Here is a 72,089-nt window from a genome sequence, read left to right on the forward strand (position 1 = left end):
TTTCATGTAAAAATTTAGTTTTTAGTAATTAAAAACTAATTCTAATAAACTATAAAAAAAAAATTAAGATATTAGATTTGGATGATAAAAATAAAACTAATTAATAACTTCGAAGCAAAAAGAAACTGAAATTATGAAAAGGTATATTTTTTTTTTTAATTCTTTTAAGCTTTCAATACAAGAAAGAAACTTAAATATTTAGAAAACTTGTGAGTTTTATCTGTTTTGTACATTTTTTGAATAAATAGTACCAATAAACTTGTATATTTAAAATAATAGTTATTGTGTAAAAATTAGCTAACTTATAAAAAAAGTTTTTATAGAAAGAAAGTTTTTATCAAAGCTAACTTGACTGCTTTTTGGTGTTTCCATGTTTTTACTGAAGTCTTGGGTTTTGGAAAAATCGTATCTTCATAAAATATTGACATTCTTCTTTTTGGCCAGATCCCGCTGGAAAAAGATAGACTAGTTTTTATTTTTTCATAATTTTTTCTAAGAGCCATTTTGAAGAACAAAATCAAAATATAAAATAAAATGGCTTTAAAACTCTTTTATACCAATAATTAGAAATTACTCAACTAGTTTTTTTTGTGAGGCTTAAATCGTTCTATTTTTTAAGGATTTTGGATGAACCTAAAAAAAAAGTAAACAAAAATTAAATTTAGCTTTAGTTACTTACTTATTAGCTTATAATACTTTTTGACTCTTTATATTACTATTAAAGCTTACAAATTAGCTTTTTTTTTTTTTTTTTAAAAGTATATCAATTTTAGTAAAGATAAAATGTTAAAATAAAACGGTAAAAAAAAGAGCACGAACTTTTTAAAGAATTGCTACGTCTGAGAAGTTTAGGTAAATTTCTTTGGTCAGGTTGGCTACTTGAAGATGCAAGGACTACTTTGAATAAACACAATAATTTTATATAGTTTTAAAATAATTGATACTTCTTAAAAGTTTTAACAAAGATTAAGTTAAGACTTTAAATAGATTTATCAGTTGTTTCATAGCAGTATTAGCATCAGTACATTAAATATACCAGCTTATAACTAAAAGTATTATAATAACAATGGTTTGCACAATATTTTTTTTTTTGCTTAGCTGATACATGTTTCTCTGTGTTAAAAAATAACACAGTTCGACGGAGTTCTGTAAAAAGAATAGAGATAAATATGTGTAACTACTATCATATAAGCCATAAATATTTTACATTTATTACATAGTAGACAAAACATATGTTAATCACTCACCATGTAAAACAGATTAAATCGAAAAGCATTAATTTAAAAAAACAGTACTATGAAAAGTTTGGTGTCGAATATTTAACTTAACTTAATAAATTTAAACTGTAGTGCTTCTGAAAACTATATGTTTATTATTTAAAACAACGTGAAATAATTACTTATGGTATTTAAAGCTATATAAGTTTAAAGTAATATAAAGCAATGATAGTATTAAGAAGAACTAGATAAAGTTACAACTAAAGTAAAACAAAAGTAAATACTCTTTGACAATAAACTTGTAATTTTTATAAACAAAACAGTTTAAATTTATTAATTGTATTTTATAATCAACATACTACTTTTCATAGTACTATATATTAGTTTAAGGTTATTTAGTTGCTCCATTTCACAATGCAAGCGGTTAAGGTAATTTTTTTTCTAACACTACTTAACAATGTATAATAAATACGGCTTGCTCCAACTCTTTTTGAAACTTTTTTTCGATGCTGTTAGAGCGCGCTTTTGGCTTATTAACTACAGGAATTAACTTCATGCAAGAACTAACGATCACCTTTTCAACCTTGCACGATCAAAGCGAAATTTGGAGATTATCACAATATGTAGTCTTCTTTTTGCCGATGATACTGCACTCGTTCCTCACTCTGCCCGAAATCTGCAGACACTATCAGACAGTTTTTATACCGTTTCCAAATAAACTATTGTTACTCTTGGTTTTTTTTTTTAACTTTTTTATATGAGTTTAACTTATAGGAAAACTTGTAACAAATATAAATAGACAAATACTTTATGGTTTATGTATGTTGTTTGCTTTTAAAAGTGGTATAAGTTGCATTTGAAGTTAAAGTTCATTAATATAAATAAATCAATAAGTAAGTTGTTTATGCATTTACTAAGAACTAAATTTGCAAATTCAATACCTTTTTTTAATGATTTAAACTTGTTTATTGCTAGGTAAAAAAAATCTAGGTGTAAACTGTTACTTTTGTTTGTCTGGATCATTGTAAAACATTTTTTTTTTAATAGTTTTAATCAAACAAATGTTCAATTTTACAGTATAAAAGTATTACTTCATTAAAAAAAGAGTTTATGCTGTCTAATATAACTGTATACATAAGAAAAACTGGTAGTCTAACTAACAGAATAGTTCATCCTTAAATATTTGTACAAAAGTTTTAAAATTTAAGACCTTTTTTGGGCTACAAATGATCTCAGTCTAATTCTAAATAAAGGCTAAATTAATACAAATTAAATTAAAAATAATTTGGAATGTCCTTAAAAAAATATATAATACTTGGTTTTAGTATGACCATTTACAGAATTGCTATTAAAACTTTAAAAAGATATTTTTATTTCTTTATTTTAGTTGATTTTGGATTTTGCATAAAAAAAAATTACTATATATAAGATTTTGTCACGCTAAACAGAAGAAATGTAATTAAAAGCTATACCTTGGTCGATCTTTGAATAAACTATGATGTTTTACTATTACCTTTTATACTTGGATTTGTTATTAAATAATGTTTCTTTCAATGCTATTTATTAGTTTCAAAAAAGAAGAAGCTTATAAGTTAGAGTAATGAATATAAACTCTAAAAGTATAAATATATTTAATATTTATTAATAAAAAATTAGGCCCACTGTTAGCTGAAATCGGCTAAGCGTATCGTGCTTAAAAAAAATTATTATGTACAAAACACACAAAAAAAAGAAAAAAAAATACAAACATGTTGATGCAGCTATTTAGCAGACGCCCAAAAAAGTAGTTTTGGACGATCGCGGTTGCAAATGACCATCTCGCTATACGGCGAAGACTTTGGGATTCGCTTGTCACCAACCCTTCGAACATGACCATTGTTTGAACATTTAAAGTTGTATTTCTGTAAAATAGCAATCTCGTAAATTTCACTTAATCTTGTGTAAGTAATATTTTTTACGTAGTAATTTAGAGAAAATAATAAAGTTTTTTTTGTAATTAAACTTTTTGACAATTTATTGTTACTATTTTTCATATCTCATACCTTTTTAACTTTATAACTCGAAACAATCTTGGTAATTATGATTAATAAAAGTTAAATTTAAAATATAAAATCGTAACTTTAACATATATGGTTTCTTACAAACCAACTGAATGAAGTAAGTAACAACAAAGTATATTTAACAACTAATTTCGTAACTTATTAAAAAAAAAAACTTATCAAAATTTCAGATCACATTAAATATGGTTTATGTTTTGGTTACTACGCTCAAGTGTATACTAGAAAAAGCATTTGACTTAAGTTTTAAGTAAAAAAAGTTGGTGAAAAAGTATCTTATTTTAGTATCGTTGGTAACTTTTGATTCAATTTATAGAAGTTTTTTAAATTGTATTAAAAACTAATGATTTATCTATTAAAACTAGATTTTTTATTGCAAAAAGAATAATAGTATGTGCAATTCATATCATGAACTAACTTTAAGCTTAATAACAGCATATATGAACCTATTGAACCTATACTTGGAAATTAAAAATAAGGTTTTGAATACATATAAAGAAGTTTTCTAAAGTAGTTTACAATAAGTCTATAGAAAATGTAAGTGCAAAAACTTTTAAGTAGATTTCATTTGTTCGTGTTTTATAATTAATAAGTTTAAGAATAATATTTTTAATTTGTATAAAAGAATAAAATTTTAGAACAAACAACTTTTTTAAGCTGATTAAGGTTTAAACCAGGTTGCTTATTGTTACACCTTCTCGAAAATAGATTTTAAAATTACAGCTGTATAATATCGTTTTAATGTTTATTCAGTTATTTAAAAAAGAAAGTTAGAATAAATTTCGAAAAATTAAGACAAATAAAACTATTCAGAACAATACAAAAGCTTTAACACTAAAAATTTCAGCTGTAGACTCGATAACATGTGAAAAGATTTTTAAAACCGCAATTAAAAAGTTTTATAAAATTCAATTAATTAAAAGCTAAATCTATGCACCGGTTTTAATTTTTATCAAAATAAAAACACAACTTTAATAGAGCATAAAAATAAATTATCAATATTTATAGTTTTTAATTGAAGCGCCTAGTAATATTTTTAAATGTATTTTTTATAAAGTAAAAATAAAAACTGGAGTATAAAATAGTCACATTTTCATAACTACATTATTAGCTAAGCTGTGATAAAAACTACAAACTTGAGTAACTTTTTATAAATTTAAATTTCTTTTTAAGTTTGGACATATGTTAAGATAAATTTTTTTTTTATCTAACTTGATTACTTAAAGGTTAAAGTTAAGACTTTTAAATATATTTGAAAATGTTTTTAATTTGATTACGTTATTATTTTCGTTTTAAACTTATTTTTATACACTTTTAAAAAATTGTAAAAGTTAAAGTTTCCATAAAGTTTATCATCAAAGTAATTAGATTTAGCTAATTTTATTTTTATTACTTTTTAAACTAATTAAAACAACGTTGATATAAGCATTTGTAAGCTTTAAAAGTCAAACTAAAAGAAGCTTGTTCTATACAGGTGCTTTATTAAAGTTAAGAAAGTTATAGCAAAGTAACTGCACTTAATTCAATGAAACGTCACTAAACTTGCTTAAGTAAATAGCGCATATAGCAAGGTTGCATGTTACAAGAAAAAATACAACATTTTACACATTACGCAAATCGATTTTTGTTTTTCAAATAATATCTATTAAGTATTAACCAACGCTAGAAAACTGCGTTACGAGAAATTAAATATTTCAAGTGATCTTTTATTACAACCAAAAGGTTATACTAAGATTGTTTATACAGCCTTAAAAGAAGCTAACACTTAAATTGAAATAAAGTGTTGTGGTTTAATTTTTAGTTTGTAATTTTTGAAATTTTTAGCTATTTTTTTTTTTACCTTGTTTGTTTGTATATACAAGTTATAAATGTAAAAATAATTTGTTGAGTTTAAAACATCAAACTTTTTACTAATATGTTGTACAACAAATTTTAATTTTTTTTTTTTAGATGTTACAGTCTTATCTTTGCTTTGAAAGGTACAAAACTTGACAAATTTACAAATGTATACAGATGTGTTGCAAAACAAAAGTATAGACTAAATTTTTTTTTTAATAAAACAGTTTTTTTTGTTATAATTTGTTTTTATTATAATTTAGATTTCAAATTACTATACACCGAAACTATTATTTAAAACAGTAAGTTTTGATAATAAAAACTAATTTCATAAGCAAATAATTTGTTTTAAATTTGAAACAATTAGTACAAATTGAACAATAAAATTATAATTATTATTATCAAGTATTTAAAATTAGTTGAAATTTGTTTCATTTAAATGTTTAAGAGGTTTACAAAAGCTTCTTCGTTGTTTTAAAGAGCCCCAGTCACTAAATTTAAAAACTGCAGTCGCCTTATTGATTTTTTCGGCTTAAGTTTAACAAACTTTGAAAACTACAGCGAGCTTGCAGTGTGAAAACTTCAAGGAAAACATTTAAAAGTTGTAAGCTTGCATCTTGTAGCGAACACGTTTTAATCTGCACAGCTTTTTAACAGCAGATAAAAAACCATTGAAAGGTGAAGCTAAAACTTTTCCCCAATTCGTTTTATGCGTATTCAAACGCAGCTGCAAGTTTTTTTTTCCCGGAAGTATCGCTCAGTCAAAGTGAATTTTATCAGCTAGCAAAGCTTGAACTAGTGAATTATTTTTTTAGTTAAAAAATACTAGTTTTTTTTCTGAAATGCGTTCATCTTACAGCAACAAAAGCGTAAATTTGAGAAACGGCAACAAAATGCAGCAGAGGCCTTTTTCGACGAACTTTTCGTCGACGAGAAACTTGCAGGAGTCGAAAAGTGCCAGCAACCTTGCACCTTCAAGCGGCAGACATGGTAAAAAATATTCGCCGAAACTTTTAAGGCGCAGCAATTCGTTTGAAAAGTTTGTGTTTGTGTTATTTTTTAACTTTTTACTTTTATTTTAAACACTTTAAAAAAAATTGACCTAAGTTTATAATTTCTTAAAACAAGAGCTGTTATTTAAGTTTTATTAGTTATATAAGGAACTAATAAAAACAATAAGCTTTTAAGTAGGCGGCTAAGGCTGCATTATTTTTTGTTTTCTTTTGTTTTCTAACTGATGTAAAATCTTTAGAAAATAAAGCGATTAAAAACTTAATAAGCTTTACAAGTAGTTTAGTTGAGCAATTCTAAACTGCTTTTATTAAAATTTGTTGAAGAAAGTTTTTTTGAATTTGGTCAGAAATTTCTTTTTCAAAATGACTTTTAGACAAAAATGTAGAATAGTAAAAACAAGTCTGACTTTTCCCCGCAGCAAATTGCCGAAAAAAATGTCCACAACGACGTTTTCTCAAGTTCCGGTATTTCCCGATCCTGAGCCTTCGGTAAAAACGTGGATTCACCCAAAAACAGTCAAGTTAGTTATGATTTTTGCAATGTATAAACGCTTTTTTTAAACGTTTTTTTAGGTTAATATTCTTTTACTCAGTATATATACTTTTTTTTGATACAGTATAAAAATACATTGATTGTTTTTAAAATTTTTATTACAAATAAAACTGTATAGCTTAAGTAAATTAATTTAAACTAGCTTAGCTAATATAAAGAAATATCAAGGAGTTTTAAAATTATTAAAATTTGTGTACTTTAACGATTTAGAATAAACCTTTTATTTTGCTTAAGTCATTATCAAAAGCTAACCCCTGTTAAAAATTTTTAATATTAAAAAATTAATGGTTTGAAAGTAGTCTGTTTTATTTTTTATAAGAAATTGAACAGCTTTGAATATTTTGAACATATAATAAAATTTGTTTTTCTGAACCTGTTGCTTTTGTTTTTAAAGAGTTGCGGCAGCTTTTTTCTATGTTTTTTTTTAACCAATTTTATTATATGTTGATATATAGTTAATCGAACAACAAAAAAGCGCTCAAAATATTTGGTCCTAGGACCTGGTGCACCTAAAATTCATTCAGTTATCGAGTCGCACACGACGTATACTTTTTAACGTTTTTTCCAGGACATTAAAAGTCGATTAAAAGAAACGAGTCATTTTTTTTTTAATTTTTACCTTCTAAAAACAATAGTTTTACGTGACAATCAACTTACGACAATTTTAGACGATAAAAACGAGAGGAAATAATGCTTAGTTCTTAGTACTAGATTTTATTTTATAACTTAATTTTGTTATAATTTTTACTTGGAGGTCCAAAAGATTTATGGTAAATGATAAACTTCATGAACTTGTATTTATCTTACTATTAGTTACAAGATAACGAATTAGTGTCTCTCAAAGACTCAAGTAACATAACAATCTTAATTTCACTTAAACTTGTTGGCATAAAAAGTTGTTAATAAGTCAACTATAAAAACTGAATTTTATCTAACAATATTTAGAATTTCTGACAAATTATATTGTAAACAATGCAGAAAAGTAGAAACTCATGGTCACACGTTTGGTGTTTGTTTGGAAGACGACGGCAGCTTCATTTTATCAGTGATGCTTGAAAGCGGGGAAAGAGAAATTCAGATGTTCGACAAAAATTACTGCTTCACCAAAAGCTTCACTTTGAAAAAAGGAGGAAGAGTTTTTGACGCTTTTCAAGTTGGTTTATTTTTTCAAAATGTGTTTAAGTGAGCATTTATCATTTTTTCAAGAATTATACGCGTTCTTAATATTATCTCAGTATTTAAACTCATTTTCATAGCACAATATTATCAAGTATTCCTTAATATGTTTCAAAAGCTGTTCAAAGTAGATTGTGTACATTTAAATGTCAATTAAACATTTTCAAGGAAAAGTAACTATCATTGTTGATAAGTTTTATGTCTTAGTATTCAATGTTGAAGTACTTTTTTTTTATATGTAAAACTAGAATTTACAAATGAGATAAGATGTGTATAAAATTTAAGTATATTTATTAGTGATTAAATTTTTTGTGTCAGAAATTTTATTTTTATTTAAATTAAAGGTGTTCACAAATGCATTTTAATAAAACACAATAGAAAAATCTTCTTATTTTAAATGAGCAAACTACTTTATAATTCATTAACACAGTAGTCTGTAAAATGTAATTTACTTTTAGATAACGATGACGAAAAGCAATTCAATAGCAGCAGCTTGTAAGAACTGTGTAACTGTTTGGTCAAAAGATGGAAAGCTGTTGATGGAACATGGAAAAAATATGCTTAAATGTGCCAAGTGGCTGGCCTGTCGATCTAACGGTATTTTAACAAACTTACCGAACAATCTTATTCAAACTACTTTTTATTACACATTATAGTATAAAAACTAGATTTGTTAATTCAAAAAAAATTCTATTCTTTTTTTTTACTAATTTTGATAACTTAACTATTAATAAAAACTTACATTTGTATAATTATAAACTATCCTTTTAAAAGTAAAAATTTGCATTAATAAGCTTTTAACTTTATAAATATGTATAAAACTGAATTTCATATGCTGGAAGTCTTTTTTTTGGTTAGTTAAGCAAATCAAATTAAATAACTAGATTTAGTACTAGTTTTATATTTAAACTTTAATACTTTGTTCAAAAAACAATTTAGTTCTGTTTTGGAAACTGCTACAATTTTCCTGCTAGTTTTAAATGTTTTATAAATATTAAATTCTGAAAAAATTTTGTAATAAAGCTATAAACCCGTAAAAAACTTGATAAAAAAGTAAATCTAATTCACCGTAAAAATATTTTAAAAGTTTAAACAACTTATTTATCACTTTAACTCTAACCATGTAAGTTTAAATCTGACAAAATTTGTTTTTTAAAAGTTTAATGAAAATATGTACCACAATAAATAATACTATGTAGGTTTATTTACTTAATTTTTCAGAGTCATCTCTAAAAAAATCAATAAGTTGTATTTTTTTAGTTTAATAAATAAGTAATAATACAAAACGATACCTAACAATTGATTTAAATAGATGAAATTATTGTGAGTGATACGGACGACAACTGTGTGAGAATAATTTCCCCAAACTTCATCACTAAACTCGATTTTACCTTCAAAACGCCCACTGGTGTCGCTGTTGACAGTAAAGACAATTTTGCAGTCGCCGATTGGTCAAACAGAATTCGCGTGAGTTTTCTTTTTTTGTTCCAAAAAATTTTATGCATGATTCATTAATTTTTAAATTCTGTAAAACACTTTAGCCCTTATTTTATTTGTCAGTTGTTTTTATTCTTTTTTTTTCGATTTCAGGTAATTACAGATGCATTTGCATGTATCTATATATTATCAAGGTTTACATTGCTTCAATTTTTTTTTATAAAATGCTTAAATTATTTACTAGTCCTTTTTATGGGTCATTTTATTAGTAAAAAAGTTGTTATTTTAAAAAATATGAGCTAAGATTATTATAAACCATTTTTTTTGTAAAATTTCATACTTCAGATATTCGACGAAGAGAACAAGCTGGTCCGTGTGATCGGCACCAAAGACCAGTTGGATTGTCCGTACGGGCTAGTGTACGATGGGACTGACCACCTGGTAGTAGCCGACATGTGGAACGATCGAGTGTCAGTTTACAGTTGTGGTGAGGAGGAAAAAGCGGAGGGTCACGTGTTGGGAGGAGAACGGGCAAAACTGAAGTTCACAAGGCCCGCGTTCGTAAGTACTTTCAGTATAAAAAGATAAAAATCGTTTTTAGAAAAACCTGCTTATGTTTTAACAAAGAAATTACTCATATGTACTCAATTAACAAGAAAGTAAAAATATTTTCATAATTATTTTAACATTTAATGTTTCTTACGACCTTTAAAAGCAAAAATTGCGCTTATTAAGACTGAAAATATCACAATTTAAAAAAACTTAAAAAACTAATTTAAAGTTCCGTACCATTAAACAAAACAATCCTCAACTGTTTTTTTTTTGTTGGTAATTTATTTAAATCGTGCTTATAATTGAATTTAAAACCATTTGTATAAATAATAAATTGTGTAAAAGTTTCATTTCAACAATTTTCCTAATTTTTTAAGGTCTCAGTTACAAATGCAGAAGACAGTGGATGTTTCCGATTACTAGTCAGTGATTTTACCGCAGGATTTGTTTCACTTTTTGTTTTCTAGTTTGCATTTTTTTCTTTTTTAGTATATTACAATCATCAGAAAAAAAACGTATTAAAAAATATGAGCAAACAGTTTTATTCAAGTTAAAAAATGTTTTGCTATGTAATTTGATTATCTTTTTCCTATTTCATTTTTTATTTAACAAAATTATTAAACAATTACGCTTATTTTCGTAAATATTAGCTAACACAGTTATTTTACGTATTATTAGCAAACACTATTGAACCAACTTAGTCTTTAGTGTTTATTATTAAAATAAACAATTATTTTTTTTATTCTTTTACATAAAGTGTTTTCAACATAAAAAACAAATCAGCTAACAATTTTAAGTTTAATCGAGTTTTGTAACATTTTTTATTTAATTGTATAACTATCAAAGTTAAGTCTCAAATATGTTTATAAATTTCGCTTTCTACGGGTTACGAAAAGAACTTATCAATTAATTGAAACGAAACTTTTTCCAATACAAAGTTTTAAAAGTGAATAAAAGTTATTAACAAAAAGGTCTACAGAGCAGAAGCCTGTTCTTTCGTGTGTCATGAGACTCAAAGCTAAAGTTTAACATAAGGTTCGGTCAAACCAATTCGATCATCAGACCACAAGCCTTTGGTAAACTGAGACCAGTTTCGTCCTTATTGGGACTCATAAGTCAGTAACAACTGAAAGACCTGCAGTCATCAATCTAAAAACGGTTTATGTTGCTTTCACATGAAGCAACCGTTTATCGGTATTGATCCTTGACGTCAGCATTGTTTTTCACCGTACAACATTTAATACATTTTCGACTGGGCAGTTAGACAGTTGGTACGTTCGTATTGAAAATAATCAATAAAAACTTCCGCGACCTTGAGCTTGTCTCACGGCATACGAAAGTCCAGGCTTAGGCTCTGTAGACTTCAGCCGATTTTATCGTTGGTTGTATTTGATACGAGCGTACCAGCTGTCATGCCCATTGGACAATGTGTTAAACGTTGCACGGCAAAAGACAATGCTGAGGTTACAGATTAATACTAGCAAACGGTTGCTTCATGTGAAAGCAACATAAACCGTTTTTAGATTGATGACTGCAGGTTTTTCGGTTGTTACTGACTGATGAGTCCCAATAAGGACGAAACTGGTCTTAGTCTACTGAAGGCTTGTGGTCTGTTATTCAAATTGGTATGATCAAACCTTGAGTTAAAAATCTATTTAAGTTATGAAAGTTTTAAAAACTATTGTACTAGTATTTTACTTTTTATAAAAACTTAAACGCAAAAATATTATATTTTAAAATAGTATCTTCACAAAGGAAGACTCAATTCTGTAAAAACCATTTATATAAGTTACCTTAACTGTTTTTAAAATAAACATTCACGTCACGTATAGTGATAAAACTTACGAATCTAAATAAATGATAAAAGAATCTGAATACATTAAGTGTTGAAATATTTTTTTGAATTGCTGAGATTTTAACTCTATAAAACTGTTAAATTGGTACAAGAAAACGTCATTATTTTAAGAGTTATCAAAATCATACATAGTTAAGAAAAAATTTAAAAAAATCTTTTTGATACTCACAGTAAATTATTTGTTTAAAAATAAAGCAATCTTTATAAATAAAATAGTCTAAAAGTTAATTATGAGTACTAATAGAACTGTATCTTTTACTGAAAAAGAACTCTATTAAGAAATTTATCTTTACATTAGTTAAGTTAATTTAAAAATTTAGAACAGTAACTTAAAAGGTTAAATTAAAAACTCTCACTAAACTTTAATCACACTTTTTATTAAACTGAACAGAGCTGTTTGATTACTTAAAGAGCTTTAAAATTATGCTTAGAGATAAAACTTAACATAATTTATATTATTTTAGCATTACTTTGTAGAAACTTTTAAGTTAAAAAGACAGTACTAGTTTTCTTTATTTTGTAAAGTACTTTTATTTTTATTAAAACAAACTAGTTATAAAAAAATTATATCAAAGTAGTTGAATAAGTATTTTAATAAACCTAGTTAGTATTTCTAATTTTTTTTTAATAATTATTGCCTTAAACTTTTTACGAATAAAATTATTCTCAAATTTATTGTTATTTTATTTAAACATTATTCCTACAAAATCTATACCAATACATTAGAAATGACTTATCTTATAAATTTATTAAAAGAAAAATTATATAATACTTTTTTAGTGGTCGTTTTGTATAATAACTAAAAAAAATTGTAGAAGTTTATCGATTTTTTTCTGATTTTATTAGATATATGATTTGTTAAAAACAAAATAGTGTTTAGTTTTGTATAGTTATTCTAAAGAAATTTTAATATTCTGTTTTTTTTTTATACTAATAAGTTTTTTTAGTTTAAAAGTTCTTATTTTTTTCTGTAAGTGAAATATTTTTAAGTAAAAACAAATGTTTTTGTTTCTATTTTAAAGTTTATTATGTATAAAGTAAATAACCGATGTTAGTCGGTGTAGTAGACAAAATCCGAAAGATTTTTCTATACTACATGTCTTTTGACCATATAAAAAAATAATTTAAACTAGTTTAGTTTTTTAATAATTATTACAACTATCTGTTTTTACAAAACAAAAATTATAAAGGTATGGTTACAAAGTCATTATTGAGTGAAAAAAATTAGTATAAATCAGCTAGTACTATGTAATTTTGATTTATTCTCGGTTAGCAATAGTGCAATACCCCTGAACAAGTTTTCGTAGAATTAAAAAAAAGTTAAATTGATAGACAAACAAACCAATTTAACAACATTAATAAATCAAAAAATTTTGTAGCCTAAGTTTGCCATTAGAAAAATAATTAGCAGTTGTATTATAATATAAATTGGATTAAAAACATCATTCAAAGATAACTTTTATTACCAGATTTTTTTTTGTAAGTTTTAGGAATACTGACTATTTTCCATACACATTCAACTATATATTTGTTCATAGCTTTTACCCCTCATGTGGTTGTATTTTAAAGCGAATTAGAGACTACAAATAATAAACTTTTAATTATTCCCGCCAGATAATATAAAGTTTCATAAAAAAATGACATTTGAAAAGATGTTAATTACTGTTTATTGAACAAAAAAAACCTGAAATATATGGTCCAAGGTCCTGGTGTACGAAAAAACCTTTCAGTTATCGAGTCATACACCAGAATACAGTTTAAAGTCATGTCCAGGACAAGGATGTGCACTGTGAATACTACAGATAGGGTGCTATATAAATAGAAAGTCTTGTCTAGTTCTATCAATTTGATTAATCTATTTATAATTAATGTAACTAATGAAAAATATTGCTTAAGTTATAGCAAAATAATGGTATCATTTTATTGATATTTTCTTAATCTTTTTATCATACTTTGTTGGTCTCATTCTAGTACTTTTGATGTAGACTGATCATGTAATTACAAATAAGTTAGTTGTATATAATGTTTTCTTAACAATAACAACATTATTATAGGTGAACTTCAAACTAATCAAATTAATTAAAAATTTATGTTGTTTGTTAAAAATAATTTCAATTAACAATGTTCAAAGCTACAAGGACTTTCAATTTGTCATAAAACCATTTCAACTTTTTTTAATTAACTATTTCATATATATTTATTTTAAGGATTAGTTTGGCACAGGAGACCACAGCATTTTATAAGTTGACCATTTTTTTCAGTTAATAGCTTGTAGACTTCTGCAAGCAGCTCTTTTAAAATAACTAAATATAATTCTCAATAAAAGAATGCTTATATATATAGTATTATTAATATTCTGAATCAGAAATAAGAAGTGTCCTTGAAAACAGTAAACTTAACAAAGCTACAAAAGAAAGCCTGATACAGCTTGGAAGGAAAAATAATATTAAATATGAATTATTGCAAAAAAAAATTAGTACTTTGAAAAATAAATATGAAAAGAAAACCAAAGCACTAGAAATTAGCATTTAAAGAACTATAAATTAACATTCAAAAACGTAGAAAACCAATTTAAAGATTTACTGGAAAAAGCAGTTGAAGATTCCTCTAAGAGAAAATTAGTTTGCTACATAAAGAGTCTAATGGAATTAAAAAAAAATCACCAGCCAATTTGATAATTTTGATAAGAAATACTCAGCAAATCCAGAAAGATCAAATAACTCAATTATAAAACATCGTTAGTAACATCAACATTAAATTGACATTAGTAACAGAAAACATAAATGCTGTTAGTGAAAAAAAAAGCTTTAAATGTCATAACTTTTCACATTCCTGAAAGTTGTAACAGTTTATCAGTTACACAATTGAAAATGATAAAAAAGACCTCAACTTAATTCAAGATAGTTTAGGTTCTAAAAAGTTCACTGAGACTGAACTAAATACTTTATACCGTGTGGTTAAATATAACAGCAGTAAAACAAGACCGGTTATTCTGAAACTAAGATCTCAATCTACAAGAAAATGATTACTGATTCTAAGAAACCTTAAAACATTCCAATATGGTAAAGAAATTAACATATACATCAATGTGGACTGTACAAAAACAGAAATGGAACATTTTAGAAAATTAAGAGTTGAACTGAAAGAAAAACAAGCATAAGCTGAAAGCAGAAATTTGAACGTTAGGTACATGATTAAACCAACAAAATATACAGTTTATTAAACAGCAAAATTTGCTTAAAATACTTGGTCCTAGTACCTGGTGCGTGAAAAAACCTTTTGGATTGAGCCGCACACCACGGATACTTCTTAATGTCTTGTCCAGGACAACACCCAGGATATCTGGTTTTAGTAAGTCAATTTTCTTGAATTCTAACTTAAACCTTTTTAACACAGAAAATTTCACAAACAGTTATAGTGAAAATAAATTTAGTTTTTATTTGGTTGTTGTAGTAAGGCTTGTACTAAGGCTTCAAGCACAATTAGTTGTAATAATTTAAACCCTAGTAAAAATGTTCTAATAAAAGTTTCATATACAAGTATAAGATCTATTTTAAATTTTAAGATAAGTTTTGTTGAATGTTATATGTGTACAAAATATTTAGATTTAAATTTCTTTACTGAAGCATAGTTAAATCCTAATATAATTGATCCAAATTTTTTTCCTTAAGGTATAATATTATCCGTAATGATAGACCAAGCAGGGGGGAGGCGTTGCTGTCGTTTTAAAAAGTCCTCTAAAATTAGTTGAACTTAAAACTAACATTGTTTCCTCTGATGGTTTTGAATTTATATGATTTTATTTAATTCTTAATGGACTAAAAAATATGATTTTTATTTGTCTACATCCCTTCAAAATCTTCCAAGTCTCTAACAATTGTTTCAAATATGATCAGTCTAATCCAGGGTTTCCCAAACTTTTTTGCAAATGGCCCCCTTTAAAGAGTTTGAAAAAGCAATGGCCCCCTTCAACATATAGGTTACTCATAAACTACAATAAAATACACATAAGCCCTTTTTTTTTTTGCTCTTCATCTGCAACTCAAGAATATCTAGTGTAACTTTCAAGTTAAGGCCGCCTCATGGCCCCCCTGTGGCTCCTTTACTGCTCATGGCCCCCCTCTTCCCCCTTTGCTGCTCATGGCCCCCTAGGGGGCCACTTGGCCCACTTTGGGAAACCCTGGTCTAGTCAGACACTTTTCCTTTTTACATTCTTGGTAACATCAATTTACCAAATATAGACTGAAATATTTTAAGGTCAACATACAATGACTGTCACATTAGCTTTATTAAGTTTTGTTCAAATAATCTTTTCCCTCAACTTATTGATTCCCCTTATTCTTGATTTACTGCTTTAACCAATGCTAATGACTATATCATTATTCCGTTTGGCATTAGTGTTGATAGTGGTACAAAACCAACTTCTCAGTCACTCTACCCAGATTTTTACAGAGCAAATTTTGATAACATTAACAAATTCTTGTTAAAAATAAATTGGGAAGTTAAATTTAGTATTTAAAAAAATTTACAGGAATTTTATGATGAATTTATAAACGTAACAAAATTTTAAATCAAACAGTTTGTGCCTTTTACTAAACATCACAGAATTTCAAAAATATATCTTTTAAACATCAAAAAACTGTCAAGAGAAAAACTAAAACTCTATAAATAATACAAATCTGATAAGCAGATCACACAGGAATACAAAGAAGTTTCAAATGAATTACAAAAAGCAGTTAAAATTTTTATATGGAATATGAAAAAAGTTTTCTCCAGAGCATAAATGCAAAAAAAATTACTGTTATGTAAACTCTAAGCTTAAGATAGCACCTGCTTTTTCTGTTTTGCAAGACAAAAACAGTTTACCAATAGTATCTGATTTTGATAAAGTCTCTTTTTTGTTAGGGTTAAGGATAATGAAAACAAAATTTTTTAACTTATGATAAAGACTGTTTAGAAATGAAATTTTTTTTATAAGCAATGATGAAATAATTAAATCTATCAATTATTTAAAAGATAAAAAACAAGAACACCATATAATATTCCTTCTTTTTTTATTAAGTGAACTAAATTTTCTTTTATTTTCCCAATATCACTAATCTTTAATTGTTCCTTGGCTACATCTTCTGTACCAAAAAATAAAAAATTTCGTATGTACCAATACTCAAAAAAGGTAGCAAATACAATCCTTTAAATTACAGTAACTTCTTTGACAGTAGCTTTTGCAGAATCTTTGAACATATAATTTCTAGAAAAATATTTGATCATCTTTTTTTTAAATAACCTTATTTCACCAAAACAATTTGGTTTTCTCCCCAACCAAACATCCTGTTTTCAATTATTAGATTGCTTACACTCTTAGTTGGTATCATTTTAAGCAGTAAGTCTATTGCAATAACAAATAAAAAATTACTATTTTAAACCAAACTGGTGCAGTTCAAAAGTAGTAGTAAACATGAACTATAAAGCTAACTAGCCTAATTGTAAAATTTTGCTTCAAAAATTATTTTTTTATAGTATGTTTTAAGCTGAAGAGTACATTGTAAACAGCATTGTGCCGACTTCTGGTTTAGCTGATACTTCAAACTGTAGAAACCTGAGAAACTTGCCTTAAAACACTAAATTTTAATTTAAAATATTATTAAATTAAAGACAATAATTGTGTTTTTTTTTCTTATGGCTACAACTACTACTTATTATTTTAAAACTAAAAAAATAGACTGTTAAAAAAGTTGTCTAACTTTATCCCATCTGCTGTCTTAATTCGAAGTTTTTATTAACAATCGACAGAATAAGTTGTATTTCAAAATACTTAAATAATCAAGAATTTTTTCAAGCAGTTAAAACAACAAAATAGTCTCATCATTTTAAAATATTTTTTTTGTAGGTGAAACGATACAAGTCTAACTATTCTTCATGCAATAATTTTGATTTGAATGCAATGACTTTTATTTGAAAGCATATAATATTAATAAAGCTCCACAGAAAACGTTTATTGTTGCAAGGGGTAGAGTTTGAGACTGATGTTTTTTTACCATAAAGAAATATATATATATATACTATAAGAATCATTTCATTGAATACAGAACTTGAATAATTTTTAAGTTGGTAGAAATGGTGGAAATAACACTTAGTAATTAAGGACTTATAAGCATTGCATTTGTATAAACTCCTAGTTCACACCCTTTTAAAATTTACAGGTATAAATTTTTGTTATAAGATATATTGATCTATTTTTATACTACAAAAATTTTCTTTCACATTGCTGAAAGATAAAACTATTTAAAACCATAGCATAGTACTTTAATGAATTCTAGAAGGAACATCTAAATCTAAAGTTTTGTTTTGGTAGTTAAAATAACTAAATAATATTGTTTAAAAAAATTGTACTTTTAAAGTAAACTTTTTCAAAACAAAGTAACATTATTATTATCAAGAATATAATATTTTATATAAATATTTATAATGTTTTATTGTTTACCTGTATACAGTAATTAAGTACATAATAAGTATTAACTTAAAATAGTACAGTATTAAGTTATGATTTTATAAACAAAAACTATAACCTATATACTATTGTTATTATTATTATTTTCTGTGTACCTAAAAATCTTTCTATGCACACTTTTGTGTACAAAATAAGATATTTTGTTATTTGGGATGTATGCACTGAAAATGTTATAATAAAAGTATGTGATAGTTTTGCTAAGTAAGTAATAGAGAAATTTAAATATCTTTTTATTAAGGCATAAATGTGTTATTTTATTAAGTATAATGACTTTTTCTTATTGTTTTAATAGTTAGGTACTTTAGTTTATGTGTTGTTGATTGACTTTGTAATAATCAGTAAGTCTATTTATTATTCAAGTTTACAAATTAGTAACTTATTCTATTTATTATGATATACCATAAGTACAAAATCTATCCGTACAGAATAATCTGTTTAAATATTTTTTGAAAAATTATCTTCAATGAAATAGCTAAACATTTTCTTTTCTAGTTATAATTATCTTATACTAGTTACAGGGCTCCCAACTATCCTTATTTCTCTGGATTTATTGCAGTATACAGAAAAATTCTTTGACAAAATAGGAAAAGTAATAAAAAGTACTAGTACTAGTCTGGGAATGACTTTTTTCCGCTTAGTGCTATACCAACTTTTGGGTGACTCCAAATAAGATTTAGTTTTTTTTCAGCGCTCAATAGCTTATTTAGATCCAATTTATTGATAAAAATATTGAAAATGCTTCCCCTGCAATTCAACCTAACTTCAAAATTAAAAAATAGTTTGAATATAAAAAATCCAGCTCTGCGTGACTCTTATTACACATCTATTGTGATATTTTATTTGCAAAAAGTTCAGTTGCCTATCATTAATGCATGAGTAAGTTACTTTTATAAAGCAAGTGATATAATTTTATTTCATATAAATATAAGCCTTTTTTCAAAGTTTACTTGTAAGCTTCCTATATATTTTAATATTATAACTCAGGATATATAAAACTTATTGAATAATGAAAATAAATGACTTTTTTGAAAATAAAATTTAATGAAGCCTTTTTTAGTTAGATTAACTTGAACATAATGTCTTTTAAAAGAAAAAGTGATGTGAAAGTTAAAACTGAAAATTCTTTTAAAAGACCCCGAATAGTTTATGAAGGTAGTTTACTTTTCTAAGAGTTTATGATTAGTGAATTTATGGTAAGTTTTTTATTTGTATGTTTTGTTACTAGTTAAATTTAAAAGCCTTAAATTTTTGAAATAACAATATTCTACTTTTTTAGACTTGTTAAAAGTATTAAATAATTCAGACTATTTTTTCAGGTTATTTAAAAAACTCCGGTTGACACAGGCTTGTTTGAAATTTTTTGCAAGCATTTTCTTTAAACTTCAGGCTAGTTTATGACTTAAAAACCAAGTTTTCTTAATAAAATTGTGTTTTTATTCTAAATATTGATTTTTTTGTTATTATTTTTGTTTATTATATTAAACTATATTAAATTTACTATTATTAAAGCTTGAACAATAGTAAATTTTTCACTTTTTTTCATTTAATAAACAGATAAATTTTCTTATTAACTCAGTTAACTTAGGCTAGTTTGATGTAACTCTAGTAAGTTTTTGTCTCTCAGTCTGGCTATTTTAGTTTGAGGTGTAGCAATGTAATGATTTTTTTTATTAAAACTTTTTAGTTAAAAAGTTGATTTGTATGATTAAAGTTATATCATTTACTTATAAAATTACACATTTCTAAAAAGCAAAAGTTGTTAATCTTACTGATAACATTCACTTTTCACAATTTCTTTTTGTAAAAGTATATAAATATATTTTTTCTCTGTTTTAAGTTTTGTTAAATCAATCAGTCTTGTTATATAAAAAGTTGTTCAAAAAAGTTTTACGTAGTACTCCAAGCTTAAAGTATCTTACCTCTAAAAAGCAAAGCTTTACCTTTTATCAAATGCTGTAAATGTAAAGCAATGCTGCGTTGGTTATTAATCAATATATTTGTATAATTCTTTTTCTTAACAGGTGAAAATCTCATTAGCAAGATTCCAGATGACCTTTTGCAGCAGTGGAAAAGGAAAGAAGTGAAAGAAGGTTATGGCAAGACGGAACCCATTATTTTCCAGCAAAACGACATTGATAACTATGTGACCACCAGGGGCATGTACGGTGAAGAAATTCCCCACAAAAACGTGGCTGGGGTGTACAGGATGTACGGTATCACCAACGAGGGCTACAGCGTCATTTGCCACGTACACGGGTTCAGACACTACTTTTATGTTCAGGCTATCAGAGGGATAAAAGTAAGTCATTGATTGGTTGTTTTTAAAAAAATTTAAATATAACATGATATAAGTAAAAAAGTTACATGTTATTGAAAACAAAATTGTTTTGATGGCAAATTAAAAGTTTAGAAATTTAGAGGAAAATTGTAAAACTATGTTTAGATTTATGCAGCTTTGTTAATTAAAAAGGTCCAGGATAATTATAAAAAAACTCAATGAAACTATAAAAATTTTTGACGAATAGTATATTTATGATGTGATTGAACAAAAGTAACGCTAAGCAAGAGACTATTTAAATTTTGACTGCAAAATATGCTTTTTACTAACTAAGTAGGGGTAGGGAGTACTTGGGTGATGTTTGCTAGACACATGAAGAGTCTTAATTTAGATGTGTTTTGGTCTAATTAAGAAGAATTTAAAAAAAAAATTAAAAAAATTCCTAAAAAACAAAAATGCACCCCAAAAAACTGATCTGGACCCCAAAAATCACATAATTTTTGATTTTTCGACCTATATATAGTAATAAAGTCACTCATACGTGTCCTAGACTTATATATTATATCTTAAATGAAAGCTAATAATTATAGGCATACCTTTAATGACATTTCAACTGCTTTTGATATATTATGACGTCATAATTACACAAAATATGCAAATTTTGTCTGTAAAATGGAATTTTTTTCTATTATAAAAAGCGAATTCTTCTGCTGGTTTTACTTATAGTTTCTATGATTTTGAATGACGAATTCTGAAGTCAATCAACCAGAAAGATATTACTAAGTCATTTCAATTGTTTGTTGATAAAAATATAAAAAACACTTTAAACCACTTTTAGATATTATGTTTATTGAGAGATGTGTCTCCATGCCACTCAAGTTTTTGATCGCCAACAGGTAGAGAATATGGTTTTAGAAAGTTTCGTTTGTCAAATCCACCACGTGCTACTGAGCTCAACCTATTAAGTAATGAAGAACTGGTTGGACTCCCAACAAACAACTTGGAATCTGAAAGACACCTTGCTGGTTTTGGAAGGCGAGCAGCAGTGGCAAAGTTTAGGAACCAACGATTCACAGCAAAAGGGATAAAAAATGACTGTACATTACTTATATCTGATTCTTTTCAAACTAAACATGAAAAAAAAATTAATAAAGTTGTTCAATTTCTGAATGAGATGGAGCAAAGGTGGGTAGCAGATCAAAAAAGTTTAAAGCTCAAACAGATAAAGGAAAAAATTAAAAAAGGGATCAATATGTGCAGAAACGTCTCAAACTGTGTAAAAGTTGGGGTGGGCCTATAGTGAGCGTGGAAGAGCTGCGTTCTATTTTAAAATCTCATCCTGATCGAAATGAAGTTATTGTTCGTTAATTTACTTTAGAGAGTCTCACAAATCTGAAGTGTTATACAATCCAGAACTTTTTAAAGTTAATGGTAATACTCACGAAGAAAGACTTTTAAACTTATGTGCTCTTGTTGCAGAAGATGATGAGTGCTCTCTATGTTCTTTACCAACAAACACTGATGAATTATTAATTGTAGGGGGTTCTTCCCCCAATATACAGAAAGAAAAAAATGAAGATATTATGGAAGGGAATTTTTATGTCACATTAATTAGTGAAGGGTCATCAGACACATGGTATATTGCTATGTGTGAAGGTAAAAATGATGATGGGACTTATAAGATGGACCACCTCATGAGAGTTCAAGACAGAAGAAATTCGAAGTGGAAACACTCACCTAAACGTGATTTGCTAAACTTGCATTTAGATTCTATTCTTGATTGTAAAGTTGATGGGGAATGGGATGTTTCTAATGAAAGATCTATTACTTTTTCACTGAGAAACCGTGTCCAAATACATTTAATAGTAGAACAGATGTCTTTTACATAAAGTTAAAAAGTAGTTTTTATGTATTTTTATGAGATTATGTACATATAGTCACTTAGATTTTTATCAATCTTTTGACAGTTATTTTATACTAGTATTTTTAAAAGTATCAGTCATTTTGCAGTAATCTTAAGTGTTAATACTAAATGATATAGTGCAATGTTCGTTTTATTATGCAATGTTCTTTATTTCTTTAATATACTAGTCTCTATTTATTTTGCAATCATTAACTTAATGTTTAATGCCATACAACATTATGTTGCCTATAATAAATTATAACTTTTTTGTATTTCGTTATGTTGTTGTAATGCAAATTGAATAACATTCTTAGGTTATTTTTAAATACTTATAGCTAAATGAATTATGACATCAAATATCCCATTAATATACATACAACATCACCTAAATTTTAAAGGTAAGTAAGTATATCTACAAAGTTTTATTTTAAAATATTTTGTTTTAATTAGATTAGACAACTAGCTATGCTTCTTAATTTTTCAAAACCCACCATTTAACAGATAAAATTTACATATTTTGTGTGATTATGACGTCATAATATTCCAAAAGCAGTTGAAATGTCATTAAGTGTATGCCTATAATTATTAGCTTTCATTTAAGATATAATATATAAGTCTAGGACGTGTATGAGTGACTTTATTACTATTTAAGTCGAAAAATCAAAAATTATGTGATTTTTGGGGTCCAGATCAGTTTTTTGGGGTGCATTTTTGTTTTTTAGGAATTTTTTTAATTTTTTTTTTAAATTCTTCTTAATGATACCAAAACACATCTAAATCAAGACTCCTCATATGGATTTTACAATATGACCAAAAAAATGTGCTGTACTCCCTACCCCTAAACTAAGTTATCAGTAATTTTTGTAATTGAAGCTTTAATAAACAAATATACATAAAATTAAGACAATTTAAAAGTATGTAAATGTTTAGCAATGTTGATGTATTGTATTTATTGGAAATAAGTATTTATCTAACTTAATATTTATTTAAGTTATTCCATGTAGTACAAATCAATAAGCTTGGATAAATTTAAATAATAATTAGATAAGTTGTTCTGAGAGCTGTAAATATAGTGTGAAAAAAAAAATCATTATTTAATTTTTATATCAAATTTTAAAGTTTGAGCTAGTTCTTACAATAAAATCTTTTTAGGAAGAGCACCTTAAAAATTTTCAAATTCGTTTGAACGAAGAGGTAAACAAAAACAAACGAGGATTCGCTGATGTTTCAAGACCTGTGATTAATATAGAAATAGTTGAGAAGCAAAGTAAGTAATTATATTCTGACAAATTAGTTGCATAGATATGGATTGCCCCTGGAAATACCTTGAATTTAACAATTTAGGCAAAAAAAAAACTGGAAAAACTTGAGAAATTAAAAAAAAACCAGGAGTATTGAACAAAAATCACTAAAAAACCTAGAGTTTAAAAAAATTTTTACAACTTAAGACTTAAGTAGAAAATTTTCAATATGACACAAAAAAATTTTCCTTTTGATGATTTTTTTGGTCATTGTCAAAAAAAAATTATTCAAAAGCACATTTAAAGTAGCTTTACAGTATCTTCTCAATGTTTTTATACTATATAACACAGTTTTTTACCTTAAACTTTACTTTAAACTAAAAATAGACCCAAAAATGTGTACTTTTAAAAACCTGGAGGAAATTTCGAAAACTTGGAAAAATTTTGAAAATATGAGTGGCATACTTGTAGATAAGCTATTGTTTTTCTAAATGCTTAAAGATTTCTTAAAGTTTTATTTTCAAGTTTTGAATAAATAGATTAGAACATTCTGTCTAACATCTTCATTTTTGTGTTTATTTTTGTATTTGTGGTTAAGTTTTATTTTTCTAAGAGTAACTGCATAGAGAAAATGAGTCTCTTTGTTTTTTTGCAATAGTAGAAGTAGTTCCTGTAATATCAGAACTTTATGCCAATATTTTACTGTTCATTGTCTAACACTTAAAATTGCATGATATACTTGTGATGTCAGTTTTATTATGTTTCTTTAAAAGTTGTTAAGTCTAACTTCTTTGGGCAATTATAAGTATATATTTAAAAGAATAAAGTAATTGCAAAAATTACATATTCTAAAATCACATGCTATACTTGTAATTTTAACTTTATAACTTTCATTTCCTGGTGTTTAGTCAAAAATTATTATTAGTTTAAATGCTCACTCTCAACTGCATTTTTTTAAAGGTTTGTATTGGTATGCAAAAGATGGAAACCAGAAGTTTCTGAGGATCGAGTGCGCCATACCTAGGATAGTGTCCGCAGTGAAGGGTGTTCTTGAGAAAGGTTTTGAGACGCCTGAACTGCCAATGCACGGATACCAGCCGTTCGAGTCTTTCATTGACGCTGAAGTCAGGTTGGACAATTTATAATATGCCAATATATGCGGTATTTTAACTAGAAAAGTGTATATACTGAGTTACTAGAAAATATTAACTTTCCGAATGTGTCATACCAATGTATGATATTTTTTAACTTTATAAACACTTTTCATTTAGTTTATTATATAGCCTTTTATATGTGGTTTTAAAGCAGGGTTTCCCTAAGTGGGCCAAGTGGCCACCCTTGGGGGCCATGAGGTCATAATTTGAAACTTACACCAGATATTCTGGATTTGCTGATGAAGAGCAAAAAAAGTCTTAGATATTTCTAATGGTTGTTTTTTGAGTAATCTTGTTGAAGGGGGACATATGTTTTTTAATTTCTTTTAAGGGGCCTTTTGAAATAAAGTTTAGGAAGCCCTGTTTTAAAGCCAATGGAATTTCAAATGAGCCCTATAATTTTGCCACACAAGATTCTTAGGTCTTTTGCATGTATTAAAACTTTTATGACTAAAATTAAAGAAAGCGTTTGAGCCTTAAGCAAATTGATTTAATTAGTTTATGGTTATTTTCAAATCTTTTGCCAAGTAGTGTTTTATTTTGAGTAGTATATATATACTTGGGTTTAGGTGCATTTTACTTTAGCAAAAACTGTAATGCGTTACCAATATTTGTTAATAAGTTGGTTGCTGAATTTTTTTTGCCGCTATTTAAATTTTATTTTGAGCAACATACATCTAGTAATATGGGGTGAAATTTACGTATAAGCCCTCGCTTCAGAAAAGCCTTTAGTGCGCCATTTTCAAGTCTAATTTGGCACAAAAGTTTTTCCTACTCAAGTATCTTCGTTTTACTAACTCACAGGTTCAGTGCGTACAACGTTTTAAAATTTTTAAAATTTTCTGTTTCAATAGTTAATATCGCTTTTTTGTTCGAGTTTATATAAGTCTCAAAGTTATTGACTACAAAAATCTTAAAAAATTGTTTACATATTAAACCCTTATGACAAAAACCAAACGTTTAAGACTTTAAATGAGAATTTGTTTTCTGCATAGGTATTTTTTCCCACTTAAATTTAGTTTAGTTTTAAAATTTAAAATTAAAAAAACTATTTTACAAAAACTTGCAGGTTCATGGCTGACAACGGGGTGTCGGGTTGCAGCTGGATCGAGCTGCCCGCGGGCAAGGCCAACATCAGGAGGGACGAGGAGAAGGTGGGAGGGGAAGGGGTGCAGATCGAGGTGGACGTCATGTACGAGGACCTGGTGTGCCACCAACCGGAGGGGGAGTGGCAGAAAATCGCCCCGCTCAGGATCATGAGCTACGACATCGAGTGCGCTGGAAGAAAAGGTTCATTTGGTTTTATAAATATATTTTTAATTTTATCGTTTTATACTGTGTCTGCGAGTGCGCTGGAAGAAGAAGTTTTTTTTTGTATATGTGTTTTTTGTGCGATTAGTTTTAATCTTTTACTGGCTACGACTAAGTTTACTATAAATTTTTGTAAGTTTTTTTGTTATTTGTTTTTGTGATTGGATAAGTTATTTATTTTATAATTAAGGTATTTTTAATAAATAATGTTTCTAATAATCATTTTTATATTTTTTTATGTATTTTAAATTTTAAAATGTTCCGGACTAAATTTTTTTGTTTTAAAACAGTTTTTTAATAAGCAATAAATATATAAATTAAAGTTAAATTTATTTGTTCTTTAAAAGGGCATACTTAAAGGTCAGTCTGATTTGCATTTTCGTTGAGTCAGCAAAAAAAAGAGAGCTTTTTTTCATTTAAATTTTTTTTTGAGTGTTTAAACTATATTTTTTAATTAATTTCTAATATATTTGGGTAACGTGGGTTAGAGATCAGAGTATAAATTAAAAAAAAAACCTTTAAAAAATGCTGATTCGGCAAATATGCAAATCAGACTGACCTTTAAATATACTTTCCCTTTAAAATAAATTTTTAGTCATTAAAAACACTATTTTAAAAATTTTACAATTTTTAAATTTTAGTAGTATAAATTTTTTATTTAAATTTCTGAAAGAGTTTCAATGTTGTTATTACATTTGACTAGCTTTTATTTTGTTTTGATATATAAATTTTTCAATTTTTTTTACCATCATAATCATAAGATTTACATGGGCTTTTTATATACTTTTTCTAGTATGTATGTTGAGATGTGGTCACCTAAAATTTTGTTTTGAAGAAATTGAATTGTAATGTAACTGAATGGACAGCCTGTTAACAGCGTGCTAAGTTGAAACAAGTTTTACTTTTAGTCAACACCAATATGTTTCACAACAGGTATTTTCCCCCAAGCCGAACACGATCCCGTCATTCAGATAGCGTTGGTGGTGAAGCGGCAGGGTGAGGTCGGGAAGCCGTTCATAAAAACGGTGTTCACGCTGGGAACCTGCGATCCCATTGTCGGATCCGTGGTGCTTTCCTTCTCGAAAGAAGAAGACCTCTTGCAGGTGTGACGCAAGATTTAAGATAATTTAGTATACTTGAGCTAAAGTCTTTGTAATTAAAACTTTGTGATATTTTTAAATCTTAGTATAATTTTCCGTTTGTTTACTCTAAATAAAATTAATCAACTAGATTTATAAATACTTGAGACTATTATTTTCTAAATAGCACGCCTTATCAGAACTTCAAATAAGGAAATATAAAAACTCATTCTGTAAACCACACAGTAATTTAAAAATATTTAAGTAATACTTGCAAGTGGTGTACAAATCTAATTTTCCTTCGTTACCTAGATCAAAACAGATTTACATCGAAAACAAATAAGTTTTTACTTTTTTGATGATTTTAAATGAAATATTTTTTTTAAACTAGTTTACTTATAATATTTAGTTTTCCCTAAATTTTGTAAAGTATGAAAAAGAAAGGTTGTACTAGAAAATTGTTTTAAACTGCTCGTGTGTGCGGCTTAATTTTACTCTGATTTAAATCTAATTAAGTTTAACTTTGCTAAAAAATAATTTTTGGTGATGAATGCATATATTTTGTTCTTCGCTTTTCTTGTTTAGTGTTATAGTCGTGTCTGATTTATAAATTTCAATTTTTTATAAATTACAAAGTCTGTAATTAAATTCAACACTAGATTTTGATTTTGTCCTGTTTAGAATTTCTCATTTAATTTTATTTTCTGTATTGTTATCTTTTAAATACCAAATATAGTTTGCCAGATCTGTTGTATGTCTTTTGAAAATGTTGTTAAATTAAGATTTGTGATTTCTATATTTTTGTTTAAAACTGTTTCCCGTAGATCCCACGTACTGTTTGGTTGCTTTATTGGATGTTACTGTTGCTGTATAGATTATATTAAAAATAATATATTGGTTGTTTAAAAGGCAGGGGTTCTTTGCGGCAATTGCAAAGTTATCTTTGTGATATTTTATTGTTTATATTGTTTTTGTTTAAAATTTTATTATTGTGTGCCATTTTTTTGCTTCTAAAATTACTTGTACAACTGTATAATATTTTAATTGTGTTGCGACTGAATACTTTTTATATGGATGAATCTCATCAAAGGATGTGCTAATTGAATTTAAAAATTGTTTGCTTACTTTAGAACTTCCACTTAAACTAAACGGAGAGTTGTAAAATAATATATCTTTTTTTTTTGTCTTCTATTTCTTTTTATAGAATGGTCTTGTCGTATTTTAAATTATCTTTCCAATTGGCTGATATCAATTTTTTTTGATGTTCACTTTTTACAATGTTAAAGGATTCTTCATTGTTAGAAAGTTTTATGAGTCATTTGTTTATTGTTTGAGGTAGTTGTTTTAGTACTTGTCGTGGTTGATTGGAATTGTTGTTTACGTATAAAATTAGTGAGTTTAGTTTGTTGTGAAGTTGGTGACTTCAGTTTAATATGTTAAAGGATACATTTAAATATCTGTTTGGAATAATCCGGATTCTATTGTTATTTTAAAGGCGTTTTGTTTAAATATTTGAATTGAATATTTAGCAGTTTTTCAGCTGATATATATACATATATATATAATTTATTGCAAACTGTCAAATTCAAAATAAAATAACCAGTACTTATGATTCATAAAGCTAAATTATATAACCCTTAGATGATAAAGCATTTAGCTCGATGAAACCAATATACTGTTTTTTTTTATTCTACAATTTGCAATAAACTATCTAAAAGCCATTTAAGTGGTCTTTTCTTGAAGTTGATTTAGTTTATCTAGTTCTATTATTTTCTGTATATATACACACTTTTGTATTTTACTTGATTATATATACAGTTATCACATTTTAAAAGTTTTATTTGATTTGCAGGCGTTTTCCGATTTCGTAACAGCAGTCGATCCTGACGTGATAACGGGATACAACATACAAAATTTCGACACCCCTTACTTGATAGACCGGGCCAACACGTTGAGAATGAAACAGTTTCCGTTCCTGTCCAGGTACTTGTCAAGTTTATTTGTTAAGATAAAATGATGAGTTTTGAAGTATTTTTTCAATATAATAGGTTTGAATGATAAAAACGATAATAAAACTTTTATAAATAGCAATTATTTAATTTTTTTATGTTTTATACTTGTAGTTTATTTCAAGAGTAACAATCAAGGTTATCGACTTTTATCCGAGCAGAAAATCACAAATTTGTTGGTTGACGAATTTATTTTAAAAATTTATAAATAAACTTGTAAATCAAGAATTTTGTCAAATTATTTTAAGACTTTATTTATCATTGCAAAAAAAAATCGTACAACTATTTTTTTAAAGGATCAAAAATATAAAGTCGGTAGCAGTTGACGCCAAGTTCCAATCGAAGCAGATGGGACAAAGAGAGTTCAAGAAAGTTAATATGGAGGGAAGAATCGTGTTTGATGTGTTCCCTGTTAGTTTTGTATTGTAAAATAAAAATGTTTAGAAAAACGTTTATATAAGAAGTTAGTTTTGTAAGTTTTAATCGATGTGATTTTTAAAGATTGGAAAATGGACAAGAAAATGTGATGAGTGTGAAGTTAGCTTGAATAAATTAAAAAAAAAAGTCCAAACTTCAGATCAAGTTATTTTCCTTATCTTAATAGCTAAATAAAAACTTCTATTTTATTTTAGAGAGCGGTCTTTTGTCTTTAATATATAAAAAAAATCCATTCGATTGGGGCTTGACTTTTAGTGTGGGGCCCCTTAGAAAAAAAGAGTTTTTTTTTATCAATTTTAAATTAGCTCAAATCTAAAAATAAAATAAAAAACAATTTTTTTTTTCTTTAATATTTATATTTATTAGCAAATAAATATTATATAATACTTTTTTTCCAACTGTTAATATTTTGTACTATTTATCCTTATGCTAGAATTCCGGCTATTCGAGCTAAGTAAAAATCGATAACAAAACTCATATTTCGTACTGTTTGGCCTTATTCCGGAGTTAGGAATTCTAGAATAAGGCTAAATAGTACAAAATAATAACAGATGGAAAAAAAAATGTTATATAAAATTTATTTGCTAATAAATTTCAATATTAGAAGAAAAAAATTTTTTTTTTTTTTGAATTCGAGCTAAGTAAAAATTGATAAAAAGACTCTTTTTTTCGAAGGGGCCCCACACTAAAAGTCAAGCCCCAATCGAATGAATTTTTTATATATTAAAGACAAAGGACCGTTCTCTAAAATAAAAAAAAGTTTTTATTTTGCTATTAAAATAAGGAAAATAATTTGATCTAAAGTTAGGACATATTTTTAAAAATTCATTCAAGCTAACTTCACACTTGTGAAAATGTGAAGTTTTAGTTTACGGTTTTTTAAACTTTATTAGATGGATTTTTTTCTATAAAGTAAATGAATGTTTTATTATAAAGAGATTCAAATACATTATTTTTTCTAACGATCTTCACAATGAATAAACAATTATCACATGTTTATATTTTTTTTAATTTTTCAGGCGCTTACAAAGGAACACAAGCTCCGGTCTTACACTCTGAACGCGGTCAGTTATCATTTCCTCGGAGAGCAGAAAGAAGACGTACACCACTCCATCATCACTGATCTTCAAAACGAGTCTTCTCAAGTTAATATTTAAAAAAATATTTTTCTTCACTTTAACCTCTTTAACTTTTTTGTTCACTTTGAAGTTAATAATCAAGTTAGAGTTTGTGTAGGTATAAGCTAAATAGAGTGTTCATTCTGGTAACTAAAAATTGTGTCAGGAATTAGTTGAAAAGTTACGAATAAACTGAACATCTGGTTTTTATGAAAAAAAACTTGTACACTCTAATTATTTACAAATTATTTTTTATATACAAACTTCGTTTACATGCTATCTCTTAAACCTTCAATAACTATCCGCCACCAACGAGTAAAATTTCCAACAAACATACTTTTAGCTTAAAAAAACAATTTCTATATAAAATTAACAAACAGACGAGGCGGAGACTGGCCGTTTACTGCATCAAGGACGCGTTGTTGCCACTGAGGCTGATGGACAAACTGATGCTTGTTGTAAACTACACAGAGATGGCAAGAGTGACCGGTGTCCCGTTCACCTACCTGCTCACGAGGGGGCAGGGCATCAAAGTCATTTCCATGTTGCTCAGAAAGGTTTTATATTATTGTTTTTAAATTTGAAGCTTTTTTTGTTGCTCGGAGGCGTTATGTTTTAATGTAAGATTTATTATACTGCTTGAAGAGGTTTTGTTGAAATTTAAGTTAGATTCTTTTTTATTTATTTTTATCTTGTTGTGGTATTTTAAATGTTATTGCTTAATTATATAATCAAAGTATTTTTTTTATTCTGAAAAGTTTACAACATTGAACAACTTGATTAAAAATTTGACTTAATTTTAACGATTTTTTTTATCAAGAACAGTGTTTTTTGTTCACATAAAATTTATACAAATTTACGTTTCTAAATTTTAGACATATTGAAGTACAGTTTTTTACAGACAATAAAAGCAAACCTGTTGATGCATTAAATTTGCTGCTTAAATCTAAATAATGAAAATACGAGTATTTCAAAAAAATCAACATCATTAAATGTCTTGAATTAATTTTAATTATATTAAACTTTTTGCTTTACTAAAAAGTTATACATATCAACATTTTTATACAGACAATAGAAGCAAATTTATTGATGCCGGTCATCAGAATATCGGCTGGTGACGAGTTCACGGGGGCCACCGTCATCGACCCCATCAAGGGTTACTACAACAAACCCATCGCCACGCTGGACTTCGCCTCACTGTACCCGAGCATCATGCAGGCGCACAACTTGTGCTACACCACACTGATCAAGAAAGTTTGTATAATTAAATATACGTTACAAAAAATTTAAGATGTTTAGTATGTTAAGTAGTTTTTTTTATATTTTCAAAATTAACATTTAGAGGTGGAGCGTCTTTGGTTTAAACTTAGTGGTTTGAATTTATATATATTTTTTTCAATTTTGAGTTTTTATTCAAAAATAAAGGTTTTTTTCAAATATATCAAGAAATTTTAAATATTTTTTAATAAATTCAAAATGAACAATTAAAGTTTGAGTAGTCTTTTTTTTATGACTCGTTCAAACTTTAGGTCGTTAAAAATATAGTTCATAATTTACTATTTGGAATTCACAATCAGGCTATTGTTTTAAATTTTATCACCTTTCGCTGCAGGGAAGCAACGAGTTTGAGAACTTGTCTCCCGAGGATTTCATAAAAACCCCCACAGGAGATTGTTTCGTGAAAAGTCACGTGAGAAAAGGACTGCTGCCGAAAATTCTCGACAGCCTGCTGTCTGCTAGAAGAGCGTTAGTATTTCAACTTAAAATATTTTATTTAAATTGAGAATTAAAGTTATTTTTTTAACGCATCAGTCTTTGTAAATTAAATGTTATTTAGCTATGAGAAGTGATTCAAATATTAATATAGCATTTAATATATTGCGTTTGTAACTGTGCTAGTTTGGTTTTGATTATTGAAGCGAGAGTATTTAAATAATGAACTTAAACTTTAATGTTTTAATTATAATTTAATGTTTTTGTTTTATATGATAGCAAACTAGCATTTAAAATATCTAGCGTTAATAACATTGCCAAACAATTTGAATTTATAAAATGTTAAAATAAGATTATTTAAAAGAGCAAAAAAAGCAATGAAAACGGAAAAAGACCCTTTCAAGAAGAGTGTTTTGGACGGTAGGCAATTGGCCTTAAAAATAAGCTGTAATTCAGTTTACGGTTTTACTGGAGCCCAAAACGGAAAACTGCCCTGTCTACAAATTTCCAGCGTTAGTATTTGGTTCAAGTTTTACTCTATTTACAGTTTAGATTTTACTTTAAGATTTACTAATTCATAGTTTTTTGGTTCAGTTTTATTAAGTTAAAAGACTTGAATGTTTTTGAAGCAAATAAAATTTCAGAACATTTTTTTTATGAAAAAAACCGTTGGCCCAATTTAATATGTAAAGATAAAAAACCGAAGCTTTAGAAATGATATGTACTATGTAACAAATAAAATATTATTACATTTTTTAACCAACTCCCCAAGATCTGATGCGTTTAATACAGTTTAATATAATTTGTCAATTTAACTTCCCTATACATAATACATAATAAGTATTTTGTTTACATTGTCACAAATGTTTTTTTTTAATATATTTTACTTAGAATTTTACAAGATTTACCATGTGAGCTTTAAAATAAACTAGCAGTACCCTACTAGCTTTCTAATTTGTTAAACATGGTTCTAGTTTGCAAACTCACAATTATTGCAACAGAGCGTGACGGGGTTCGGGAGGCTGATGATCGATCAGACGAAGCAGCACGTCGAGCAGGAATACACCGTGGAGAACGGGCACCCACACGATGCCAAGGTAGAAAAATAAACTGGATTTTGAGAATATTTGAAAAAAAACTTTGAAAACCTTAAATTTTTAACAAAATCATTAAAAAACCTGAATGAGTTTAGAACTTTAAACATTTGTACATTTAAAATAATGAAATTTAGATTGAATACAAAAAATCTATCACATAAAATATTCTTTTTGTAGTGCTTATAATTTTATTTTTTATAAAATAATTCGACGCCAAGCTTACTATTATAACAATTAAAGGTCTAAAAGTTGTAGCTTTTATTTTTTAATGTATTGTTTTGCTCACACTGTTTATTAGAAAGTAGTATTCGTGGCTAAGAGCTTTTAGATTTATGAAATATGATATTAACTTTAGGCAGAATGTACATTTTGTTTATTAGAACTTGAATTTTTAAAAAGGACAGTTGATAAATATATGTCGTATCTTTATTTATTTGTTTAATAATTAATTTTTATTGATTTATATAAAAAATTTACTTAATTTTTTTTAAATTAGCAAAAATTATTTCTATACTTAAATGTTTCTTAAATTAAATATTAATGATAATTTTTAAATAGTTTTTTTTTATATTTAAATTATTTTATTTTATAATTTGTTGTTTATATTTTTTTATAAAACAATTCGACACCAAGGTTACTTTAATAACAATTAGTGCTCAAAAAGTTGTGGTTAAAATTACACTTTAAGGTACTTTTTTTGCTCAGACTATTAGAAAGTAGTGTTAGCAGCTAAAAGCTTCAAGATTAATTAAATATAACATTGAATTTCGGCAGAATATGCAGTAATTTTAAAATAGGTAATTTACGGGGACACGGACTCGGTGATGGTGAAATTCGGGGTGGACACTGTGAAGGAAAGCATGGAGCTGGGTAAGATTGCTGCGGAGTTCGTTTCAAAGAAGTTTGTAAGCCCCATCAAGCTGGAATTTGAAAAAGTTTGTTTAGAATTGTTGTTTGTAAAATTAGTTAAGTTTGTATTTTATTACGAAGGAAATTCAATTTTTCTTCGTTTGTTTCTTTTGTTTATCAAAATTTTAAATTTGTTTTCTTTGTTTTTTTTTTAATTTGTAGTTTGCTAAAATTTTTAAGTTTTTTTTTTACAATTTGCTCACAAAAGATGCCCTGAATTTTTAAAAGTAGAAGAATACATTGGTTTTTGATTATATTTGTGCACTCTATCATTCAATTTTATTCAATCCTATAAACCAGTAGTTAGTTAAAATTCTAATTGCTTTTAAAATAATGATATTAAAAAGTTATAATCTGTAAAAATTGATTTAGGAGTAATTTTATATGCACTCGTAAACAAATTAAATCCACTTGCAGTTTACTTACAAAAGTTTATAAGAATACAAAGCTTGTTATATATAAATACATTTAATTAATTAAAAGTATCTTGTAGTTTTATAAGTACAGCATATCAAGTTCTGTGTTTATTTTTTTAGAAACTAAGCATGAAAAATATTTTAAATTTTTAGTATTGTTATATTTGAGTTTTACTCACTTACCAATGAACTAAAGTTGAATAATTTATTTATCTGTAAAATACATCAAACACTTGATCAAAACGAATCTCATCAGAATCCTAAACACACTCTCACCACTTAAAGGTTTACTTTCCGTACTTGCTGATCAACAAGAAGAGGTACGCCGGTTTGTACTACTCTTCCAACCCCGACACCCACGACAAAGTTGACTGCAAGGGAATTGAAACAGTTAGGAGGGACAACGCTCCGTTGACCGCCAACTTGATAAGCAAGTGCTTGAACAAGCTGCTCATTGATCGGTGGGTTTTTGTGTGTACATTCGTTAGTTTTATACAAGCTTAAATATTTGTGGTGAAAAAATATACTTTTCAGTTTTTTAAGACACTGTTTTAACATAGAATATTATGCTGCTTATATGAATATATTATCGAAGTAAGAAAATAATGTGTTTTTATATATATTTTTCTTAAATTTTTAATTTCAATTTAAGAAGTGATAATTAGTTTAAAAAGTTAATTTGGTTATTTTTAATATTGAAACTAAGAACTGAACACATCTTTTATTCAGTTTTTTTTCGTACACTGTTTTATGACAAAATATTTTTTGCTTATACTAAAAATTTATGAAATATAATAATTATCAGTTTCTGTTTTATTCTCTTTAGTTTTCAACTTTGAACTTATGACAATGAAGTGATAGGAAAAAAGTTAACTTGGCTATATAAAATTTTAAATGTCCGAACTGAACGCATTTTTGAACCATAAAATTATTTAAATATGTAAAGTATTACTGGTTTATTGTGATATGCCAAATTTTTATGCATTTTATGTTATGAGATCAAATTTAAAAAAAGCTTTTCTCATGGGGCAAAGCAAGCAAAAATTTAATAAAAAGTAAAAAAATTCGTTAAAAGTATAACTTTTGATACACTTATTTTATATAGACCTAAGTCTTTTAAACATTTGTAATACTTCCCTCATAACATCTTCGCAGTAATCCGACCTGAACGACCATCCAGGCATGCAAGTTATATTTTTAAAATCAAAAAGTAAAGTAATTACTAACCAGATTTTTTATTTTGAACTTTAAATTATCTTATAATTTTCTTATTTAACAACACTTAACTCACCAACTCAATCCAGCGATCCGGACGGAGCGGTGAAGCACGCCAAGCAGGTCATCAGCGACCTCCTGTGCTCCAGGATCGACATCTCGCAGCTGATCATCACGAAGGAGCTGACGAAGAGCGCGGATCAGTACGCGGCCAAGCAGGCGCACGTGGAGCTGGCCGAAAGGATGAAGAAGAGGGACCAGGGATCGGCGCCGAAGCTGGGCGACCGGGTGCCCTACGTCATAATAGCCGGAGCGAAGAACACCGCCGCTTACCTGAAGTTGGTTTGATTGCTACTTATTGTAAAAAAACAACTCTTTAACTTGATTGGGAACGTTTATTTGATGGCATTTGTTTGATAAATGTGTGTTTCTAAAAAGCCAAAAATATTTTATGCTTATTTAAAGTAAGTTTTGGTGGAAAAGAAATTTAAATTTTTGAGGGCATAGATGGGTAACGGTTTTATTTTTTACAAAAAATAACATTGGCTCTTTTTATAAGTCAGTTTGATCAGTTTCTACTAATTTTTCAAAGAAAATTTTTTGCCTAAGTTTGTTGTTTAAAAAAGTTTTGGTAGATTTTATAATTGTGAAAAGAAAAGAACTGCAAAATTACCAGAAAAGGTAAGATACCACGACTGTAAAATATAATCTATTTTTAAAAGTAGGTTAAGTGTCTAGAAACAAAAGTTATTTCATTTTAATTAAGAACACCCCGGTCACTGAAATGAGTATTATCAGTTTTTAGTTTGGTTAAATTTTACCGTTGTTTAATGTCAACTATGGGAAAGATGAACTTGAAAATTAAAAATTTTTATATGTCATAATTTTTAGTTAAGTTATTATAACGTATATGAATAATTAGACAATTTTAACTCTACCACGCGTTTACTAACAAAATCTTTAGTGTTTCTTTCAAAATAAAAAAACGCAGATCAAAATAAAAATCATTAGTTTTCTTCCATCAAACAATACTCACAATTTAAAAGGTCGGAGGATCCGATATACGTGTTGGAGAACAATCTTCAGATAGACACGGATCATTATCTGAAGCATCAATTGACCGAACCTCTCAAGAGAATATTTGAACCTGTAATTGGGGAGGGAAAAGTCCAATCTGTCCTTTTTTGTTTGTTAACTTTGTTATATTTATTATTCATTTTATTTTACTTGAAAACGTCGCAATTTTTTTGTCACCGAAACTTAGTTTAAAAAAAATCAATTTGAACATTTTTATTTACATATATTTATTGTTCAAAATTTTGTAGAATAATAAATTATATCTTAACTAGGTATAAACAATAGTAAATTTTGCATCTTTTTTGTTAAAACATACAATAAACTCGATCGATTTAACTGGTAACACTAAGTATAGCTTTTGTATTCTTATTTTCATAACGGTTATAAAAGTATACGTCGATGCAGTTTGTTTCTACAAGTTACTAAACTTTTAGCAAAACCAACTCTTTATACCCTTCTGCAATAAAGTTTATGATAATATGTAACAATTTATTTCCACCCGCAATCAAACAAACAAACCAACAGGCGGCGATCACGCGCGCAAGAAGAAGGTGTCGTACAGCAAGGTGGGCGGGATGATGGCGTTCGCCAGGGTGGGCCACAAGTGCGTGGGGTGCAGGGCGGCTGTGCAGGAAAGGGAGGGGGCGGTGTGCAAGCATTGCGTGGACAAGGAGGGCGTCATTTACGTGAAAGAGGTTTGCATCGGTTTTTCTTACGTTAAAGAGTGCATGTAAATGATTTACTCTTTTTTTTAAAGTACTTGTTGTATTTTAGAAGCTATGTTTTGAATTTTTTTTTAAACTTCTAAAGTAAAAGTAGTAGTAACTGTTTGATAGTAGTATACGTAATGCTCATATTTTACGTGAAAGAGGTTGTTTGGTATGGTTACATAAATTCATTTGGTAATTTTGATGAGTAGTCGAATCACTTTAATGTGTGGAATTATTAATAATTTTTGTTGTAAAAGTGACTAATATAAAAAAACAGTGTGCAAACACTGTATACATAGAGAAGGTTTCATTTACGTGAAAGAGGTTTGCAATTTCTACTTCAATCGATTTTATGGTTTAGATGAGTTTATATATATATAATAAAACTGTTTCTAATCATCAGCCGTAGGTTTGAAATAAATAACACTTTGCTAAACAATGATACAAAAGTTATGAAAAAAAACCTAAAAATTATGACGTAGTTATTAAATATTGTACAGTACAAATATTCAGTGGAAAAATTAATCTTCCATCTAAACAACAGTATTTAATAAATGTATATACACTGTTTCTTCTATATAGCGTTTCATTCTAAACTATCAAATCAATTTATGTAGAAACTTATATATGAAACACTACGGTTTTTTCTGATTTAATTGTATCCCTATCCTGTTAAACAGAGTAGTTCATCAGTCAGTTTCTTCAATACTTAGCTTACAATTCCTTCTCAATTAAATTCCTTCCCTCTCTAGTTTTATAATTAATTAATATTAGAAATATATCTTTATTAGTAGTGTTTTTTAAAGATACATTTTGATAGTTTTAATCAAGTTGTAGCCTAATTAGTAGTAGCAAAAGACTAAAAATAGTACTTTTTTCTAGAGATGAAAATTTCAAGTAAAATCGAGCTTTTTTAGCTAATTACATGTGGGCAGCTTTCAAAAGTTTTGGGTTCCAATGACATTTGTGTTATTAATTTGCAGGTTAAAAAATTGTCTGAACTGGAAGAAAAGTTTTCCCGTCTGTGGACTCAATGCCAAAGGTGTCAAGGTTCCTTTCACGATGAAGTTCTCTGCACAAGGTATAATAATTAAAATAATATTACATGGTTTTATATTATTTAAAAAAATTTGGATTATTTTTACTTACTATTCAAGTTTTACTTAACAAATAAGATTGAAATTTATGTAATTTTTTTTATTAAAAAGGTTATTCTTTTAGTTGTTTACTGGGATTAACCTACTTTTGTCACATCAGACAGTTTTAATATTTCAAAAAAAAGATAAATCTTGAGTATGTTTTTGCAATTTTTCGAATTTATCATGAAATAAAAGCGTATAGTTTTTGTATATAGTTAAAATGCAAACATAAAAAAAAAATTCAGCCGAGACTGTCCGATCTTCTACATGCGCAAGAAAGTGATCATGGATTTGAACAAGCAGTCGAAGCTGGTTGACCGGTTCGGAGTGGTCGGGTGGTAAAGTTGTCAATATTATCACTTGTTGCCTTTCATCGTTACAGGGTTTTGCTACACAGTCGTTTGAAGTTAATAAAAAACTCACAATGATTTTCCCTTGTTCTTAGGCTAGTTTTATAAACTTTTTTTTTCTCTCTTAAAGTTTGTATTTTTGATTTTTTGGTATTTATAAGTATTTAAGCTTGATTAACATATTTTTTTGTTTTTGCCTCAAATTTATTTTACAAAAAATTTCTCATGAACTTAAGCCAACTCAAGTTAGATTTAAGTGGTAACCCTTTATTTTCTGATTTTATGTATATTTTGTATACATAACTAATTTTAGTTTTTTACAACCTGACTATTAATTGTACAATAAATGCTCAAATATTTTTAAGCTTGCTTAGTCAACTAACACTTTGTTTTCACTAATTTTGACCGAGTCTAAAAATTTAACAAAATTTCGAACTGTTTTATAATCACTTATTATCTAAACAAAAAAAAAAACATCTAAAAGAACTCTAAACAAAGAACTTGCTTAGTCTAAGTTTTTACTAATTTAGAAAGCAAAAGTTAAAAAAAACTAGACTCTTATTTACAAAAAGTTTGTACCAACTTCTAAAAGTTTGTACAACACAGGTTAAAGATAACACAACTAGTTTTGTTTCTTTATTAAAAAAGTTTCAGTTTATTAACAAACATAATAATATATTTATTCTTTCAAAAATTTATTTTACAAACTAAGTTTCAGTCAAAGACCTCGTCAGTGCTTAAATAAATCTAAAAAAGATATATTGATTTTAAAACTTAGCTAAAAATTTAAACTTCTACTAAAACTCAGTCTTAATATTAAAACTTGATTTGTTTAGTTTCTTATGTAAAAATTTTCAGTAATAATTTGGTTTTATTTTAATTTAATTGTTTAAATGCTATTTTCCATGACTGTCACATATCTTTTTTTAGATTAATTTAAGCACTGACGAGGTCTTTGACCGAAACTTAGTTTGTAAAATAAATTTTTGAAAGAATAAATATATTACTTCTCCTCCAGCATTTGAAATCTCTCTATTTCTTTTCTTAAAACCAAAACATATAATAACAAACATAATAATAATTAAAACTAATAAAAGTAACTGATTTATGATAGTTAAATAACTACTGACTTGTTTATGGAATTTAAATGTTTAAATCGTAACTCATTTAGAAATTTCAGTTTAAATCCTTCTTTTTTTGCCAATATCCGGATCTTGATTTCAAAAAACAAATCGGGCCTGACCCAACTAATTAGAAAAAGTTTTTATGGAGAAAGTATCCATAGTTTAAAAAACAACCTCACTGAAATTATAGCTAAAATTTTAAAAATATATAAATTATTCTAAGAAAAAAATAATTGAAATAATAAACAGAATTTATTATATAAACATTTAGCATATTTTTATAGTTAGAATTGAAAAATATCTATACTATCTTTGTTCGTTCTTGTAGAACTTACTGAAAATGTTTGTTTTATATGTATGTTTTTTTAATTATATATAAATTCTGAAATTTCATTGAATGACAGATTTGTGCATTCTTTGTTTTAGTCTTCAGTTTAATAAAATAAAATTATCTTATTCTGTATCAAACTTCAAAGCAATATTTTCAGGCATAATACTAAATTATCATTGTTTATTCAACGATAAAAAAAAGCGCTCAAAAAGTTTGGTCTAAGGACCTGGTGTACAAAGGAACCTTTAGGTTATCAAGTTGTACACCACATGCTTCTAAAGTTTCTTACGAGCTATTACATATAATTTTTCTATCATTTTATTATTTAGTAATAAAACAATCAGTTAAAGGTAGTAAAAGTAAACTAAACAAAAGTTTAATCAATTTTTTTATATAAAGGTGTACTATAACTTGTTAAGTAACATAAGAATTAAAAAAAAATATATATATAACCTTTAAGTTGACTTATAAAAGGAGATTAACAATACTAATAGCAAACATGTGTATACTTGAATGATAGGTCACAACCAATAGAAAGTAAAAATGTAATACGCTAAATTTTATCAGTATTTTGTGCTAAAAGTGCTTTTTATTTAATAATTTTACTTTTACGTAAAAAAAATTTGAAGTGGATTCTACCATAACTTAACTTTTATAAATGAAAATATAAAGATAAGTGCTGTAGAATTTATGCTTTCAATAAGAAAACAATAATAATATTAGCAACAACAGATTTCTTTCTATTTTGAAATATACTTTTTATATTTTGAACACTTGTCTAAGTCTAAATTTGTATTAATAAAAGGCAAACAATATTTGTATACATAAAAAAGAAGAATTTTTTTCTTTGATCTCCTCAGAAAAAAAATATTTTCACATAAATTGCTTCAAACATTTATCTCAGTTTACTTTTAAAATACTAAATTTTCTGTTGAGTTAAATACGTCTATCACTTTTTTATTTGTTCCATTGGCATGCTAAAAAAAAAGTTTGTAAGTATTCTGAGCTTAATTCAAAATAGTAATCTTAAAAAATAATCTAAAGAATAACCATATAGAATTTGTTGCAATTTAGACTAAACCACGGTAATTGTAACCAAACGATCTTTTGAACAAAAATAAATTTGGTATTAACTCCTTACACAAATAAATAAATATACGAGTAAATAGACGAGTAGCAATAATCACTACTGACCTTTTATCAGATCTTAAGTTTGTCCTGGAACTTTCCAAAATTACTTATATTTTCTAAATATGTGTCAGTTTAAAAGTATCAAATTATTTTTTTATCAGATGTGTTAAGTTTTAAATTAATAAATAGTTAGCTACTAAGATTTTTTTTATTTTGTAGCACATTGCTCTCTCAGTATAAAAATTGGTACCCCTTTAGTCTTTGTAAACTTAACTTGTAATTATAAAAAAAAGGAAGTTGCCATATCAATTTGTCTTCTAAAAATTTTCTAAAATTTATATATAACCGTCAAAAATTTAAATCTAAAAGATCTTTAATAAACAACTAGGGAAAATTAAAATTGTCCTAATATTATACAATAGAGAAGGTATTTTTTAAATATTAGTAAAACAACGTTTCACAAACGATGATCAAGTTTTTGAGAAAAATTTTTGAAAACTGCCAAATTTTAACAGTGAATTTTTCTCTTACTGTTTAAGCTATAACATAAATTTTTGTAAGAACTTACGTATCTTTGTTATTAAACCAATAACAGTTTTAAGATATATTTGACTTTAGAGTTTATAGAAAGAAAGTTTAAAGAAATAAGTCAATTAAGTTTTATTCTGTGATTTACTTAATTTTACTTTTTCTGAAAAAATCTGTAAATTTTTAATTAAACTTTTGCTTTAAGATGTGTCCAAAACATGATTTCTACTTTAAATACACATTTAACGGCAAGTTATTGTTTAAAAAGTTTTAAAGTCCTAGACTTAAGATGGCCGATTTAGTTTTATAAATTGTCTAAGAAAAAAAAATATGACACAAAAAATAACCTCAAACTATTATGAATTATACTTATAATTTTTTTTAAGATTATAAATAACTTTGTTTTTATTCAATTTTTAAAAACTAATGAATTAGACCTTTTGTTTAATAAATACTTTTAACAGTACCTTAACCACTTGTACACCAATTTTCTATATCTGGGTTGATTAAATTCAAAATAAATAAACCAGAAATTGTTTATATAAAATATTTAGTTATCAACTAGTAAAAAATTTTAAGTCTAAGATAGTCAGGGCTTGATTTGACTGCGCATTGCTATGTACGTAAACACAATTAAATTAGCATTACTGTATACTTAGTAAATGGTTGATCATGCCAATTCGATCTTCAGAACACTTGTGGCCTGATGATCGAATTGGCATGATCAACCATTTGTTAAACTTTGATGATTCTTGTATCACGGCAAACGAAAGTCCAGACTTTTGCTCTGCAGATTTTCGCCGATGTTTTTGTTGATCGTATATTTAGTAAGTTTAAACTTTTACAAACACATTTTTAAAAATCTAAATATTTTTTTTCTATTAAGGGTCAAGAAAACTTGTTCTTTTAGAAACTTGGAAACAATTATAAAGAAAACTTTGAAATACTTAATTTTTGAAATATTTTACTGGTGTAAAACAACTAATAAAATTAAGAAAATACAATTTTTTGTTCAGTTATAAATGTTTAAATTAAAAGAAAAATAGTATCCACAAACAAAACAAAATCAAATAATTATTTAAAATCTACTTACACTTAAATAATATTTCTTTCTTTTAATTCATTTGTGGTTATATAACTTTAACTTCAACCAAAACTATAAAAAGTAGTTATATAGTCATAACTGTTTACAATTTTAAAAAATAAGTATTTTAAAATTTACCTTATTTCAGTATTAACAGTTTTTTTAAGAACATTTAGGAGATTTTCAGCTTTATATTGAACCAAACATTTTAATTATACTTTTTAACCATTGTAAATAAAAGTTCTTAGATTTTATTACAGTTAAAATATTTGGAGTGCTACGGATACAAATTAACTTAAAAAAGCTTCCAAAATTAGTTATCCAATATAGAAAGGCAAAACAAACTTTTAAGGCTTTTTGTAGTATGAAAGAAGATTTATATAAAAATCCTCAAAATGGAATATTAACAATATAGAGATGTTAAGACTTGTTAAATTTTTTACATATGTAAAAATCTAAGAACTTTTGTTTTGTCTTTCTAAAAATTTTTAGTTCTCTATATTTAGTCAAACTTTTTGACTGAATTATAAATTCTCTATCACGCTTTGAAATATTAGAAGGTTAATTGTATCATATATTGTTTTATATAGCAGACAATTATAAATTTTATGACTTTTAAGCTTAGAAAAATGATTTTGCTTCTAACCATGTTCAGTAAAAAAAAAACTATTATTTTCTTTTTTGTTATTAAAACTCTTAAGTTTTACTCATCTCATGAAAAAGTTAAAACTTGTACTCTAACATTTTTTAATAATTTTTGCTTGAAAAAAGTCAGGGAGAAAAGTTTACAAAAGTGATTAAACTACTAATTATTTCTTAAAGAAATACTAACGTAAAATAACGGATGTGTGTTTTATTCATTTAGTGCGTTTGTAACTCTATGAAGAACAATTTACTTCTCTATTTTCTTCTTGAAAACTTACTTGACACCTAAGCAGTAAAATAAAGAAAACATTTTAAGTTTAAAACCACATTAAAGTTAAAAATATACTGTAGATATCACAAGAGTAGCTGTTTGTTAAAATTAAAAAAAAATTCAAACACTTGAGCTATTCATTTGTATTTGAATTATGAAAATATTTTTTGAGCCAATTGTATATTTTTTTAGAGTTTAACTATTTTTACAAAAAAATGTTATAATTTTTTATTTGTACTCAAAATAATTATGACTAAGAATGTTTTTTTTTGGTTTGCTTATGATAGTTTGCCTAAGTTTAGAAAAATAAATTTTAAAAACGTAAAGAACAATATCTGCATTGAAGTTACAAACATACTGTAAATTTTACAATAACAACGATTTCTTTTAATTTTCATTTATTGACTTTTTATTTTAATTCTGTTCATTAAAACCATTTTTTCAAAAACTCGAGCTTTTTATTTATATTTAAAAATCCTCTCACAACTCACCACTCATCATCACTATCAACCACACTCTCACGCTTTTTCATTGTCCCCATTGCATTCATTTTTTCAAAATTTGCCTTATTGCTTTCTGAAAGCATACACACGTTATGCTCGTCGGTGTAACGGTACGAGACAAATTTATCGCTACCGCTCACACTGTCACAATCACTCTCACAACCACTCTCACAATCACTCTCACAATCACTCTCACAGTCACTCTCACAGTCACTCTCACAATCACTCTCACCTTCACTGTCACAATCACTCTCACCTTCACAATCACTCTCACAATCACTCTCATTTTTACAGTCACTCTCATTTTTACAGTCACTCTCACAATCACTCTCATTGTCACAATCACTCTCGTTATTACTGTCGGTTTCATCAGCTCTTATCTCAAATATGTAAGACAAACTCTCGACATAAGATGTTCTATTAACAGAACTCTCGCATTCATCTACACAGGTGCTCTCAGTGTCTTTCACACTTTCTACTTGGAAAAGTACCTTTAAATTAAAACATTCCATCTCATCGGTATCGTTTTCATTACATTTATCGACAACTCTTTCATCACAGCTCAGACTCTCACTGTTTTCTTCATCAGCAATACAGTCTTCAGAAAGATCTTCATCATCAGAGTTTTCTCCTCCACTATTGCAACTCTCACTATCTTCATCGCTACTCTCTTCCTCTGGAGCCATCATATAACTGTCACTCAAGCAAAGGTCTGCTTAATTTAAATATCAATAAAGTTACCAACATACGATATTTTTTATAGAATAAAAAAGCGGCTCAAAGATATGAGTTACTTATGAAAACACAATTAAAAAATAATTAAAAATAATATTTACCATGGAGAGTAAAGTGCGGGATTTTGTCTACATAAATTGTCGTAGATTCTGTTGACTCTGCTTCTGTAAAAAGTAATAGTTGACCATACTAAAAGTTTATAATTATTTTAGTTTGTACTACTGAGAACGTTTCTCGACAATACTGTAATGTTAAAACTTTCTCAAAAGATTTTTTTTAATTTGTAATTTTTATTTTTACAAGTTTAAGTGAACAGAAACTAGAATTATGATAATTTTTAACTAACAGCATATTAAAAAAGTGCAATCTTTATGAAACTAGATATATTATAAATTTTTATTCAGTTTTTTCAAAAACATAACTTTATACTCTCAATAAAATTGTCAAAACAAAGTCAAAAACCTTCCATGTTAAAAAAACATAATTTGTAAATGCAAAATATTCCATAAAAAAATATTATCATTTTTGATAGTTTCCTTAACTAATTTCCTTAATAACGAAAATACCTTATAAAAATAATTTTAAAGCTGAAAATCAAACTTTCAATAATTTCGTTTTCATTTGCTTCTAAAATTTGAGTCTGCTCTTCAGTTTCTTCAGTGAAAAATTTCTCAAGTAAAAAAGCAGCAATTTTTCTTCTAATGTTTCTAGCAGCTTTGATCAAAGTTTCAACCTGACGTAAGTAAAAAATAGTAAGATTTTAGTAATAAACTATTTTGCTTGTTAAGAGAACAAAAATATAAACTTAAGTTTTAATAAATTAGAATCTTTACAAATAGTTAGGACTTTTTGTTGCTGTTCCGATGTTGTTTATTTGTTTATAAGATAAAAAAAGTAACTAAAAGTTAAGAAAGTTTTCTTGATTGAGATTTTTAATTAAGAATGGATATATGGTAGTATATTATACGAACAAGATGTTTTATCTGTCTAACTTTAAAACAAAAATGTCTTATACCGTTATTTAAAGGTAAACTCTTAAAAGTAGATGAGTTAAAAATGATAAACCAAAAACTTACCAACAGTAGAAGAATATTGTAAAGAAAACAAAATAAGATCGTTTTCAGTTTTAGAATATTAGAAGCACACCATAACTTCAAGTATTTGACCTTGGTACGAATCAAGACAGTAGTAGACGGAAGATCAGTTGTCATACTTTTTAAACATTTTGCCAGCAGAAATGTTTTTTGAAGACCAATTAGACAATTTTGGAATACATATTTTACTGTAATAATTAAAGCAGCAAACCTGTTGAAAAATATTGTTTATTATTAATTATTGTTTATAGCTTTAAAATTAAAAGAACCAATAGAACTTTTTGTTATTCTCTTCTTTAACTTACTATAATAAACATAAAAACATTGTACCGATTTAGTACTTTTAGGACTACTGAACGGTTTTTTTAAAGAGATGAGAAAGAATAAGACATATATACAACGAAATCATCGTATTTTTAAAAGAATAAAATATATTTACTAGTATTGTAAATACCAGAATACTTTATTCATAATAACTTTAAATTGGCTTCAACTACTGAAGTATTTTATATACTTTAAGTATGTTAAATTACCTGAAACTATAAAAAAAACTAAAAATAAGATATTTTATATAAATAAATAATAAAATAACAAAAATATAAAATAAGATACCGATATTTTATTTATTGATGTCCTTTTTTAAGTCATAATATTTTTCAGGGGCATTTATACATTTTGATTTCAAAACTTTAATAAAAAATAAGTTTCTATATATCAATTAAAAAGTATTTTAGTTTATTGTGTCATTTTTAAATGGTTTTGATGTTTATATTTTTACACTTAAACAAGTTTCTTAACTAGATTAACTCACAAATATTTTCCTGCTTTACAAGCTAAATAGCGTTCTACCAACGCCAGCAGTATTGAAGTTAGAACACATTCTCCTACAATCTTTGATCTTGTTTGCAGGTATATAACCTTAACTTGACCAAATATCGTCTTTTTATGTTCATTCTGATTTGTTTCTTTAGGTCTCACCCATGCTTTTACTTTATTTAAAATCGATTCGTCCTTTTTTTCTTCTTTTTCAATAAAGCCGTCAAGAAACTTAATCAGTTTATCTTTAACTGTAATATCTTCCTCTTTGATAACCTCAACTTTTATCATAGTATTATTCTTTACTATGCTTAGGATCAATTTTGTACTTATTATGCCCAATAGGCACAAAAGTAGTGCTTTAAATAATTTTGCTTCCATCACCGGAATTGCGATTATTAAAAATTTAATGTAAATACATTATTTTATATTTTCGATCAGAAATATAAAACCAACGTCATATTGAGATTAGTAACCACTGATTTGTTTTTGTAAAAAAATTGTGTAAATTATATGACCTCTAAAAAAGTATATTTTATATGAGGAAGACGTTTTCTTTTTTACATCCAAATATAGCTTTTCTTTAATTCTTTAATTAGCATTACAAACCTTTTCATTAGAAAATATAAAATACTACTGATAATAAATTTGGTTTACAGTTTACCTTTCTATATAGCAAATTAATATTATCAACGATACAAATATTAGAGCGGATTACAAGTAAATGAAACATTTCGGTTCATAAAGTAGCTCTAGACTATGTATTTTCTTAAAAAGTTTTTTAAGAGCTACATTATTTTACAATCAGTCAATTTTTTTATTCAATTAAATTTATAAACTTCTCATATTGATCAAGAGGTTGTAACAACTTTATCTAAATACAATGCGTCTATTTTACCAAAACTAATAATTTTCTTGAAATTTTGCTATTGCTAATTTTTTTAAAGATAAAAGTTAGGATCTTTACAGCAAAATTTAATTTAGAAAACTATAAAATATACTACAATGGTTCTAAACTTAAGTTATTGGTTTCAAAACAGGTATAAATTCAATACCTAAAAAATTAAACCTCCGTGCTAAAGTGTCGCTGTGCTATTCTGACACCTAGCTGTTTTTGTGTTATGTATAACCTAAGAGGTTGGTACTTGGTAGCCTTTTATAAGCCATGAACCAAACTTTATTAGAAAACGTTACTTGTCGGTCACATCATATAGCAAAAAGTTTTTCACGCGCTGCAGTTTTGTAAAAACTCTTTTGCGTTCATTAAATAGCAGTTAATATTAACAGAAATCCGATAATATAAGCAATATTAAAGCATTGCAAATTACTAATTATTCATTTAAGAGCCTAATCTTAAGTTTTGAACACAAAACCTTTAAAATAAAAAAACATGTTTCATACAGAAAATTATATTTTGGGTCGCAGACTTTTGCTTTGTCGACCCCTAGTATAACTTATAAATATTTTATTAAGCAAATATATTGATTTAGGTGATTAAAAGTGTTTAATGAAGTTTTCTCTTCTTTAGAACTTTAAACATTTACGATTAATTACTTTTATTTCGTAATTCACATTATAAAAAACTTCACGATCAAAGATATTTATAACGATCAAAGTTATTAAATATATTTAAAAAGGTCAAAGTAGTTAAACTACGAGACTCAACAAAGATTTTCTAATTTAGTTCTTTTCTAACTCACAAAAATATGCGTGTACACTGCACAGTAAAAAAGTTATTATATATAATCAAGGTAAAAAAAAAACAAATAAGAGCAACTGTGATTACTTTACTTAATAATACGTTTTACTTCACTTTAATTTTTGTTTTACAGATGCAATTAGCAAAACGAATTGTAATTTCTCACACTCACTAATTTTTCCAAAATAATAAAAAACTGTTACGATAAGAAAACACCAAACTCCAAAATTAAATTTGCAGAAAAAAAAATCTTCAATTTGCTTTTTTTTTTTTGTTTTAATTTAAAGAGATCTATGCAATCTTAGACTGTTAAATAATATAAGTAGTAGAATTTTAATTCTATCACCTTTATCGACATATACAGTTAATAAGTTTTTTAGTATTTTTATAATTCATAAGTTCAAGTTGCACAACACTTTTTTATGAAATTAAACAAAAGTTTTAGTTATAGAACTTTAATACTTCATAAAATTAATTTTCACGTATTATCTATTCAAATAATAAATATTTTTAAATAAAATTTTATTCGAATATTTGGTTTATGATTTTAATCTTTAAAAAACTCACGTTTTTTCTATGTACTTAAAGTTAAATTACGTTTTCTTTATATTACAAGTAAAGCTTGAAAAATACATGGATTTTAATTTGACTTTAGGTTAATACATGGTCTACAAAACTTTACTAAGTTTTTAGTCATAATTAACTTGATTTGCATAGTCTAAAAACTTCAAAACAGCTTTTTCAATTTTTTTTCTCAAAAAAAAAAGCTTTTTAGTTAGAGAATTTTTTTGAATTTCTTTTATTTAACTAACTCTCGAAGTAATTTGGAAAAAAAGAGCTTTCCGTAAATATTACCATTATGTTTGTACAAGAAACTTAAGTCTTAGTTAAACAAACGTTTTTTCAATTAAAAGTAGCAAAACATAGTTTCTCAAACAAATTTATCTTTAATTTTTTTGTAAAATTTGCTTCGTAATCTTCCTGTAAAATTAACAAATAAAATAAAGTATCCATCAATTGCTGATAGCTTGAGAATTAAAAAAAGGCAGTTGGTAATAAACTTTGAACACGTTTATAGTTTTTTTTTCTGTTAGTAATAAATAAATGATTCTACAACAGTTTGTAAATCTTAAAAAAAATACTACATTAGCATTAAAAATGATCATGAAGTAAAGCTAAGTTAGTTATGGTTTTACTTAAGAAAAGTTCATTTGTATTAATAGTATTATTGTTTGTAAATGCATTTTAGTTGTTCATTTGTTATTTTTATACTAGTGCTTCATATTTTACTTAAACATACTTTTTAAAATAATAAAGTATACGAACAAATATAAACATAACATATAAATACATAACAATATTTATTTGTCATGTATCAAAATTATTTTGCTTTAAATAAAACGAATTATAAAGTTTTATTTTAAGACCACTAAGAAAAACAGTTGTGTTTTATACAAAGTAGATCCAATTTTATCGGTTATTAAAGCACAATGTAATAGACATCTATTTTTGGTTTTCTAAAAATTAAAACTTTGTTAAGAAACACTGTTCTACATCAGCACACAGAAAATACAGAACTAATTCTTTTTTTTTTGAACATTGGTCAGCCGCAAATTCGTACCCTGTAAAAATGTTATTTTGCTCAAAAGAAGCTTACAGCATGTTTATTACATCAAGTACCTTCGCAGAGCTTGTGTATTTCAAAAAAAATTTTTTTTTTAATTTACAGTTTACATTGGAAAAAAACATCATTGGATTCATCACCAAACTCACTTGTCAGCCGAGATAGTATATTTCGCCGTCGAGCACGTAAAAGTCGCTCCACTCTTCGACGGATCCTCCCGACCATCCCTTCGACTTGCACGTCACCCAGTGGGGAGTTTTTCTCTTCCCGTTGACAACCGGCAGCTTCTGGGTGACCAGCAAGAACGACTTGCGATCTGCGGTGATAAAAAATTAGGTGCTCTGATTTAAATTGATTTAAGAAATGAAACGTTCTGAAAAGTTGTTGTTAATGGTTTGTTTTATTAAACATAAGAATATAAATTGCATTTTTTTAATAAAAAGTTTCACTGCAATGTATATATATTTAAGTATATAGTTTTAACGATGTGTGCACAAGAAACATAAATTTAACATTAACATCCGTACTTTTAAACATTCTCAAAGTCTTTTAAATATTTGTGCATCATTGAAAGCTAATAAAATTATTAGATTTTTCAAAACTAAACTTTCAACAGTTCAACTTACAAGCAACAAACGGGCATCCTTCAAACTGATCCTGGAAAGGATCGTACTCGATCAGATATGCGATTTTTTCAATTGTGTTAGATCCGTACCCATCCACGTACGAGGTCCACTCATCATTCCAATACCTCGGAAAAGTCGAGTCCTTGATCGCCATTATAATCAAATTGTTCATCTTCACAGATTTCAGGTATTTTATCATCCTTGCAGCCTGCAGAATAAATGAAAAACTGTGTTCTTGTTTGAAAAATTTCAAAGAATGTTTTGTTTAAAAAGAGTTGAACGACTACTTTCTGTAGAAACGGTTGGACATTTTTAGAGTAGTTTACAAAAAATTTTAAACTTTTGTAATACTTCCATCAAGTAATTGACCATGTTTTTAGCATAAGTGAAACAAAAATCATCAAACCTCATCGACACTGGCGTAAGTATCAAAATGAACAGATTCGTACTCCTGAGTCTCCGTATCAATAACGACAATGTTGTGTCCCCTCTTATTCTGGCACAAGTTTCTATGCGAGTTCACGGTGATTATGCATACATTGTCGTCGTAATAAGAACCGGACTTTGTGTAAATATTGTACATGTCTAAAACAAACATGCTTGTTAAGACCAGTATTCTTCATGGGTGCTCTATATAAACTGTGGGGTGTACGAAACTGACCCAGGGGTGCACGAAATGCCTTTAGAATATCGAAAAGTACAATAGACCATTCGTGGAATTGAAAGTTTGAAATAAACTGTATATTTTGTAGTTTGGTAGAACAAGCAAAAAAAAAAACGGTCTTAGGCATAATTGAAAAAAGTTTTAAAACTCACGTTAGATGTTCTTGGGTAAAAATTAAGTTAGGGGTGCACATATTTTTTTACTATTTTGGAGTCTACAGATTGTGGTTACCGTGAAGACCAATGATTAAAACATTCAAGTTATTTCTGGATTCAAAAAATACTTATTTAATTGCTTTATTTATTTTCAAATGTGATAATTTTTAAATTAAAACAAAGTTCAATTTAAATAATTAATTATTCAATATATCTATACACTGTAAATTAACTCTAAACCAGACGTTATAATTCTTTCATATTGATATCTAAGTTTCTGTGTTTTGAAAATTTATCTACCTTTGAAATCAAATTCTTCACGTATACCTACTTGCTAAGATTTGTAACAATTTTTTTTTATAATATAAAAAAATACTTATAATGCAGCTTAATAGTTTTTTGAAACAACTACAACTCTCGAACTAAAAGTTGTTATGTTTTATATCGCATGTGCTTAATTTTGTTGAGAAATTTTAATAACTAAGTTATCAAAATTTTACTTTAATACAAAATAAATTTATACCTTATAAGGATTAGAAAAAAGTAAGAAAAATAAAGTAAAAAGTTTACGATTTGTATAATGTCTTAAAAACTGACAAATTATTTTTTGATTATCACAGTTGTACGTACATTGCTTGATATCAAAGTTTTTAATTTCTATTCATTTTAATCGCAGTTACAAAAATAGTTATCCTTAAAACTTATTTATAAAATATTCTACTAAGCATACGTAAATTCAAATAATAAAGCTTAAATTGCGATCTCAATAGAAAATTTACTTAAATTAAAGTAAGCAGTACTTTTTAATTGCCTTAAGGTTTAATTTTATATAAATAATCAACTGAATAATTGTAATTTTGTTTGTATAGTTAAAAACTAATAAACTAAACCGTACAAAAGTTTTAACTTACTATCAACTGGCATGTCGAGTTTCGGCCTGTTATTTATATTTTATAAACTATTGTAGTTAAAACTATAATAAATTACAAATATTAAGTATAGCTACAAAACCATTGAAAAACAAAGAAAAATTAGCATTTCATACGTTATAATTCATAATCAAAAATTGATAATTAAACAAAACTTACATCAGTATAACTAACCCACAAATATTAATTTTAAAATCCACTACTTATTTAAATATAGAAAATGAATAACCTTGCTCTAGTCCGTGATGTGTCTAGTCCAAATGATCGAAACAAAAAATTTTGAAACCCTGTCTTAGGCAAAAACTTTTGAGCACTGTTTTCGCTGTTCAATAGTAATTATCAAATTTTACAATAAGAACGTTATTTACTTAATTGTAAATATTTAAATACAACTTACGGTTTAGCAGTGACGAACAAGCCAAAAATCGTAGCAAAAAAAAATATTTTGACTCCCAACATTCAAACTTTTATTCTAACAAATGAACACTGTAATGAAAGTTTTATAAGTTATTACTAATGCATTTATAATTATGTCGTAAAACTTATTAAAATTTATAAACGTTTGCTTTTACTGACAATCATAGCTGCTAGCGAGCTTAGATTTGGGTGCCTCGCCTACTTTGGCGTTGGCTCTAAAACTGAACATCTGCAAAAAGGCTTCACTAAATCTAGCTGTTTTAAGAAGTAAATTTTTATACTTGAATGATATTTTAATGTCTACTAGTAAAATAGTTCCAACTTACACCGAGAGAATAAATGTACTGTTACCGTAGGTTTATTACAGTACAGCTAAATTCAAAATGTTAACTATTGTTATGAGTAGGCTAGCATTTTATAGCTTAGATAAAGCATTATGCTTTTTTTTAATATAAAACAGAAATCCAATTTGTGTAATATAGCCAATGAAAAACAATGTAACATATTAGTAAAATAATTTTAATCGCATTTTAATTTAAACTAACATTTAATTCACTTTTACATTGTATATAAAGAGTTAGGAGTAAAAATAATTTCTGGCTACACACTGTTTTGTATAAGTTCTATTAAATTTCTAAACAACTATTAAAATTATAATGAAAATAGTACAAAAAGTATTATCATAAGGCTTAATCCAGACTATAATCAACTATGATTAGTTTATATAATGATTATGATTACAAGATGACTATTATTAAATTATTGCTGACTAGAATATTTTAGCTTGAATAAACTCTTTAAAATACGAATAAGTTGTAAATAAAATAACTTATATCTCCGCCTATGGCCTTCTATTAATCAAATACTTAAGTAAATTACTAAATTAAATATTTTTTTAGTGTTTGTTGACCATTAAAATATCTATATAATATCAATGTGGCCTTTAAATATTTTTATAATAATTAAAATTTATTAGCATTACTTAATAAAAGTTGTATAAAAATTTCTTTAGCTTTAACTTTGATTGAAACTTATTAATTATTTTAAAAGTATACAAGTTTCTTTTGCTAATTAATTTTTGCTCATTAGCCCACTTAAAACAAAATATATCTTGTTGTTTTTTAATTTGGTATATATAATTTATAAAAAGTAGTTTTTAATGAAAATGCTTTTAAAACGCTAAGAAAATAGCTCTTTAATGCAAAATTTAAACAAAAGTACACAACAGAAACTTACAACAACTTTTTTTTTGTTTAAAACTACTTATTTATTACATAGACATAAAACATTTTAAAATTAGGATTTTATTTTAAATATTTTCTCATAAGCTATAATTTTAATTCATATTCTCTAGTCACTTAACAAAATCAAATAATTTTTTGCTAAGAGAAATATACAGTCTCTAAAACTTTTTTTTTTCAAATTAACCGTTTTAATAAAGTAAAATATTTTTATATCTACCTCGATTTTTTACAAGTTAATCTTATTTTGTAGAGTTTATCACTACTATCATACAGTTCTTAAAAAATGTTTTTTTTTTTACTTTAATGTCCTTATTAATATATACTTAAAAAAATAGAATTACTATTTTTTAATTAAAGGTGAATTTTTATAAATAATCTCTTTTTATATTAAATTTATAAAGAGCTTTCGAGTAAAATAAAGTTTACAATTTCAATGGAAAACAGATAAAGCTTTAGTTTAAAGGTTTAATATTTTACAAAAATTACTAAAATATTTAAACTTTATAGATTATTGAACGATGAAAAAAAAAACGTTCAAAATATTTGGTCCTAAGACCTGGTGCACAAAGAACCTTTTGGTTATCGAGTCGTACACCACGGATACCTTTTAATGTCTTGTCCTGGATAGTCTTAAATTATGAGGAAAGTCTTAATTTTAGCGGAAAAAAAAAGTATTTAACAAAGTTTATTACAAGTAATTTAACACTAAAACTGTAAAAAGCAGTAATATCTTAAAGTTTATGTAATGTCAACCAATTAAAACGATTTCAATACTAAAAAATATGGTGTAGTTAAGTGATTACGAGGTATAAGTATTTTTAATGGAAAAGTAAATACAAACTATTAAACAGTGTCAGTCACTATGTTTAGTTCTGATTTCTTGTTTACTATTAGTTGAACTTTAAAAAAAGCATGTAAACAATAAAAACGTTATAGTTGTTTATTTGCTGCAGTTTATTTGCTGTAGTTAAAAATATATGTATACTATATAATACTTTATTTCTCTATTTTTGTTTATGTTGTCTATAGCATTGATTTGTTTCATATCTGAAATATTACTGAAGTTACTGAGATTGTTACTTGCAAAACAGGTCTAAATAAAAAGAGCTCTGAAAAGAAAAAATATTTTGCCAGAGTTTCAAGTTAAAGTTATTTATTAGTTATAGTTTATATGCAGTATAATACTTGGTAAATTTATAAAATTTTCATCACAAATAATCATAGTTGACACTTGTTTAATCATTTAATCGTTATATTACATTGCTTCCTAACTTACCTGGCCATGTCGGGCAGGCTTTTTTGTAATTATGGCCTGATAAGAACATTGTTATTTTTTTTTAATAAACTACCGTTTTTATAGTATGCAACGCAATAAAACGCACACTAAATTTTCTTTTGACTAAGTTTATTTATTTTTTTTTTTAAATCAGACAAAAATAAACGTAATAAAACTTTGATTAAGTTTAAAACTGATTTAACAAAAAAGTTACATCTTTAATATTTTAACTTCTTCTGAAATAGAAACGAATGAGTTTTGTTTGAAAGAGCTCTATTGTTTTTTTAGAAGTTAATTCACGGAATCGGATGAGTTCTGATACAATTTATTATGTAGGTTCTTGTTGACAAAGATAGTTAGATAAACAGATAGTTAGCTGAACAGTTTTTTGCATAGCTTTAGCGTGAGATAATAGACTTTTGTTGACATCGGACCATCATTTTTACCTACAACACCCTCATCATCCTCTTCGTATTTGCTGAAAAGAGTGTTCACTGTGAATTAAAAATTGCAGCTCACAAGTCTTTTTTAACAGTATTGTACCAGTTACTGTACTGTCCATCTCAAGTTTTTGACGAAAGTTTCTTTATTTTAGTTTAAAAAGTTTTATAAAATTAAGGTTGAGAATCGCTGCTTTAAACTAAGGAAAACTAAGGATACGTTCAAGATGCTAAATGCATAAGTTTCTAAACCAACTAAATTACAAAATAAGAAACAAAAATACTATTAAGTGTGATTTTGATTTAAATAGCTTATTAGCTGCAATTAACTAATTAGTATTGCTATGGATTTTAAGATAGGGATAGGTAAACTGCTACTCGCCTGTAAATTAAAAATTTTAAATAAGTCATCATAACTTGCTTTTTTTATTGTAATATTTCTAAAAAATTTTATCCAAATAAAGGTTGGTTAAGAATTTTCAATCGTTAATTTAGAAGCTGTAACCCTTGTTTAAATCAAATTGTATAAATTCTTAGAAGTTTTCAAGTTTAAGTGTAGACTTACAAAAAAAAAAAAACTATGACTCACCGTATTCGCTAGAAAAAATATGTTTCAACTTATTTGGCGTAAAAACAAGATAGAATTAAGAAAAATAAATATATCTAAAAAGCCTTATAAGTAATTGCCTTCAAAAATATTTTTTTGTAAAAAATATTACAATACCTTTAGGAAGTTATAAATAATTCCAAAATTGTTTGTTTTTATTTTACGAAAGAGAATCTATGACAGAGTCTTCCATATTTTTTTATTATACTTAGAGTTTTTTTTCTGCAATGCTTAAAATTGTGTAAGTTTATCTAATAAAAATCGACAAGTTTTACGAAAATTTGTAACAAATTGATTATCAGTAGCAATTTAAATAAGGTCTTAAAAATTTATAACAAAGATTAATTCTTCTTCTAAATTTACACTTTTGTCTGTTTTTATTACAGCCTTTTTTTTTGTTAAAAATCACCAAATATTTATACAGATATTTTATTATTAGTTTAGTATTTACCTGTATAACTGCTAAACGGATTTTTAAACTAAAAAGCAGCTTCAAAAAAAAAATAAAACGACAAAATTGCAAATATAAATGTATTAGATTGAAATATGTACGCCTTATATTACTCTTATGGTAAAAAAAAAGATAAAGTATAACAACTGTTTTAAATGTTTCAATAGTGAGGTGATTTTATTTAAACTAATTATAATAACATTTTCACACGAAGAAAACAAGCTAAAATTAATATTTATCAGTTACAGGTTGAATTCTTAAAGCTTGTGTATTTCAAAAAGTTTTTTTTTTTTTTTTAATTTACAGTTTACATTGGAAAAAAATATCGTTGTGTTCATCACCAAACTCACTTGTCAGCCGAGATAGTATATTTCGCCGTCGAGCACGTAAAAGTCGCTCCACTCTTCAACCGATCCTCCCGACCATCCCTTCGACTTGCACGTCACCCAGTGGGGAGTTTTTCTCTTCCCGTTGACAACCGGCAGCTTCTGGGTGACCAGCAAGAACGACTTGCGATCTGCGGTGATAAAAAAATAGACGCTTTGATTTAAGTTGATTTGTGAAATGAAACGTTCTGAAAAGTTGTTGTTAATGGTTTGTTTTATTAAACATAAGAATATAAATTGCATTTTTTTAATAAAAAGTTTCACTGCAATGTATATATCTTTAAGTATATAGTTTTAACGATGTGTGCACAAGAAACATAAATTTAACATTAACATCCGTAATTCTAAATATTCTTAAAGACTTTCAAGTATTTGTGCATCATTGAATGCTAATAAAAATATTAAATTTTTCAAAACTAAACTTTCAATAGTTTAACTTACAAGCAACAAACGGGCATCCTTCAAACTGATCCTGGAAAGGATCGTATTCGATCAGGTATGCGATTTTTTCAATTGTGTTAGATCCGTACCCATCCACGTACGAGGTCCATTCATCATTCCAATACCTCGGGAAAGTCGAGTCCTTGATCGCCATTATAATCAAATTGTTCATCTTCAAAGATTTCAGGTATTTTATCATCCTTGCAGCCTGCAGAATAAATGAAAAACTGTGTTCTTGTTTGAAAAATTTCAAAGAATGTTTTGTTTAAAAAGAGTTGAACGACTACTTTCTGTAGAAACGGTTGGACATTTTTAGGTTAGTTTACAAAATATTTTTAAATTTTTGTAATACTTCCATCAAGTAATTGACCATGTTTTTAGCATAAGTGAAACAAAAGTTATCAAACCTCATCGACACTGGCGTAAGTATCAAAATGAACAGATTCGTACTCCTGAGTCTCTGTGTCAATAACGACAATGTTGTGTCCCCTCTTATTCCGGCACAAGTTTCTATGCGAGTTCACGGTGATTATGCATACATTGTCGTCGTAATAAGAACCGGACTTTGTGTAAATATTGTACATATCTAAAACAAACATGCTTGTTAAGACCAGTATTCTTCATAGGTGCTCTATATAAATTGTGGGGTGTACGAAACTGATCCAGGGGTGCACGAAATTCCTTTAGAACATCGAAAAACACTCTAGACAATTCATGGATTTGAAATATAGAACTAAACTATATATTTTGTATATTGGTAGAACGAAAAAAATAAACGGTCTTAGGCACAACTGAAAAGAGTTTAAAACTCACACTAGATGTTCTTGTGTAAAAATTAAGCTAGGGGTGCACATATTTTTTTTCTATTTTGGTGTATACAGATTGTGGTTACCGTGAAGACCAATGATTAAAACATTTAAGTTATTTCTGGATTCAAAAAATACTTATTTAATTGTTTTATTTATTTTCAAATGTGATAATTTTTAAATAAAAACAAAGTTCAATTTAAATAATTAATTATTCAATATATCTATACATTGTAAATTAACTCTAAACCAGACGTTATAATTCTTTCATATTGATATCTAAGTTTCTGTGTTTTGAAAATTTATCTACCTTTGATATCAAATTCTTCACGTATACCTACTTGCTAAGATTTGTAACAACTTTTTTTTATAATATAAAAAAATACTTATAATGCAGCTAAATAGTTTTTTGAAACAACTACAACTCTCGAACTAAAAGTTGTTATGTTTTATATCGCATGTGCTTAATTTTGTTGAAAAATTTTAATAACTAAGTTATCAAAATTTTACTTTAATACAAAATAAATTTATACCTTATAAGGATTAGAAAAAAGTAAGAAAAAATAAAGTAAAAAGTTTACGATTTATATCTTGTCTTAAAAACTGACAAATTATTTTTTGATTATCACAGTTGTACGTACATTGCTTGATATCTAAGTTTTTAATTTTTATTCATATTAATCGCAGTTACAAAAATAGTTATCCTTAAAACTTATTTATAAAATATTCTACTAAGCATACGTAAATTCAAATAATAAAGCTTAAATTGCGATCTCAATACAAAATTTACTTAAATAAAAGTAAGCAGTACTTTTTAATTGCCTTAAGGTTTAATAATATATAAATAATCAACTGAATAATTGTAATTTTGTTTGTATAGTTAAAAACTAATAAACTAAACCGTACAAAAGTTTTAACTTACTATCAACTGGCATGTCGAGTTTCGGCCTGTTATTTATATTTTATAAACTATTGTAGTTAGAACTATAGTAAACTACAAATATTAAGTATAGCTACAAAACCATTAAAAAACAAAGAAAAATTAGCATCTCATACGTTATAATGCATAATCAAAAATTGATAATTAAACAAAACTTACATCAGTATAACTAACCCACAAATATTAACTTAAAAAGCCACTACTTATTTAAATATAGAAAATGAATAACCTTGCTCTAGTCCGTGATGTGTCTAGTCCAAATGATCGAAACAAAAAATTTTGAAACCCCGTCTTAGGCAAAAACTTTTGAGCACTGTTTTCGCTGTTCAATAGTAATTATTAAATTTTACAATAAGAATGTTATTTACTTAATTGTAAATATTTAAATACAACTTACGGTTTAGCAGTGACGAACAAGCCAAAAATCGTAGCAAAAAAAAATATTTTGACTCCCAACATTCAAACTTTTATTCTAACAAATGAACACTGTAATGAAAGTTTTATAAGTTAATACTAATGCATTTATAATTATGTCGCAAAACTTATTAAAATTTATAAACGTTTGCTTTTACTGACGATCATAGCTGCCAGCGAGCATCGATTTGGGTGCCTCGCCTACTTTGGCGTTGGCTCTAAAACTGAACATCTGCAAAAAGGCTTCACTAAATCTAGCGGTTTTAAATTTTTATACTTGAATGATATTTTAATGTCTACTAGTAAAATAATTCCAACTTACACCGAGAGAATAAATGTACTGTTACCGTTGGTTTATTACAGTACAGCTAAATTCAAAATGTTAACTATTGTTATGAGTAGGCTAGCATTTTATAGCATAGATAAAGCATTATGCTTTTTTTTAATATAAAACAGAAATCCAATTTGTGTAATATAGCCAATGAAAAACAATGTAACAGATTAGTAAAATAATTTTAATCGCATTTTAGTTTAAACTAACATTTAATTCACTTTTACATTGTATATAAAGAGTTTAGGAGTAAAAATAATTTCTGGTTACACACTGTTTTGTATAAGTTCTATCAAACTTCTAAACAACTATTAAAATTATAATGAAAATAGTACAAAAAGTATTATCATAAGGCTTAATCCAGACTATAATCAACTATGATTAGTTTATATAATGATTGTGATTACAAGATGACTATGATAAAATTATTGCTGACTAGAATATTTTAGCTTGAATAAACTCTTTAAAATACGAATAAGTTGTAAATAAAATAACTTATATCTCCGCCTATGGCCTTCTTTTGATCAAATACTTAAGTAAATTACTAAATTAAATATTTTTTTAGTGTTTGTTGACCATTAAAATATCTATATAATATCAATGTGGCCTTTAAATATTTTTATAATAATTAAAATTTATTAGCATTACTTAATAAAAGTTGTATAAAAATTTCTTTAGCTTTAACTTTGATTGAAACTTATTAATTATTTTAAAAGTATACAAGTTTCTTTTGCTAATTAATTTTTGCTCATTAGCCCACTTAAAACAAAATATATCTTGTTGGTTTTTAATTTGGTATATATAATTTATAAAAAGTAGTTTTTATTGAAAATGCTTTTAAAACGCTAAGAAAATAGCTCTTTAATGCAAAATTTAAACAAAAGTACACAACAGAAACTTACAACAACTTTTTTTTTGTTTAAAACTACTTATTTATTATATAGACATAAAACATTTTAAAATTAGGATTTTATTTTAAATATTTTCTCATAAGCTATAATTTTAATTCATATTCTCTAGTCACTTAACAAAATCAAATAATTTTCTGCTAAGAGAAATATACAGTCTCTAAAACTTTTTTTTTTTTCAAACTAATCATTTTAGTTAAGTAAAACATTTTTATATCTACCTCGATTTTTTACAAGTTAATCTTATTTTGTAGAGTTTATCACTGCTATCATACAGTTCTTAAAAAATGTTTTTTTTTTACTTTAATGTCCTTATTAATATATACTTAAAAAAATAGAATTACTATTTTTTAATTAAAGGTGAATTTTTATAAATAATCTCTTTTTATATTAAATTTATAAAGAGCTTTCGAGTAAAATAAAGTTTACAATTTCAATGGAAAACAGATAAAGCTTTAGTTTAAAGGTTTAATATTTTACAAAAATTACTAAAATATTTAAACTTTATAGATTATTGAACGATGAAAAAAAAACGTTCAAAATATTCGGTCCTAAGACCTGGTGCACAAAGAACCTTTTGGGGTTATCGAGTCGTACACCACGGATACCTTTTAATGTCTTGTCCTGGATAGTCTTAAATTATGAGGAAAGTCTTAATTTTAGCGGAAAAAAAAGTATTTTACAAAGTTTATTACAAGTAATTTAACACTAAAACTGTAAAAAGCAGTAATATCTTAAAGTTTATGTAAAGTAAACCAATTAAAACGATTTCAATACTAAAAAATATGGTGTAGTTAAGTAAGTGATTACGAGGTATAAGTATTTTTAATAGAAAAGTAAATACAAACTATAAAACAGTGTCAGTCACTATGTTTAGTTCTGATTTCTTGTTTACTATTATTTGAACTTTAAAAAAAGCATGTAAACAATAAAAACGTTATAGTTGTTTATTTGCTGTAGTTAAAAATGTATGTATACTATATAATACTTTATTTCTCTATTTTTGTTTATGTTGTCTATAGCATTGATTTGTTTCATGTCTGAAATATTACTGAAGTTACTGAGATTGTTGCTTGCAAAACAGGTCTAAATAAAAAGAACTCTAACAAGAAAAAATATTTTGCCAGAGTTTCAAGATAAAGTTATTTATTAGTTATAGTTTATATGCATTATAATACTTGGTAAATTTATAAAATTTTCATCACAAATTATCATAGTTGACACTTGTATATTCAATTTAATCGTTTTAGTACATTGCTTCCTCACTTATCTGTCCATGGCGGGCAAGATTTTTTGTAATTATGGCCTGATAAGAATATTGTTTTTTTTCTAATAAACTACCGTTTTTATAGTATGCAACGCAATAAAACGCACATTAAACTTTCTTTTGACTAAGTTTATTTGTTTTTTTTTTTAAATCAGACAAAAATAAACGTGATAAAACTTTGATTAAGTTTAAAACTGATTTAACAAAAAAATTACACCTTTAACATTTCAACTTCTTCTGAAATAGAAACGAATGAGTTTTTTTTGAAAGAGCTTTATTGTTTTTTAGAAGTTAATTCACGGAATTGGATGAGTTGTGCTACAAGTTATTATGTAGGTTCTTGTTGACAAAGATAGTTAGATAAACAGATAGTTAGCTGAACAGTTTTTCGCATAGCTTCAGCGTGAGATAATAGACTTTTGTTGACATCGGACCATCATTTTTACCTACAGCACCCTCATCATCCTCTTCGTATTTGCTGAAAAGAGTGTTCACTGTAAATTAAAAATTGCAGCTCACAAGTCTTTTTTTCAACGGTATTGTACCAGTTACTGTCCATCTCAAGTTTTTGACGAAAGTTTCTTTATTTCAGTTTAAAAAGTTTTTAAAAATTTAGGTTAAGAATCGCTGCTTTAAACTAAGGAAAACTAAGGATACGTTCAAGATACTAAATGCATAAGTTTCTAAACCATCTAAATTATAAAATAAGAAACAAAAATACTATTAAGTGTGATTTTGATTTAAATAGCTTATTAGCTGCAATTCGCTAATTAGTATTGCTATGGATTTTAAGATAGGGATAGGTAAACTTCTACTCGCCTGCAAATTAAAAGTTTTAATTAAGTCATCATAATTTGCTTTTTTTATTGTAATATTTCTGAAAAATCTTATCCAAATAATGGTTGGTTAAGGATTTTCAATCGTTAATTTAGAAGCTGTAACCCTTGTTTAAATCAAATTGTATAAATTCTTAGAAGGTTTCAAGTTTAAGTGTAGACTTACAAAAAAAAAAAAACTATGACTCACCGTATTCGCTAGAAAAAATATGTTTCAACTTATTTGGCGTAAAAACAAGATAGAATTAAGAAAAATAAATATGTCTAAAAAGCCTTATAAGTAATTGCCTTCAAAAATATTTTTTTGGAAAATATAAAACAATAATTTTAGGAAGTTATAAATAATTCCAAAGTTGTTTGTTTTTATTTTACGAAAGAGAATCTATGACAGAGTCTTCCATATTTTTTTATTATACTTAGAGTTTTTTTTTCTGAAATGCTTAAAATTGTGTAAATTTATCTAATAAAAATCGACAAGTTTTACGAAAATTTGTAACAAATGGTTTATCAGTAGCAATTTAAATAAGGTCTTAAAAATTTATAACAAAGATTAATTCTTCTTCTAAATTTACACTTTTGTCCGTTTTTATTACAGGCTTTTTTTTTTGTTAAAAGTCACCAAATATTTATACAGATATTTTATTATTAGTTTAGTAGTTACCTGTATAACTGCTAAACGGATTTTTAAACTAAAAAGGAGCTTCAAAAAAAAAAAACGACAAAATTGCAAATATATTTGTATTAGATTGAAATATGTACGCCTTATATTACTCTTATGGTAAAAAAAAAAGATAAAGTATAACAACTGTTTTAAATGTTTCAATAGTGAGGTGATTTTATTTAAACTAATTATAATAACATTTTCACACAAAGAAAACAAGCTAAAATTAATATTTATCAGTTACAGGTTGAATTCTTAAAGTTACATGTAGCATTATATTAAGCTGAAGTATAAAAACAGCTTCTTGTATAAAAAGATTTATTTAAAAGTTTATTCTGAACAGATGTCGGCAGAAGCTCGGTGGCCCGCGGGCCAAGTTAAAAAAAAATATGCGGGCCGTGTTTAAAATTTTAGTTACAACTTTCTTTTTATTCATTACAAACCCCAGAATATCTCATGAAAGTTTCGAAAACTTCTTTAGTGGACCTGACTTACATGTTCGTTTGTAGACCTCTAGTCTATTTAAAACTTGAAATTTGTTTAATAAATATTAAAAGAAAAATTCAGTAAAAACTATCAAGTAATATAATTAGTAATACCACATAGTTAACTCTTTCTAATTCTAATGAGAAAAGTCTATTTTGTTAGTACCATATACATAAAGTATGCAGTCTATTGTACTTTGCTTTATATTGATATGAATCTGTCGTTGAAGTATAATGTACAAAAACGATGTAATTAGTTATACTTTATTTTATAATGATATAAATCTGTCTCTGTAGCTATATACAATTAAGTTTAATTTGTCACTAGCAGGCAATAGTTTTTTTTTAGCCTCAATTTATTAGCATTGTTTAAACCCTGACAAACTTTATCAAAATACTTCAAAATAGTGCTGCTTTTGAAAATTAAAAAATCGATTTAGCAAAAATTAGTTTTGAAGGTTACACACTTACTAAATGTAAATCACTCAGTTTTTATACGATTTTTTGTATAACTTTTAAACCTACTTTACATCTTATGTTTTAAACACAATTAGAACTAATTGATGTTTAATTTTTGATAAAACTTTAAAAGTTTGATCTAAACGGGTTGATACCTTAGCTAGTCGACGAGCCAGATGTTGAAAATAGTACTCAGTGTCCTGATCATTAGACCATGCCTTTTCAAGTGCAGTGCAACATATTTTTTTGTGTTTTTATAGTAAGACATTTTCTTGTTTAACAAATAAATAAGTATTGAAATAGTTATGATTACATAAAAGATTACTTAAAACTAAATTAAAAACATAAATTTTATTTACAACTTTTTTTAGTTTATTATTTAACGATAACTAAAGCGCTCAAAAAGTTTGGTCTAAGGACCTGGTGTACAAAGGTACCTTTCGGTTATCAAGTCGTACACCACATGCTTATCAAGTTTCTTACGAGCTATTACACATACTTTTTTTATCATTTAAATCTTTAGTAATAAAACAATCTATATATTTTTATATTTATATAAAATTTTATATTTATTCAAATGTATACTTATATATTTTTTTTAATCATAAAAATCTATTAAAAGGAATGAAATTTTTAAACTTCAGCTACCTAATTCATTTTTCTTACTTTCAAAGAATATATTGAATGATCTACCCAATAAAAATGTTTGATAAAACTATAAAAAATTGATTATCTTCAACAAAAAAATGCAAGTAATCTAAATAAGTTATCAGCAGTTTAAGACATTTTACAAATTTCTTTTCCTTATAAATTTTCTTTGATTTAGTGCAAAGATTTTTTCAACTTTGATTTAGTACAAAAGTTGGCAACGTTTTATGAGAGTCAGGCAAATTTTACTAAAAATGGATAATAGAGGGCCACATTTAAATAAAACAGTCCACTATGCGCCGCAGTATTTGATATTGAGTCGCGGTAAATGTTTTAGATGATGTACAGTATGACATAAATGGTAAATAGAAGTTTGCATTAAACTTCTGACTTAAGAAATTTAATAATTTACATAAAATACTTTATTTTTATCAGGAAGACAGTTTGTTATTGAGTCGCCAAACTACAACCGGCGCATAATACTAAACTTTAATAAAAACCTACTTTAGTTTGAAATATTTTTGTTTCGAGTATTGAATAGCTATATTTTGAAAATTTAAGATAGTGTTAGAATCGACTTTTTAATGTCTTTTAAAGAAATATTAACTTATAATATCAACATTTCATTTTTTTACAGAATATACTATTACTATAATACAAAGTTAATTAAGTTTCATTTAGAAAATTGTTTCAAAATAGCCGTCATTAAATAATCAAACAAAATTTATTTTGACTTGATTTAAAATACTAGGAATATATTTTTTAAACAGTAAAAATACAGCTAGTACAAAGTAGTTATACTTGTCGAAAAGAATTTACCAAAAAAACGTAAAATAAATACTAAATTAAAAGAGATACTTAATTTATTCTATGATTTTTATCCTTATTGATCACTTAAAAAAATTAACTTTTAATTAAATTATTGAAGTACTTGAAGTAATCATTAGTGATCCACAAATTAGAACCGGAATTATTTTCAAAATCAAGATCTAATAGGATCTTAATAAAAACGCCCGGAGTTAGTCGTATTTTAAACCAAATATTATATTACAATATCATTCAATTACTTTATCAATTAAGTTTTTTAACCTAAAAAAATAAACATTTTAAAATTTTCAAGCAGTTTTGTTTTAAATGGATAAGCAGTTGATTAAAAAATAAGAAGACTAGTTTTCAAACAAAATTAAGGTCGTTTTAAATCAAAGCTTGGCAAAAACGCTGGATTTTGAAAACTATTAGTTCATAACTATAACTTTTTTTCAAATATATCTAAGGTTTCCGTAAAAATTTTGTTCTTTTATAATTATTTGTCTAATAAATTCTTATACCAAAAAACTTAAGTTAATTCGTTTACTTAATTGATATTTTTTTAAATAAAAGAATGTTAATGAATCTAAAAAGCTTTATTTCTTAACTGCTACGCTGTAATTTACAGACTATATATAGCTTACAAATCAACTTAAATTCACAAAAAACTATATTTAAAAGTCAGTTTTTATAATCAACAAATGTAAAAAGTGACTGAAAATTATCTTATACAGAATATAATTTATAGAAAATTTACAAAAATCACAAATAGGCAGATTAATGTACGGTAACTGAAATTTAACTGGTACTTATAAACTATTGTTTATTTTGTAAATTCGTGCAGAATCGTTATGAATGCAGAAATAGTTGTAGAAAAGCTAGTTCATTTATTTTTTACAAATATATTTACGAAAACTGACAACCAAATAACAAAAGTAAACCTACAATTTTTGATAGATTTTAAAGAGTCAAAGTCATAATATCAATAACCAAATTATTTATTTTAAATACTTTTCTTAATATTTTTTTATAAAGTCTTTTTTTTTTTGTTAGTCACAATTTTACCAATTAAGTTCTGCTTGCTTTATTGTATATTTAATTAAAATGAACATAAAACAGATTTACATCATAAATATGAAGGACTTAAAAAATGTTATATTTTAAAAATAAAAACTATTCAGTTGTAGTAGTAATAAACAGCATAAGCTGTATTACAATTAAACAAAACTAACTAGTTTGTGTACGAAAATCCACAAAATTTAATAAATTTGCGGAGTTTTAAAGAAGTATAACAAAGCTACTATAAAAATTTCTGTTATAACAACTTTTTATAACTTCATAATTATATAAACATTCCTGCTTTAATTTAAATATTCTTGCTTTTAGTAGAAACCCTTTTAAAACTTAACTTATATTTGCATTCGAAAAATCCAAAGTTTCAAAGTTTTAGAAGGTTACTTAATAAAAATGCCAAAGTAAGAAACAGAAATATGTTTGAAAAGAAATAAATAAATATAATTTTTAAATTATATTCAACGTAATATCTCATTTAGTCTTTAGACTAATACAAAGTACATTATAACTACAAGCTTTTAACACCTAAAAATCAATTAAAAACTTATTTAAAATCCCATACTTGATAAACATAATTGCAAAGCTCATTTAGTCTTTAGACTAATACAAAGTACATTATAACTACAAGCTTTTAACACCAAAAAATAAATTAAAAACTTATTTAAAATCCCATACTTTATAAACGACTCAGAATTTTTAAGTTGTGCAAACAAAAAAAAAACAAAAACAAATTTTAAATTTCCAGGTATCAACTTGATCAATCCCGCGCCTTCAGCAAAAGTAACCCGAACTCAGTAAACGGGGTTCTTGCTGATGAGGCACTGGTTGACCACCCCGATGAGGGAGGAGTTCTCCAGCGCGGCCGCCACCCGCTCCTTGTCCCTCAGCTGCTTGTTCACCTGCTTCTCCTGCGCGTGCGTCCCCTCCCTGATCTGCACGCCCACCTTGAACCTCGCCGGCAGCACGCGCAACAGCCTGAAATGTTTATCCGACGTTGAAAAACGCATATAGTTGCAAAGCTTTAGTGCAGCGCGGGTTTGTTGAGTTTTTAGAAACTTTCAATTTTTTTTTTAGTGTAACTATAATTACTAGTAAAGCAAACTCGTGTTTTGCAGTTCGGAAAAAGATTCAAGGTTTAAAAAATAATTTGAAACATACTTCACGTGATCTAATAAAATCATTCGAACCTGACGCGGATGGCCAGCCCTATCAGTGTGGCCATGCTGCAGTGCGGGATTGTGGGCGTGAACTGCACCTATAAATTAAACTGCTTGTTTGTTTGTTATTTTACTGCGCATGTTTGTGACTAGATGTCATGTTCAGGTCAAACATTTTTGGCAAACTTTATCTAGGTTATCAAAAAATTTTAAGGTTTTTAAAATTACACGTTTTTAAGGGTCTATTTTTAGTTTAAAATTAAGTTTAAGGTAAAAAAACCTGATAAACTACTATAACGAAATTAAAAGATATCTTAAAGCTTCTTTAAATGTGTTTTTAATAAAAAAAATTTTTGATGATGACAACAAATTTTTATCTATACAAGAATTTTTTGTGTCAAATCAAAATTTTACTACTTAACATTTTCAATTTGTTTAAAATTCCAGGTTTAATAACTTTTGTTCAAAATTCCAGGTTTTTTAGTGACTTTTGACAAAATTCTAAGTTTTTTCAGAGTTTTTAGCCTAAATTGTCAAGTTCCAGGTTTTCAAGGATTCCAGATATTTTAGCAACCCTGTAATTTAACACTTTTGTTTAGAAATATTTTCAGATTTTTTAAATAAAACTGTTTCCAAAAAAATTTACTCATTTTATTCAATGCAGGGTTTCCACACACTCAGGATATCAGACAGAGTGATTGAAGTGAGGTTAAAAGGGTTAATGCTTTTAAAAATAAATCGTGTGCTAAACAAATAAATCTACTTTGAAAAAAATAAACTTAAGTATTTAAATATTCGCTTGTTTTTATTACAGCTTAAACTTTTTATACTATATTTCAGTATAACAAATGAACACTAACAGGGTTCGTGCGCGAAATTTTTTTCATTTAGCCTGACTGAGACCAATTTAGCCTGACATCTTTTCAAAGTAAAGAAAATACCCTTTAGAAGTCGTTTTAGGTATTAAGGGGTCTTGATTAGTACTATTGTAGTCTCCGACTTCAACCAGCTTTATCTCAAAAATATTTTGAGCTTTAAAAATCTGCAAAAAGCAACTCATAGCTTAGCTACAACTCAATAAACAAGACTAAATTGTCAAAAAGGTGATTGACCCTTCCCTTATGCCCTTAAGATAACAAATTCAGTGATAAGTTTTAAAATAAGTGTTATATCTAATCTATTACTAGTGTAAAAATTTAATATATATTACTAAACACAAGTGTTCAATTTAATTAAGCACTAAGTAAAAACATTATAACCAGAAGATTTATAATAAAACGATGTCGTGTTTTTTTAAGTTTAAAATGAAACGCTTACACGAGTATTAAAATAAGTAAAAAATGTTTATTATAGTATTTTGACTAATACTTAAAATAAATAAATAAATAAATATAAATCCTAAACTCTAAATAAATACAGTGATTGTTGATGTCATATCAGACTTAAAAAGCTTACACTTAAATTGAAAAAAAAACCTTTAGTATTTTGTTCTTGTAAAGAAAAATGAATTGTACCTAAAATTTGTACTCCCACAAAACTTAATACTTATATCTTAAAGCTAGGTTTTAGTCTTATGAGTATCTTTAATAACTTTAAACAAACAGTAAAATATATGAGTAAATTGCTAAGAGTTTTAATCTAAAAAAATATTTGGTATAAAGCCTTTAAATTAGAAATTAAAACAGTTCAACCAACTAAGCTATGAAATACATAGCTGATGTAAACGAATTAAAACAAAGATCTAAGTTATTAAACTAAACTGTAATGTTAAAACTGTATTTTTTTTTGAACTTTCATAATTATGACGAATAAAATATACTTAAATTAAAATAATGAAGATTCTTAAAATTTTTTTAAAGATTCAACAAAAGGTTTTAAGCATTTATTTTTACAAATACTGACTGATTTTATCTTTAATAACTAAATTTTATTTAGAAATAAATTCACATCTCTATTTGATCTTAAAAAGATTTATCAACTTTTTTTTATCAAACATTTTGAACCATTTGAACTGAGAAAAACTGATATTTTCAAATTTTTAATAAAAAAACTGATTTAGCCTGACGTTTTTCAACTTTTTTCAAAAAAACTGATTTAGCCTGACTTAGCCTGATTTAGCCTGACGCGCACGAACCCTGACTAATACTATCGTTGCTTTAATCTATTCGGAAAATATTTTCAAATCTTTGTATCAGTTCAAATAGACACACTAACATTTACTGTGTTGTTTTCATCATCAACAAAGATGTGTTCCTCGTTGACAACGTTCAAATCTTCGAGTGTGAGCGGATGTTCAGGGTCATTTATATCCCTGTCAGCATATGTTGTGACTTGTAAATAGTGTTTAAAATTGCTTTACAAAATTCTTCAGCAATATTAGAATAAAAAAATATATAAAATGACCATTAAAACGCCTACTAATATAATTACTTTTTAATTCTAAAAAATATTATTTTAAATCATAATTTTAGCAATTAATTTTTAGGCTTTGCATCTACGAAAACTTTCAACCGCAATCAAATTTTCAATTTAGCTTTGTAAATTTACTTAAATGTAACTAAATTTATTAGTGATCAGCTTTATACTTGCTGTGTTATTTTAAGTGACATAAATCAAAAACTTTCGAGCTAATGAATATTTCTTCATTATATTTAAAATGTACAAGATATAGTTTTGGTAAAAGCAAGAACAAACACTTGAATAAACAAAAATAA

At 26.4% G+C, this 72,089-nt stretch overlaps 3 protein-coding genes across 3 annotated transcripts in view; 2 read left to right on the forward strand and 1 right to left on the reverse strand.

Moving 5' to 3' along the window:
• The first annotated feature begins 5,952 nt into the window (after window positions 1-5,952).
• Window positions 5,953-10,339, forward strand: LOC145832388 (uncharacterized). The gene is made up of 7 exons (XM_082939706.1): window positions 5,953-6,149; window positions 6,543-6,644; window positions 7,655-7,829; window positions 8,311-8,449; window positions 9,165-9,319; window positions 9,635-9,850; window positions 10,219-10,339. Exons 1-7 carry the CDS (start codon window positions 5,953-5,955, stop codon window positions 10,306-10,308), a joined length of 1,074 nt encoding a protein of 357 aa, XP_082795832.1. The 3' UTR covers window positions 10,309-10,339.
• An 8,931-nt stretch (window positions 10,340-19,270) lies between these two features.
• Window positions 19,271-39,682, forward strand: LOC145831776 (DNA polymerase delta catalytic subunit-like). The gene is made up of 21 exons (XM_082939111.1): window positions 19,271-19,356; window positions 20,226-20,503; window positions 23,538-23,652; window positions 24,587-24,755; window positions 25,850-26,070; window positions 27,025-27,194; window positions 29,023-29,153; window positions 29,476-29,590; window positions 30,637-30,762; window positions 31,116-31,292; window positions 31,804-31,989; window positions 32,348-32,481; window positions 32,813-32,960; window positions 33,450-33,545; window positions 34,343-34,480; window positions 35,156-35,331; window positions 36,175-36,423; window positions 37,132-37,271; window positions 37,688-37,857; window positions 38,856-38,953; window positions 39,257-39,682. Exons 1-21 carry the CDS (start codon window positions 19,281-19,283, stop codon window positions 39,351-39,353), a joined length of 3,210 nt encoding a protein of 1,069 aa, XP_082795237.1. The 5' UTR covers window positions 19,271-19,280; the 3' UTR covers window positions 39,354-39,682.
• Window positions 39,683-68,130: 28,448 nt separating this feature from the next.
• LOC145831372 (MIP18 family protein galla-2-like) overlaps window positions 68,131-72,089 on the reverse strand; it is a 4,187-nt gene continuing 228 nt past the window's right edge. The window contains exons 2-4 of the mRNA XM_082938614.1: window positions 71,590-71,686; window positions 69,406-69,473; window positions 68,131-69,193 (exon numbers count right to left, since the gene is read on the reverse strand). Coding sequence (XP_082794740.1) covers window positions 69,010-69,193; window positions 69,406-69,473; window positions 71,590-71,686 — 349 coding nt within the window. The 3' untranslated portion in view covers window positions 68,131-69,009. The remainder of the gene's footprint in view (window positions 69,194-69,405; window positions 69,474-71,589; window positions 71,687-72,089) is intronic.

Source organism: Thalia democratica, chromosome 3 (genome assembly GCF_965202585.1).
Source record: "Thalia democratica chromosome 3, ktThaDemo2.hap1.1, whole genome shotgun sequence".
Classification (NCBI taxonomy): domain Eukaryota; kingdom Metazoa; phylum Chordata; class Thaliacea; order Salpida; family Salpidae; genus Thalia; species Thalia democratica.

Excerpts from the sequence above, each read along its gene's own strand:
- LOC145832388 (XM_082939706.1), top strand. The coding sequence starts at position 5,953 with ATGCGTTCATCTTACAGCAACAAAAGCGTAAATTTGAGAAACGGCAAC. Across the intron at positions 8,450-9,164 it reads GCTGGCCTGTCGATCTAACG|ATGAAATTATTGTGAGTGAT; the intron begins GTATTTTAACAA and ends TGATTTAAATAG. Across the intron at positions 9,320-9,634 it reads ATTGGTCAAACAGAATTCGC|ATATTCGACGAAGAGAACAA; the intron begins GTGAGTTTTCTT and ends TTCATACTTCAG.
- LOC145831776 (XM_082939111.1), top strand. The coding sequence starts at position 19,281 with ATGTCTTTTAAAAGAAAAAGTGATGTGAAAGTTAAAACTGAAAATTCT. Across the intron at positions 31,990-32,347 it reads ACACCACACTGATCAAGAAA|GGAAGCAACGAGTTTGAGAA; the intron begins GTTTGTATAATT and ends CTTTCGCTGCAG. Across the intron at positions 37,272-37,687 it reads AGTCCAATCTGTCCTTTTTT|GCGGCGATCACGCGCGCAAG; the intron begins GTTTGTTAACTT and ends ACAAACCAACAG.